Genomic DNA, 72089 nt, shown 5'->3' on the forward strand with positions numbered 1-72089 from the left:
GCTTTGTCTTCAGCCTAATGTCTCTTGTACCACCTCTTGGCATCTCTTACCAATGTGACCGTGAAGCAGCAACATTTTGCTAGATCACAAACCTGGTGCAGCTCTATCAAGTATTGAAATTGTCAAGGTTGTCTCTACAGTCTCCTCTCTTATTGAACTTACCCTGTGGCACCCTGAATTCTTGTGGAAGTAGGGCTTCACAAACCTCCTCTGTGAAGGGGGAACTCACCATTCCTTCCATCGTGCCTTTTTGGCAGGCCCTTAGATCGTTGAGCATTTTTTGTATGTGATCCAAATCTTCGTTGTGGTTGCCTTGGCTAGCTCTGTTTAGCCTTACTTCGACCAAGTGTGTTCGCAAGTCTGTGGCTTGCGAAGCCCCTCCATTATGCACATTGATGTGCAAAGTTGAGTCATGATTGTTAAGTTGATAAGTGTTATCATGCTCATTGATGCGTTGCTCCTAACGTTGGTTATAACTAGAATGTCAGTCATTACTAGACTAGCACACGTAACTCGTCTTGCGAGCTTTTGAGGATCAAGCTTGTTTTGGGTGTGGGTTAAGACCGGTACGCTGACGTTGGGGATATTGACGAGCATCTTGGGGGTGACTGTTGCCTTCGCCTTCACCCAGTGGTTGCTTCCCTAGCCACCTCGCGGGGCTAGTTTGCCTCTGGGACTCACGCTCGTGAGCGACGTGCAATTTGTGATGTCGGAGGTATCGATCGCCTCTTGACACCGATGAACCAAACTAGCCACCTGCTAAATTCATACCTGTTGGGGAGGCACTGGTGAAGCATGGTTAGTCGAGGTTCTGGACAGTTGGTTGCTAATTTCTCAACTCATCCATGTTTTGTTGCACCACCTGTGCAACCATTGTTTTTTATCATCTCCACTAGCCGGTTGTTTTTGGGGTTTGATGTCCCTGCCCCTTGGTTATTCATGACGTGCTAAGTTGGTGGCACAGGTAATTGACGTCCACATTTTTGTGGTAGGTTATTTGTGACGTGCTGAGCTTTAGTTTTACGTAACATGTATTGCACCTCTTGATGGGCGATTTCCACATTTTCGTTGTTTCCAATGGTGGTCTTTAATCTAGTACACACCATTGTGAGCCTAGATTGAGTAGGTTGCTGTGGTTGTTCACCGGAATTTCTAAAATGTTGGCAAAGGCCCTCTTTTTAGCGCCAAAATGTTGATACGAAAATTCGCACCAACTAGAGAGATCCAATTGACCTTGGTAGAATCGGAACGGATGTGAGTTTGATTACGGATAATCAGTGAGGGATGAATAATAAATGCAATAGAGTACATGACAATTAGATTTTTAAAGTGGTTTGGCGAGGCAAGCTCTTGTGCCTACGTCCACTATTTTTGCATTTGCTGTGAGAGCTTACAATAGGAGTTCTATGGAAAATTTCTAACCTCTTTGTCATCCGTTGAGGGGTTTATATACAATGTTTGTACAAAGGAAGTAGCAAAATAAAGGGATTACAATTGATTTGAAATGCAACTCCAATATTCTCGTGATTAGGTGTTATGACTGCGCAGAGATGGTTGTTAATCTGATCTTTTCTGTAATATTTGGGATATGAAGTTATTTGAGAATCGATTGAATGATCATTCGTATTGTTTCCGACTAGCTTATGCTGGGTCGAGCTATATGTCGATGAGCTTATGCTGGGTCAGACAACCGGTAGAGTCGGACTGATTCTGGGTCGAGCTAATACCTCGCAACTGACCGAGCTTGGTGGAAAAATCACACACAATACTCTCTTTAGTTCATTGTTAGGGTTTGAAACTCTTGGTTATCATTTTGCCTCAATTTGCACTCATGGCTCCCGATTTTTTAATGCTTTCACACACAACATTCATCCTCTCTAGCATTCATCTCATCTTTTATTGACTAGACATTATATATTTAATGTTTTCACAAATTAGATGCTCACTTCTACTACTATGCCATATACAAATGTCCAACAAATATTCATAACTGTCTTCCTAGAATATCACGAGTATGCTCATTAATATATATATCATTATATCCCCCAACAATTAATTAGACCATTTTATTTAGATACTGTAACACAAATTTTTCACATAAGTTTTTAAGTTCATGATGTAATGGATATAAGAAAGAAGTTGGAGAAAATTATTTTTATGTTTACTCAACGTCCAAATCGCTGAATCATATTGGATGGATATAGTTTGTTTAAATCATGATTTTCGCAAACTAACTATGCCTCGAAGAAGAGAGCTATCTATATTGGAATTTCGTTGACAGACTTGGAGGTTACGAGGAGGAAACATATATTTAGACAAGATATAATGTTTTTTTTTAAGCTTAATATATATAAAAGGAATTAACTTAAAAAAATAAAAAAATTCGTGTTCTTGATCTACATCTACAGAAATAAAATGTACAGATAAATGAGGCAGGTAGTTGGAAAGCCAAGCAAATGTGAAACGCTGCATATGGTTTCATATGATGAAAGCAATTTCTTCAAGTCATCAAGTATTTGTCAGTCATTAAGTATATTTTCACATAGTTCATCACCACTTTTCTGCAACCTTTTCTTTCTTTCGCCCTCAATATATATATATATTTTAAATCTTTGCATTTTAATTTTAGAATTTTTGTTCTACACTGTGCATATATACATTTGAGACGACGTTGTGGGTTAATGATAGTAGCATCAAAGAGGAATTGAACACATGCAACCAATTAATGTAAATAAATTATGCAAAAGAAATCTAGAGATTTGTCACGAGTATGAGGTTTTTGGTATTTAATTATTCCATGTGCACCATGTCTAATGTATTAAAAATATATATCTAATTAGACTTCACCTTTATACTACCAACCGACACCACTACAAGCTTATTATCTTATTCATCTACAAACGTTATCCACCCAATTTCAATCGCTTGACTGCTCTTATTTGTAATATTTAGGAAACATATCAAGTTGAGTTATATAGAGAGAGACATTTACATGCCAAGAGCTATATCTATTATAAGAATATAATAGTGGTTAATATTACAGAAGGATACTATATAACGGAATCAAACATCGAAATTAATACAATATAAATAAAATCATACAATACAAAAGAGACAAGTATTTGACGTGGTTTGACATGACCCATCTCGTCATTCTATCACTAGCTAGTAACATTAACACAGATTTATTCTTGGTGTTTAACCAACCTGCTTATATCTCATAGATTTTGTTATTCATCTTTCTCTCAAAACCTGCAATTAGTACTTTCATTATCCTCCTATTTATGGGTAATAATATAATATAAGAAATTTTATTTTTGATAAACTTTAATACTCTTATGTCTATTTTTAATACGATTTTTCATCGACAATTCAATAAAACCAACTCATTTCATAATCAACAAATTGTCAAATACATGAGAATGAGTGTTGGTGTCAATTCAAAAATCAAAGCATAGGCAAGTCAATTTAAGGAATGATAGACCAAAATAAATGTAATTTGACATTGGTGACAGTGCGATAGCTTTCTGGATATGGAACCCTCACCCTCATCATAGATTTACAGAGTTTTCATTTTCTTCCTTTTAATTCGAAACAAAAAGCAAAGACAACGAAACCCTTAAAGCCTTAAAGACCACTTTAAATTTTTTGTCTTGTTTTACAACGAAACCCTTAAAGCCTTAAAGACCACACACATATAAATAAATAAATAAATATAAATTAATAATAAAAATAAAAATAAAAAGGACCCCATTTAATTTAATTATTCGCCATCTCAAAGGAACATTCTCCAAAGCATGAGATTCAAAGCAAAAGATTAAAGTGAACCTTTCCTTTTACACAATCCGTTAGTATCTATATCTCTCTCTTTTCTACTTACTTCATCATTGATAGAATTTGGTACATTTTTTATAATGAAATTATATATTAAAAAAAATTATGTGAAAAAGAGTTGGATAGGGCAAATTAGGGTTTGGAAAAAAAAAAAAAAAAAAAAAAAAACTATATATATATATATATATATATATATATATATATGAATGAAATAGAGACAAATACGAAACCAATATAACACACAATCACAAACAGTGAAACAAAAGAAGAGATATATGCGATTTACCTTGGTTCACCTAATTAACAGTCTACATCTAGTAGAGTCAATATTATTTCAATACTTCTCACCTTGCTTGTTTACAAAAAAGTAATTTGTCATATGATTGTTATCACACATTATAGCAGGACCCTCTAATGCGTCTGTATAGCCCAATAATATTGAAGTAGTTGATGTATATATATAGAGTATGTATGTATGTATGTATGTATGTATGTACATTTATGTAAAAGGTGTAAAATATTGAACTTTCAATTTTTTTCCTTAAAAAATTACGTTTATATTATATATATCAAGTGTCCATTTTACTAAATTTTGAAAAGGAGAAAAAAAAAAAAAAAAAAAAAGAACATACCTTTGGAGTTTATATCAAAACGAGAATATTTTAAGTGCAATAGGTATTATTCTTTGCTTAAATTTTAAGGATTTTGTTCTAGTATATATTGAAACTAGAGTAAAGAAAGAAAAAAATGTATATATAAAAATTCTCAAGTGTCGATTATTTGCATTTTAAGAAACATAGATAATAAATATAAAAAGAAAAAAAAAAATTGTTTTCAAAATTCTCTAAAAAATTGTCTTTTAATATTAACTTGTAGTAGTTAACGGTTAACTATTGCCAATAAATGAAATCCTCATTATAAAAATATTCGAACATGCGAAAGTTTCTTGTTTGAATTAAAATGAAATTTAGAGTTTCTTGTCATTCAAAAGTTCGTTATATGTTGACCAATTTCTTCGGGTTTGGAATTTGATGTTAAATGTTTACAAGAGGGGACGATCAGAGAATAAATTTCAAACTTCTTTTAACATTTCGATCCACTTGTTTTGATAGTTATTTAATTAATTAGGATGAAAAAAAAAATAGTTGGGGAATATTGCTTTATTATGATCTCTTTATTTTTATTTTCTTGGAGTTTAGTGTTATGTAATCTCCATACAAAACCAGAATGGTCATCCAGCTAAAAGATAAAAGTGACTAATAAAGCATACAACTTTAGAGAGAAGACAATCATACTGTTCATCAATCAAATCTCACTTTCTTTTAAAGATCGATGCAGTTACCAAACCATCTTTTTTTTATCACCTAATTAAATTCTTGTTTGACCAATTAGCCAATCTCTTATTCTTTTAATTAAACCATAAAATATGATGAATATATTACTTAATATTCATACTATATATATTGTATGTTGAATTTAAATAATGGTTGAGGTATTAAGTTGATAATTGTTGATGCCAAAAAATGCATCAACATGAGTGATCCGATTGACTGTGACGGAATCGGAACGGATGTGAGCGTGATTAATTAAAATCAGTTTAGAATGTAGAATAAGCCAAAAGAAAATAAAAGTGACACAAAAAGGTTTTTAAATTTGTTCAGTGAGCTATTCCTCAAACCTACATCCACTGTTTTTATTGCTTTTCTTTGATTGATTACAGAGTACAAGCTTTTTTCTAAACAAATATTATCCAACCTCTTATAATGTTTTTTAGGGGTATTTATACAAGAATTTCTATAGAGGTAAGTGAGATAAATCCAGGATAATGAACATGTTTGGTGTATCTTCTGTGAATTTAGCTTAGGGTTTGCGAACAAACAGAAAATAGAGAAAAAATGTGATTGAATTTCTTTTACTGATAAACTGAGTTTTACAATTGCTACAGTGAAGAGAACATTCTACTCTTTTATACTAAAACGAAGAGTAAAGGTAAAGTAAGTTTTACAACTGACTTTGTTATAATCAAAACGACACCGTCTTGCAGAATTTCATTTTCCTCCTGCTTCTTGAACTTTTAACACTTTTGTCCTTTGATCAACATCCCCTCTCAAACTAGACATTCTTCTTCTGCTGCTTCAGTAGCCTTTCTTTCACCAGCATTTCTTCTAAAATTCATTGGCTCTTTGACCAACAACCCTTCTAAAACTAAACTCTCTTCCTTTTTCTACTACCTCTGTTCTCCTTTAATCCCTTTAGACAACAGACGCACAAACTTTAGTTAAAAAAAAAAAAAAAAAAAAAAAAAAAAAACTTGCTCAGCTACTCAAGGCAACAACTCATTTTTAGTTCCGCATTTTCAATTGCAACTTCAGCTAATCAACTTTACATCAGCACCAACTCAACTAAACAAAACAATCAAACAAGAGCAAGCTTCACAACTTAACAAACTGTCATACACAGCTACAAATTGCATTTCTCAGCTCAATCATCTGAAGTTCAGAACTGTCATACACAACTACAAACTTAACAAGAGCAAGCTTCACAAATTAACAAACTGTCATACTATAACACCTGCTCTCTATGACTATTTTTATAATACATACTATGTAAATTATAGATATACATAGCGTATGAAAGATAGTTGGCTCAAATTTTTTCTTTACTCATAAAAAATACAAAATACAATGTATTAAAAACTTTATACTTAATACAAAACATCATAGCTGGTGGACAGTGGTGCCAATACTCTCCGCTCCTTGACATCCATTCGACCGCTGCTTCTATTTCCTGCAAAACAGAGAAGAACAACGGGGTGAGCACAACAATGCTCAGTAAGTAAATCCTCTGCTACCTGTCCCCGCAACTCACTCTTTGGTTCTTTCCTTAATTTACCGTTCTTCTATTTCTCATTCTCACTGTTTTTCTCTCTCTTTCTAATACTGTAACGCCCCACTTGAGGTACGTTGTTATTGTTTCCTCTTTCGCCCTTAATCGAGTTGGTTGTTGTTATATTTGTTTGTTTGAGTGTTATTTGATTGTTGCCCTGAATTTTGGTTGAAAATAGAAGAATTTGAGTGTACCAAGCTTCGCCGGGGCGAAGAAGAATCTTCGCCGCGGCGAAGATGGGTTGAACCAAGGGTGAAACTCTCTGGACAGTTTCGCCGCGGCGACAAAGGTTTCTTCGCCGCGGCGACAGGCCGAATAAAATGTGGTTGAGTTTTAGACATTTTCTTCCTAAGGACATTTTGACCTTTCTACCCCTTTTAGCAGGAAAAGTGGGGAGTTAATTGTAAGGATTTTCATGGAGAATGTGTTGTATGGGGGTGAGTTTGTAATGAATCAAAGGATATAGATGGAATTCCCAAAGAAGAGTAAGGGCAATATGGGAATGCTTTGTTATACATTTCATTAAAAGGGATTAGAATTAACAAAACCTCATTTTCTCCTCAAAGCAGCACTCCATTCTTCTTCTCTCAACTTCCTTCTCTCTTGATCAAGGATTTCCAAGGGATTTTGAAGTGATTTGGGGTGGAAAAAGCAACCAAGGCTTCCTAAGGTAAGACTCCTACTTAAGTTGTGTGATTTGGGAGTTTAACCCATATTGAAATTTGAGGGTTTTCATTTTGGTTAAGGTAGAGAGAATAGTCAAGAAAACCAAGTGGAAAGAAGATTTGGTGAAGTCTCTCCATAGCAAGTAAGTAAAAACCAACCCAAGTTGAGATTTATGAAATTTTTGATTAGGGTTTTGATAGATTTGATGTGTATGTGATATACATGTAATATGGCATGTATGAAGGATTAAATAGAGATTTTTATGCTTTGTGAATGTTATTACTTTGCAAATATGAGAAATGGGTTGTTGGATTGGCAAGGTAGTTGAGATGGAATTGAATGGGTGTTATGAAACCCTATTTGGAAGTGTGTTATTTGGCAGGTTGTTATGACTTTGTGAAGGGGTTTTTCCCCATTTTGGATGGTTAGGAAAAGTTTTAGATTCATGGCTATGAAGAGTATTATAGGGCACATGAGTTGTTTGATGAAATGTCTAATAGAGAATGAGTGTGAGTAAGAACTAATTCTTGCAACTTTGCATGTTGGCATTTCACAAGTGCATTAGTAGAGATGAATCATCCATGTGCATTGTTATATGCATTGACAAGTGACCTAGAAAAGAGTAGGGAACTTTGTGTATAGAAATACCCTATGAGTAGAGAGCTTAGAGTAAAATTACTCTAAGGGTAGAGAGCATTGAAAAATGCACAACAGAATGAGCTAGAAGAGTAGTATAGTTGGATGATGCTTTGTGATCATCACCCGACGTTATGGGAATCGGATTGATGCTTTGTGATCCTATCCGAATAACCCTAGAGATGGGTCGATGCTTTGTGATCGTCACCCAATGAGTAATAGAAATGGGGTAAATGCTTGGTGAACGTTACCCAAAATTCATGAGGAACGGGTAGATACTTTGTGACCACTACCCGATTAGTTAAGAGATATGTAGGTTGATGCTTTGTGATCATCATCCAACGGCTAGTAGAAGTGGGTTAATGCTTTGTGATCATTACCCGTAGTGACTAGAGACGGGTAAATGCTTGGTGACATTACCCAAAATTCATGAGGAACGGGTAGATGCTAGGTGATCTCTATCCGATAGTTAGGAGAACCGAGTTGGTGCTTTGTGATCCTCACTCGGTAGTCACTAAGAAGGGTTGGTACTGTGTGAATTCCACCCGATAGCCATAGAAAGTGAGATGGTGCTGTGTGAACGCCATCCGACGTACCTCCGGTAAGATGAGGCCATGATGTATTAGAAACAGAAATAGAAACAGAATTAGAAAAGGAAAGAATTAAGAGTCACACCCGGGGACAGACAGTTAGAGAGTTTTACTTACTGAGCATTATTTGTGCTACCCCATTATTTTCCTTGTGGATGCAGGTTCTAGGTGATGATGCGGTTGAGGGGCGTCGGCGGCGAGGAGCAATAGCTACACTGTTCCCCTATTTTGTCTTTTAAAATGCACTTTTGTAACAGTAACCTTTGTGTATAAAAGACATGTGAATTGTAATGAAAAGAAACATTTTGGGCCCAATTTTCCATTGTTAATTGCATGCATTGTACTAGTTTTCAGTAGGTGTACAAATACTTTTATTCTCCTTTAACTCTGTTCTGCTCTTTTTATTCTTTCTTTCTCTCTGTTCTTATTCTCTTTTCTCCTTCTCTTATTCTTACTCACCATGAAGGAAAATCATGGTTCTCTCTTATTTCATCATACTGACCATGAAGGAAAATCATGGTTCTCTCTATTCTCATCATACTCTCTCTCTATCTTACTCCTTCTCATTCTTTAATTCTCTCTATTATCTCTTTCTCATTTCTCATAATTCATTTTCTACTAACTCACTCTCTGAATGTCACGGACCCATCTTACCGGAGGCACGACGGGACTTCTTCCACTCTATGTGATTACTGATTCCTTTCTGTCTCTCTTTCTCATAACTCTTTTCTGTAACTTTCTTTTGTAGGTCAGGACCTCATCTTACCGGAGGCACGGCTGGGTACTCATCCCACTCTTCGTAACCCTACTCATTGTTCTTTTTTTTTTCTCATGTTTACTCATTCTTCCTCACTTGCATGTCACCGCTCATTCATCGGAGGCACGGCTGGGACTTCTTCTACTCTACGTGACTTCTATGATTTTCTTTCTGTTTTTGTTTCTCATATCTTTGCTATACACCTCTGGTGTATGACACGACCTCATCTTAGCGGAGGCACGGCTGGGAATCAACCTGCTCTCCGTGACTACTCTTTTCTCTTTATGTTCTTTCTATTCTTGTTTCTCATTCTTACTCATTGGAATGTCACGGCCTCATGACCGGAGGCACGGTTGGGTGCTACCACTCTACATGACTTCTACTCATTTTCTACCGATCGGATTTGGTCATGCATGGATTCGGAACCCTTGGCCATGTGGTGTACATTCTTCTCTAATCTCTTGAATGTCACAACCCTTTCTTATCGAGGGCACGGCTGAAATATCATGTTCCACTCTAAGTGACGATCACGGCCTCATCTGACCGGAGGCACGGTGGGGATCACAAGCACCCACTCTCGTGACTTCACTCACACTCACGGGTTCCCATCGCATAACCTACTTTATTCTCTTCTTTCACTCTTAGAGTAGTTATTCACAAAGATCTCTACTCTTGCTCAAGCTAATACTCATCTCTTTCTCAAGCTAGTACCATAGTATAGCTTAACTCTTAGAGTAGTTTATTCACAAAGATCTCTATTCTTGCTCAAGCTATTCTCAATGCATAACCAATGCATATGGATGACTCATGCTCAAATGCACTCAAGAAATGCCAACATGCAATGTTGCAAGAATATGGTTCTCTACTCATACTCATGCTTCTTTTGGCATTTCATCAAACAACTCATGTGCATACAAAAACTCTACTTTATTGAGAACTCTATTTCTCTCTTAGGCCATCCCAAAATGAGAGGAAATTCTCTTGCATGATCTCATTCCCTGTCAAGGAAACACACTCCCAAAAATCTACTCCAACCTCTTCCAATCTCAATCAAACTAACTCATCATCAGCAAGTAGACACTTCCATAACTTAAATATATCACAATCAACTAAATAACTACTCATATCATCTCAATCTCTACACAAGCATAATATAAAGCATAAAGAAATCTCTACTCATTAGATTCTTAAATCTCAACTTGAGTTGGATTACTTACCTCATACTTGAGTACTCCACTAAAGCTCTCTACTCTTGTTGGACCATAGCTTTCCCTTATTTCCTAAGCATAAACTTAGTAAGAACTTACCCTTACATAAATAAAACTCAACCTAGAGTAGGGATTCTTACCTTTCTTGCTTAGGATCACTTCTTTGTCAAATTCCAATTCAAACTCTCAAAAATCCCTTGAAAATTGAGTGAGAAATTGAGAGAAAATGAGGGATGAAGAGGCGGTGGAAATGGGTGAAATGAAGGGGTTTAGAGAACTCAACCCTTATTAACTCATATAATATACACTCTTTCCCATTTTGGCCATACTCTTTCTTGAAAATTCCACCTTTATCCTTTAATTCTTTACAAACTCACCCCCACTTTACACTATTCTTCATGAAATTTCCTTACATTTTACTCCCCACTTTTCCTGCTAATTAGGGGTAGAAAGGTCATTTTATCCCTAAGGAGAATTCTCTAGAAACCTCAAGAAACTTTTCTACCGTCTCGTCGCCGCGGCGAAGAACTTTTTGTCGCCCCGGCGAAACATTCCAGAACCTACACCGCCAAACACAAAGCCAACGTCGCCGCGGCGAAGCTTCTTCCTCGCCCCGGCGAAGGCTGCAACTCCAAAATCTGCCAAGTCTTGATCAATTCCATGGTAAACACTCAACCAAACCCAAAACATAAACTCAACCAAGGGCCAACCAAACAACATGAACAATATACAAACTCATTTAGGAGCAATTCAGTAACCTTTTAGGCCATACCATAAACAATGGCTATGTATCTCAAGTGGGGCGTTACACATACACAACTACAACCTGCATTTCTTAGCTCAATCATCTGAAGTTCAAAACTGTCATACACAGCTACAAACTACATTTCTCAGCTCAACCATCTAAAGTTCAATCACAAATCTCCAGTTTAACAACTCTATACCATAAATTCATGAGCACAATTCTGTAAACTATCTCAAAATCACAAATCTACAATTTAACACTACACCACAAATTTTTCAGTGCACATCTATCAATACTACAATCTGCCACAACTTCTTCAACCCTCATCAGTCAAAACTACAATACACAAATCTGTCAATACTACAATCTGCCACAATTTTTTTCAACATTCACCACAAATTTTCCAACACACATCTGTCAAAAACTACAAACTGCATTTTTCAACTGCATTTTGATCTTCTTCTACACTACAAAATCAGTTAAGAGTCAGTATGTAGCACAGGGAACTGCAATCACATTTAGTTTCAGTCTCACCTTAGAAAATTGAACAACAGACAATGCCTTTGTTAATATATATGCAATCTGCAATTTCGATGGTACATATTGAACGGTCAGATTCTTGGCAAGAACTTGCTCCCTAATGTAGTGAGCATCTATTTCTATATGCTTTGTTCTGGCATGGAAGACCGGACTTGAAGCTAAGGCTCCAGCACTTGTATTGTCACACCAAATTACAGGTTTTGAGGGCAAGTGAAGGTTGAGTTCAGTGAACATACTTTGAAGCCATGCAACCTTTATAGCAATTTGTGCTAAAGCCCTGTATTCAGCTTCAATGGATGATAATGCAACAACTTTTTGTTTCCTGGAGCTCCACTGGATTAGATTAGGTCCAAGGTAGACACAATACCCACTAGTAGATCTTCTATCTTCAACATTACTACCCCAATCCGCATCCGCATAACACTCAATATTCAAGGAAATTGCTGGTTTAAATTGAAGCCGATAATGCAGTGTCCCTTTAACATATCTCAGAACTCTCTTGCAAGCTTGCCATTGTAACTCAGTTGGGGCTTGTAAAAACTGACGAAGATGATTAACTGTGAAGCTAATATCTGGTCTAGTCAGTGTTAGGTACTACAAGGCTCCAATTGTGCTGTGATATATGTAGGATTCTCAAACATATCACTATCATCACTACTTAGTCTAGTACCAACAACCATTGGTGTAGAGCATGGGTGTGCATCCATCATTCTGGTTTTAACAAGCAAGTTTGAGGCACATTTGGACTGCCTGAGATGTATACCAGCTGTTGTCCTGATTGCTTCCAAGCCTAAAAAGTATTTGAGTGATCCTAGAATTTTCAAGGCAAATTGCTCATTTAAATCTTGTAACAACTAAGTTATGTAGGTTGCATCAGAACCAGTAATTAAAATATCATCTACATAAACAAGAACATAGATTAGTCCTAATGATTTTTTAAGAATAAATAAACTTGAATCTGAAACTGAGTTTTGAAAGCCTTTGTCTTGGAGAGTAGCCTTGAGTTTATCAAACCAGGCCCTAAGGGCCTGTTTAAGGCCATATAAAGCCTTGTTTAATTTACACACATATGAGGGATAAGCAGCTAATTCAAAGCCACTTGGTTGCTGCATAAACACTAGCTCACTTAGAGTGCCATTAAGGAACGTATTGTTGGCATGAATCTGTTGAACATCCCATGCATTGGTTATTGCTAGAGTGAGAACTGTTCTGATGATGGATGGTTTTATAACTAGACTAAATGTTTCAAAGTAGTCCAAACCAAGACTTTGTTGAAAACCCTTAGCCACTAGTCTGGCTTTGTACTTCTGTAGAGTACCATCAGCATTCAATTTTGTTCTGAAAACCCATTTATTTACCCACAATATTCATGTCTGCAGTAGGAGAAACAAGGATCTAGGTGTTGTTCCTAATTAGAGCATCAAATTCTACCTGCATAGCCTCTTTCCAAACTGCAGTTTTTAATGCTTCAGCAACAATCACAGGTTCTGATTCTATAAGGGATTGACTAGCTGTAAGGCAAACAGCATGATCCAAGGACTCACAGGTTAAATCAACATGACCAGTTGCAGCTTTAGCTCTTGTAATCATAGGGTGAGAATTAACAGGTTGAAGTTGAACATTAGTGAACTGTGAAGCAGTAAGGTCAACCTCAAGTTGATAATTTGTTGGAGCACATGATGATGGACTAGTAGGTAATAGAGATGGAGAAGAACAAGATAGGATGGATTGAGATTGAGCAATCTGTAAATCTATATAGGACTGCCAGAGTGTGTTTTTAGAAGTTAACTTAAATTAGAAACCTTACAACTAGATGCAAGATCACAGGCTGGTATTGGAGTAACTAAGTCAACTTCAATATGACATTTTGGCAAATTATTAGAGGAAGAAATAGCAAGTAGTTGAGACACTGGATTATGACTTTTTGAGTTAGATGGGAAAGATTTTGATCGAGTGGTATTTAATGAAGAACTAGATTTTTCTGTAGTAACCTTATGTGGAATTAAAGAAGGAATATGAGTAGAACTATCAGCAATTTTAGAGGTACTAGGTAAAGATGAATCAGATAAGTGTGAAGAAGTTGTACCTGCTGCTAAAGAGTAAGTAGCAACTACTGGATTGCTAGGAACAGTCTGAGAACCAGTTACTACTTGGGGATTAGAAGCTATTAAAGATAGGCTATGCTGGAAAATTATATAGGGCAGTGTTGAACTGTTACTGGAACAAGCATTAGTAGAATTGGCTAAAGGATCAGAATTAGGTTAAATAGGGGACTTATCAAACTCTTGAGAATAAGGGAATTCATTTTCATTAAATTTAACACTAGGAGTAATAAAGATGTTCCCATCAGCCCTTAAACACTTATAACCTTTGTGAAGTAAACTATACCCTACAAATACACGTTTTGAGGAATGAAAGTCAAATTTGTGACTATGAAAATTTCGAAGAAAAGGGAAACAAGAACAGCCAAAGACTTTAAGACTATCATACACAGGATATTTATTAAAAAGCATGTAATAGGGAGTGTTATTATTTAAGACAGTAGTGGGCAGTTGGTTGATGAGAAAAGCTGCTGTTTCAAAAGCAAACCACTAGTATTTCTTCTCAAATTCATTGGCTCTTTGACCAACATCTTCTTACGAGCTTTAGATCGCAACGAGCTTTATACTATACGAGCTATCAGCATCTTTGAGCTTATAGTAAATTCATGCACAACAATAATAAAAGACAATTCGTGGTATATTATATAGGTTGTGTACTCATTCTTATGAAATTAAACTGAATCTATAGGAGTAATTACTTCACTTGAAAAATTTTGTATAGACATTTCTTTCGATTCTCAACAGTGAAGTAATTAATACAAAACTCATGATGAATATACACCTTCAGCCTCCTTATATACCCGATAGAGGTACAGTGTGGCTGGGCACACTGACTTCATTGCGTTGTAATACAACTTTCCTACAGTTCAACCTTCGTCGGAAAATGTTAATGTTATATGCCCAGTGACACTTTGTAATATTGGTGTATGTGACATGTTCCAATGATATTAGGTCCTGTTGAAACAGGCATTGTTGTTAAAGTACAATTTTTTTTACGGTGATCAGTACTTCAAAATTCTTACATATACATATATAAATGCACATGTATATGTGAAGTTAATTAGCTTGTGTTAAATAATTTGAAGATTTATATTTTCTTATGGTGCAAACATAGATATGTAAAAATTAATTAAATTACATCTACACCTAAAATATTTATATATACATATTAATGTTGACTGCTTTTACGAAATTATAGATTTTGATTCGTATTTTCATTACACATTTATAAATAAAAGAATGCAAAACATGATGAAGCTGAACATGAGGATTATAATTAAAAAAGAGATGGAGAAACAAGTGAGTTAATTAAGATTTGAAGATTCTGATCTCTCTCTTTCTCTCTGTAATTGCGTGATCCCATACGCATGAACTCTCTCTCTCTCTCTCTCTCTCTCTCTCTCTCTCTCTCTCTCTCTTTTAAATTCTATTTGCTTTCAGGTCCCCCCACTCCACCCCTCCAACATTCTTTCTAATATATATATATATGTATTTATATTACAGAAAGAGAACAAACGCATGAACTGCCTCTCTCTCTCTCTCTCTCTCTCTCTCTCTCTCTCTCTCTCTCTCTCTCTATTTCTTCTAAATTCTATTTGCTTTCAGGTCCCCCCACTCCACCCCTCCAACATTCTTTTTAATATATATATATATACAACCAATCTAAAAAAAAAAAAAAGTCTTCATTATAAAAGAAGAGATTATCTTACTATGCAAGACCAAAATACTAGCAATACTTTCTATACTTCTCTCGTTCTCTTCTTAACAGGTATCATAACACAAACTTATCAGTTTGTATGAGTGCCCTTTTGCCCCATCAAAGCCGATCGTGGTAGATTGCCCAAATCTAGAGCAGATCTTGCTGCTAAAGGTGAAGGACCTAAACCATTATGAATTATCCAAAAAAAAAAAAAAAAAAAATTATTGGGCATATAAATGAAGTGATGTGATCTTCTGTGAAACAGTTGTATCATATTATTCATACCCTCATTTAACAACAACATGAAGATCACATCATATGTACTCTTATTCAACATCAACAAGAAAAATGTCCTAATACATAAAGGAAACGAAAAATGAAACATAATTCATAGATCAATTAAGCCTTCTCAAGGACTTGGTTAAAACAATTAGATATTTTTTGAAGATTGGTACTAATTCATGATCTAACATGTACAAAGTGAAAACCTCATTCTAGATTCTCTGAGAATTTTTGTGAAAGCATCCAATGGAATCATGAAGAATTTTGAGTGAACCAAACATAATCATATGAGATATGGATATTTATTCAAAACAGACAATAAAAATGAATATACATGTGCAGAAATTTTAATCGAGCGAGCATACAGATGATATTCTTCATACTCTTCCTTAGAAATTTTCCAGACCAAAGACATTTTTTCACATTTTCCACAAGCATGAGATGCAAGGCCATTGCTGTTTCAGTACACAAACTCAATAGTGCTCTAGTGGTCCATCTTTCTGCATTTGAATTTTCATCTATGACAAATAGTAAAATGGATTCTCCACTAGAATAGAATCAATACGTAAAAAAAAGCAAAGAACCTAGCAATTACACTGTGAGTATTCAATGTTATTTCAGACCAAGAATAGACCACCAACCCATAATAGTTTTCATCAACTTGTTGGATCCTATACCATTGGTCATTCGTCACATAAAAAGGAACTTGATCGTCATCTAATTGACTAAAATTTCTCTAAATCTTGGGTAAGGTATTGAGGCTATCCTCACCACAGATTGGATGAAATATATGTTCAAAAGGAAACATATCAGAACTTTACCCTTTTTGAATAAAATGGGTATAACCTTGACATATCTGGAAGAAAATTTACAAGAAGGGTTCTGATATAGATTAATCTTAGTAGCACATATATTTTTCGTCCTCAAACAAGTATCATTTGTCATAATTGTGTTTACAGAAACATATTAAGGCAAAACCTTATGTTTTTTATAAGAAAGAGAAGTTTTTCAATTACTGTGTAATTCTAGTTAACATGTAACATGTAACCTTAGGAACAAACCTCACTTCTTAAGGAACATTTCTCTGAACAAATTATTTGACTTCGGCTTCTCATCTTCCACTTCCCCGGCTTTTGAATTTGTCAAGGGGACACCAAGTGGTCTTGTAATAACTCTCTCTAGCTAGTATACTTTGGGAAAGTATATTCTGAAATCACTAAATATGTTATAGAAAACATATATGTACATAAGTATAAGATAGTGGGCCCAAAAATAGCGTTACTTTTACATACAAATCTCTACATCAAGTACCATAGTCACAAAAATAAATTAAAAATACAGTCAGACAGTGTTGCCTTTCTCCTTCGCTACTTGACTTCTGATCCAACTGCATCTCATCTACTACCTGCAAAAAAAGTGAAATCAACGGGGTGAGCACTAATTTCTCAGTAAGTAAACCCACAATACTTTTATTCTTTCTCCGTTACTTAGATCCTGGATTATCTTTCCTTGCACCAAACTTCTTAATTCTTCTCCACCCTTTGTAAGATTCTAGCTTCTCACTTACCGATATGTAAGCACAAATAGGGCAACTAACTCGGGATAGTAGAAATGGCATGATGCATATGCACAAATGCATAAACTTTTTCTATGCATTGCATTTTCTTTTCTGTTTTCCTGTTTTCTATCTCTGCATTTCTTTCTTTTCTGTTTCTCTTTTTTCTTTCCTTTCTATTCTTTTCTTTCTTTTCTTTTCTATTCTTTCTTTTCTTTTCAATTCTTTCTTTCTTTTCTATTCTTTATTTCTTTTCTATTCTTTTCTTTCTTTTCTTTCTTTTCTTTTTCTATTCTTTTCTTTTCTATTTTATTCTTTTCTTTTCTTTTCTATTCTTTCTTTTCTTTCTTTCTTTTCTATTCTTTTCCTTCCTTTCTTTTTCTATTCTATTCTTTTCTTTCTTTTCTTTTCTATTCTTTTCTATTCTATTCTTCCTTTTCTTTTCTATTCTTGTTTGCCGATCGGACTCGGTTGAGGCATGGATTCGGATCCCTGGCCTGTGAGTGGGTATAGTCCTCATCTACATGCACTTCTAACGGACTGTACAAATTCTTCTTTCTTATTCTAAGGCCGCTCACTAAAGGCGATGTGCATGTAGGTATGCTCTACTGGGTACGGTCCTCATCCACATGTATTTCTAACGGACTGTACAAATTCTTCTTTCTTATTCTGAGGCCGCTCACTATAGGCGGCGTGCATGTTGGCTATTCTTCTTCTCGGTCACTCATGGGTTCCCCATCGCAACAATCTTCTCTTCTCTTTTCTTTTTTTTTTTTTTTAATAAAATTTCAGATTTGAACTTCTTTAATTATATTCTTTAGAGGATGATTCTACAATTTATTTCTTTTCTTTCTTTCTCTTTATTCTTTAATGTTCTCATACATGTGTATGTGCATGGAAATATGCTCATTCTTTGCTATTCTTCTAAATGCAAATATGAGAATGTGAGAATGCATTATGGCATATAAAGGTATCATTATGGAACTAGTATTCTTTACCAACAATATTCCCATACTTGAAATCAATCATAGATTATTAGACTAAAAATAAACTAATAAATTGGAAGCACTTTTGAGGTCGTCATTCTGCACAGGTCATATTCAAGGAGGCATATCTCAAGTTATACACATCGGATTGCTATGATCTTGGTCTCATCTTAAAGCTTAGAGATTAGGTCTCAACCCAGTTCGATATGTAAGACCCTAAAAAATCACTCAGAAGGCCATAGATTTGATAGGGCAACCATTGTAACATGTTTTCTCTTAGGATTTTCATCAAATAATTCATACGCACATGCAAATACTAAGTTGGCTGCACTTCCACATCTTTCTCAAGCCACCAAAATAGGAGTAAGAACTCCCTAAAGCCAACAATTAACCTAGCTGAAATTCATCCTCCACCTTTCCACATCCATACTTTCATTTTTCATCCAAAATTCCATCAACTCAACACATACAAATACATCAATTCTCACCACATATTAATAAATCAATTCTCATCCCATACTAATGAATCAATTCTCATCACATACTAATGAATCAATTCTCATCACATATTAGTAATTCACTTCTCATCACACACTAATAAATTACTTCTCATCACATATAATAAATTACTTCTCATGGCCATGAAATTCACATATCAAACAACCTCAATTTTCAATCCATAATTTCTCATCATCCCAACACACATACAACATAAAATTAATTTCTCTACACAAGTATTTATCCAATCAAAGCTAAAGTTGGATTTACTTACCTTGAATTTAAGCAACTTCAACACTATAATCTCTCTGTGGTAGAATTCCCTTTCCTCTTAAACCCTAAGCATATACAACCATAAGAATTCAAAACTTTAAATTTAATATTACTTCTTAGTGCGAGAATCTTACCTTTGGATGCTTAGGATTGAAAATCTATCAAAATCTAGCAAAAATCCAATGAATTTCCTTGGAAATTTAGTGAAGAAATTTGAGAGAATTTGGGTAGAGAAATGGCATGAATGGAGGGGTAGAGTGGCTAGGGTTTCTCCTTTTGAACTCTTATTATATATATATATATATGTAAATTTCATCTATGCCCCTTAGTCAATTACAAGAATGCCCTCATTTTTATTATCTTCTCATGTTATTTTATTTCTTTTCACTCCCCACTCTTTCATCTAAATATGAGTGAAATGAGCATTTTACCCCTAATAACATTTTAAAGAATATTCTTCACACTTGTTCAAGATAACTTTAACAAAATTCAACTCAGGGTATCAGGGCATGAATAAAGCGACGAACCTTGACGTAGGTGTTACAGGTCTGACGTTCCTTGGCATTGCAAATTTGTTCCTCCCCTTAAGCTAAATGTTATCACTACGTTTATTAGCAGTAGAGTGTGGCGCTCTAAACTCCCTGAAAGTCTAATTACTACTTTGCGATGTCATTTAACCCAAAGGAGTAAGAAAATAAAATGTAGAAGTGGGAAACACAAACATGCAAACGTCTATAGGCTGCATTGGACACAAACAAACACACACAAGTAACAACAAAGATAAAACATAATTCCACTTAGCCTACCATGTTCTCCAGAGGCCTCATGACTAGCAGAATCCTTTCTCTTTTGCTTCGGATTTGATCTTGCAATGCTTATCTTCTTCCCAAGAAACAGTTGTTTCTTCTTTCTTACAGCTACAGCAAGGTGTGCATCATCAGCAAAATCCACATATGCCAAGCCCTTCAAAAATCGATCAGAGCATATTATAAATTAGTATGCAACGGTCCCAGACATATGCTCTACAGTTAAAGGCAAGCTGGAATATGGGTAAATCTGTATGGGACTATGGTTGAGTCTCCTAAGCATATCACCTGCTATCAAAATGAAAAAAAAAATATGCTCTTAGACAGTTAAGACTCTTTATACTTAGAAAATTAAGCAATTTTACCATAATTATGGAATTCAACCCTTCTATAGAATTATTTGAGACTGCATAATCATCTCCGGAAAGGACATTCATCTTAAAACCAAAATGGTAAGAACTAAATGATTTATTGACTACATGAAATGAAGAAATCAAATTGAAGTTTCAGTGAACACCCTTGAGAAATTTGATCAAAGAGAATATATTGCATTTAGCAGTTTCAATCTCCCTGAAGCATCAGCGATGCTGATATCCTAGTCTCATTAAAATTAGTTTCTTAGGGCTAATTTATGTGGTACAGTCCACATTATGCATACATATGTTGAAGTTTAAAGGTCAGGCAATGTTAAATAAGGATTTGACTGTAAGACTGATGTGCACATGGAAAGTCCAATGGATAGCTTCCCTTTTTTCATTTGAAGCATAAAGCACAAAGACCATTGACAGATAATGAATGAGAGAAATAGAGTCATACCCTTGACTTTCCGGTGAACTTGTCCTATAGAGATTCAACCCCACAAACATCGCTAAAGAATTTTTTCAGATCTTCAAAAGTTGCCTGAAAAAAATTTAAAACCATCAGAATTATCTCTCTGTATTTGCCTATCTAGCATTAAAAAAGAATAAAAAGCAATCACTCTCTGAAGTACGAGAGAATCTCTACTTCCCCTAAAGTTAAGGTTTGATAAAAATGCAGTACACTCGTTAGTGTATACTTTGGCTCTTCCAGTGGTGAAGTCTTTGATGTGCTGGTCATTTGGATGCTCTTCAAACTTGGGTTTTGCTTCTACTTCGTTTTCTTTAACTAAGTTCTGTGCTTGTCCCTTTTCTTTCCCATACACTTTGTTTGGGTTTTGGGCAGTATTTTTCTACCGCTTAGCTGGTAACTGTTTGTCAGTCATGTTTGAATATGTTTTTCTCTTTCCATTAACACTTTTCTTATGTGACTTCTCTTTCTGATCTATTAGTTCAGGAACAGATTTGGCTTCCTGTTGTAACCTAAATAATTGCAGCTCTTCCAGGCGGGGTGTAACCTGAGAAAGGGAACAAAGACAAGCATCTTTACGCATTGAGTTAAAATAGCAAGGATTGTATACATTCAATAAATACTAAGCAGATGTATCATAATTCAGTGACATCTTTAACAATGTTACGTAACAACTTGACTTAAAAGCTTAATTTGATAGTTAAGCATCCAACAACCATACTTAAAATTTAACACAATCTCGTGCGCTAAAGACCCACAATCACAACCATAAATATAACATAAATACAAATATAAATTTATAATCTAAATAAGAGCCTATTTGATATAAATTTTAAATAGTATTTTCAAAATGAGAGGGAAAGAGAGAAAAACTAGTTTAAAATTCCAAAACCCAGAAACCCCATTGATTAAAAAAAAAAAAAAAAAAAGAAATAAGGAGGAAAAAACTATTTTAGAAACTTTCAAATTTAAATCCTATCCATAAATCAATCTAGAATAATTGAAAGCAAGTAATGTAAAAGAATTACACCTCTGAACCTATCCCACTAAATCTTTTAATGCAGCATCTCCTGTAGATGGACCTAGCTTCATTTAAATGTCCCAATTCAATTTCCATAGCTATATAACCTTGCCAGGCTTCCAACATTGACCCGTTGCACAGACAAAAAGCAAGTTATACGGAAAAAATACAAAGATGAATCATAAATCAATCATATTGAACTATTCAGGATAAGAAGAGAAAAAGATGAATGGACCGAATCAGATCTTAACTAGGCTCTCCCAAAAGTCCCGAGCTGCAGCTTGATCTTTTCCCAAATTTAGCTCCAAATGAGCCTAAAAAGCATACAAATGCAGCAAACCATCTGTATTCTTATCAGTTGAGATAAGTAATCAAATGCCCGTTGAAAGGAAGAAACTTCACAGTTAAGTATTCAAGTATATATAATACATCCAATCATTCAGGGCGTTCAATGTCAATGGTACACTAAAGAGACATCAGGCTAACTATTTATAAACACAAATGTTGAAAACAACCATTACACAACAACAATGTACCAGTTGAATATGACATGCAAATTTTATAAATTCACATATCCATAAAGATATCTTCCATGCATGCAACTCCAATGCTGAATGAGAAATTTTTTAGTAATGGACACTATTCCATGACAAAACAATTAACAAAGGTAACAATCTAGCAATTAGCAAAAGCCATCTTGGAGTAGAGTTATACACTGTAACTTCTATATAAAATGGTCATAATGGTACTATAACAGTGCACTACATGAAGTAAATTAAAAGACTTTTCTTCAGAGTCTAAGGGTAGAAGCACTTGATACACATTCGTAAGAGATCTATGCCTAGACCCTAAAAAGAGTAGACTAGCTACAAGGTCCACATTTTCTCCATCTAAAATTCACCATGAATAGAGCATCTACATATGTCTTTGAGAAGCTTCAAGTTCTTGACATCGAGTAAAAACAATTTTAACAAGGAAAAATGAACAGTATACATATGCAAACCTGAAACGTTTCCCTTATCCATGAAAAATTCAATGCATCCTCTTCTGCTCCAGGCAAAAGGATTCTTCATCTTAAACCATCCACCCGAGTGAGGAATAAGTTTGGCTACTGAAACAAAAAGGATCCAATTAACAAAGATCTTTAATGCGTAAAACGTAGATGAAACAATAACAAGTTACAAAGAGTAGTAAGTCAAGCCAGCAATTAGAGAAAAGATATCTTTACTTCCTCAATGGTTGAAAAAGTGCATAAAAGGGACTTCTCAAAGACCTGAATATAACATAAAAATATTTTTAAACAAGAGTAAACCTCTATATTTGTAAAAGGAGCAGAATGAAATTCCAACACTAAAGTTTGTGAAACTTCATTGCTCTTAAGCTAGTCATAACAATCTCTCATAATTCTCAACTGATGAAGGGTAACAACTGAAACTTGCAATAGATATCTCTTTCTCAGGTGCACGGCAACGTTCCAAAGCAAGCAAAGATCGAACCCAAAGATCATCAACCCAAGGACAATTTTTCCTAGCCCCAGAATGAACATCCCACACAATATTTCCTACCTAAAGGGAAAAGAGATGATTAATTGCTAAAATTGCAAATACCTGGAGCATAAAGAATTGAAAAGAGAAAATATGAGTGAAACCTTCAAGGTTTTATCCAAATAGCGAGTATAACCAAGCCAGAGATCACTTGATACAGGAAACTTAGTAATAGCACATTCATAGAGAAGTTGAACACGGGCTGGATCTCTAGAAGACTGTTCAAACTTCAAGTAGATTTGCAAAAATTTCAAATTGAAATAATAGTATTAACACTTTAAAGAAGGAAAAAAAAAAAAAAAGTAACCTATTGCCACATTGCAAGTTCTTATACAACCCCCCACCCTCAGGAAAAGAAGAAGAAGAAGAAGAAGAGAAGATCTAAAGTTTACATAAACTGATTACTTATATTAGAAGCAAGAAAGACCATAAGAAATTGAAATTATAATGAAATTTCAACAGCAACTTTGTTTATAAACAACTTGACCTAAAAGCTTAAGCTTGAAAAGATAAGGGCACAACAATGATATTCAGCTTTGTAACAGGCAACTTCACATGTTACATAAACCAAGCCCAGATTTAGACACAAAGACCAACCCCAATATAGCATGATGTAATAGATGGGAGACTTAAATCATGACCTCTACACTTTAATATCATATCAAGTTACCATTTAACCTAAATTCTTAAGGTATCACATAAGAACCCAGCATTATCATTTAGCTGTCTAAAATAATATCTGATAGTCAATGCCATATACCTTGAATTGTTGAAATTTTTCGGAGTCAGATATATCCTACCTTGCAATCTGTTCTTTAAAATCGGCTCGAGCATTATACATCTCCAATGCCTTTTGGTACGCTGAGGCAACAATAGAAGAAATCCCATCTAAATCACCTGATTCAATACCTAGAGCAGTCCCCAGTTCCACCTCCCAAGACTTTTAGGCAAGAAGGATTGACCTTAAGTTAACAAGGGGAACCGACAACTGACGGTGAAATAATTACATCACTTGAAAAATTTTGTATAGACATTTCTTTCGTTTCTCAAGAGTGAAGTAACTGTTAGGAAACGACCCGGTTGCTCAGCGGAAAACAAAATTTTATACAATCGTAGATCGTTACTTAAAGCCCAAAATCAAGGCACAAATTTTACAGTTTATGTATGATATCAAGAATCTGCAGAAAATAAAATAAATTTAAAGTTTAGATTCATACCCACGTTGGAGGCTCCACCAATATTGTCTCTAAACGTGTTTGCTACCGATCCAAGTATAGGATCAAACCAAGAAGTCCACACGAAGACAACCACTAAGAACCAAGGTGGGATTTGCTAGATCCTCCTTAGCCTTAAGAAATCAAGAAGAAAAGAAGTATTTGATTTTTCAATCAAAAAGGTGAAAGTGGCGTGAGAGTAGGAGTAAAATGGAGCTGCTGTGTTTTGGTTTTAGAATCATAAATGAGCTAAAATGTTATGATTTACAAATAAACATTTTTCTTTTATAGTAAACCTTAATACCCTATTCCCACATGGGATGGGCTTGGGCTCCAACCCAAACACCCCATGTTGCCAAACACTCCCAAATTAGATATTTTATTTATTTCATCATTATTTCAATTAAAAATCAATTAATATATATATATATTAACATTTAACAATAATGATAATTTATTTAAATATATGCGAACAAATATTTAAACGGAATTTCACTTATTTAATTTTTCTAACAAATTAAATAAAGGCTACGACCTCAGCAAATTTAATTGCACTGTGAAATTACCAAAATACCCTTTCGCCTTAAAAGACGAAAACGCCCTTCTTTCTTCTTGCATCTTAAATTGTCTTCTATGTGTGTGACCCTTAGGCTCCTCATCATATCGGCAGTGTATAGTATTGCGATTAACACCAATTAATCGTCTCACTAATACACAGACCAAGATTGGCCCCTAGCAAGGCATCATGGCCACCCGATAGATTCGGATTCAGCAAAGTAGCTACCTGTCAACGATATGGTTACCGTGCAATTCGATCCTTTCATCATACGTTATCTCGACGAGACGAAGGCATAGAAATAGTGTCAACCTTCGGTTACTCTCGATATTATTTATTCAGTTTCTGGACCAATGACCCGTATTATAAACTGGATAGAGCAACAACTCAATCCCACTGTGGCCACAGTTTTAGTGTCATTGCCATATACTGAATTGCGCCGTGAGATAACTTTCTCCCGTACCCGGGAGTGATGAATCCTCTGTCAATCCACCATAGTCTTGATACACTCCTTGATGCAGCCAATCACCACCGTATTGACAGCTCTGAAAAGAACTGCGTTAGGCTAGTGTCAAACTACACCAATCGGTGCACAAGGCGCTCCGGTGATCTCAAGTCTAAGGATCACATGCACCACCATTCGTTAGAGGATTTGTTCCATAGACACTGGGGTTACCATCCATATGGAATCCTCTGGTGGGTCAGTCCAGTGAACTTGCTGTGGTGTAATCGCCTACAACAAGCACCCATGTGTTGCACCAGGTTGTCACCAAACAACCTTGACAAGTGAGATCAGTCACTGCCTTTCGACAGGGTCGTTCAACACTATGATAGCCTTACCGTATTATCTGTGCCCTTACTTCAGAATAATACTGGGGCTACGGATGTTTCTAGAATGGCCACCATATGTGCTCATAGGGTTCTCACTATCAAGATTTGAAACACTTGATACCCTCATCACAGTTCTACCATTCTAAGGACATATATCAATACATATTGCAATAATCATGATTTACGCGATATAGGATAAAATGCCTTTTATTATTGATTAATGAACATTATTACAAAGAGTCAATTCTACAATAATTGATTGGCTCTAGGGCATCTACTCTAATAGTAATTAATACAAAACTCATGATGAGGATACACCTTCAACCTCCTTATATCTACCCGATAGAGGTACGGTGTGGCTTGGCACACTGACTTCATTGTGTTGTAATACAACTTTCTTTTAAAGATATTTTTTGAAGATTGGTACTAATTCATGATCTAACATGTACAAAGTGAAAACCTCATTCTAGACTCTCTGAGAATTTTTATGAAAGCATCCAATAGAATCATGAAGAATTTTAAGTGAAACAAACATAATCATATGAGATATGGATATTTATTCAAAACAAACAATAAAAATGAATATACATGTGCGGAAATTTTAATCAGGCGAGCATACAGATGATATTCTTCATATTCTTCCTTAGATATTTTCCAGACCAAAGACATTTTTTCACATTTTCCACAAGCATGAGATGCAAGGCCATTGCTGTTTTGGTACACAAACTCAATAGTGCTCTAGTGGTCCATCTTTCTGCATTAGGATTTTCAGCTATGACAAATAGTAAAATGGATTCTCCATTCGAATATAATCAATAGGTACAAAAAGGCAAAGAACCTAACAGTTGCACCATGAGTATTCAATGTTATTTTAGACCAAGAATAGACTACCAACCCATAATAGTTTTCATTATCTTATTGGTCCTATACCATTGGTCATTTGTCACATAAAAAGGAACTTGATCGTCATCTAATTGGGTAAAATTTCTCTGAATCTTTGGGTAAGGTATTGAGGCTATCCTCATCACAAATTGGATGAAATATATGTTCCACAGGAAACATATTAGAACTTTACCCTTTTTGAATAAAATGGGTATAAAGTTGACATATCTGGAAGAAAATTTACAAGAAGGGTACTGCTATAGATTAATCTCAGTAGCACATATGTTCCACAGGCAAAACCTTATGTTTTTTTATAAGAAAGAGAAGTTTGTCAATTACTGTGCTATTCTAGTTAACATGTAACATGTAACCTCAGGAGCAAACCTCACTTCTTAAGGAACATTTCTCTGAACAAATTATTTGACTTCGGCTTTTCATCTTCCACTTCCCCAACTTTTGAATTTGTCAAGGGGACACCAAGTGGTCTTGTAATAAGTCTCTCTAGCTAGTATACTTTGGGAAAATATATTATGAAATCACTAAATATTTTATAGAAAACGTATATGTACATAAGTATAAGATAGTGGGCCCAAAAATAGCGTTACTTTTATATACAAATCTCTACATCAAGTACCATAGTCACCAAAAAAAAAAAAATTCAAAATATAGTAGACAGTGTTGCCTTTCTCCTTCACTACTTGACTTTCGATCTGACCACATCTCATCTACTACCTACAAAAATAGTGAAATCAACGGGGTGAGCACTAATTGCTCAGTAAGTAAACCCACAATACTTCTATTCTTTCTCCGTTACTCAGATCCTAGATTTTCTTTCCTTGCACCAAACTTCTCAATTCTTCTCCGCCCTTTATAAGATTCAAGTTTCTCACTTACCGATATGTAAGCACAAATAGGGAAACTAACTTGGGATAGTAGAAATGGCATGATGCATATTCACAAATGCATAAACCTTTTCTATGCATTGCATTTTCTTATCTGTTTTTCTATTTTCTTATTCTGTTTTCTTTCTTTTTCTGTGTTTCTATGCTTTCTTTTCTGTTTCTATTCTTTCTTTTCTATTTCTGTTCTTCCTTTTCTGTTCTTTTCTTTCTTTTCTTTTCAATTCTTTCTTTCTTTTCTTTCTTTTCTTTTCTTTTCTATTCTATTCTATTCTATTCTATTCTATTCTTTCTTTTTTTTTTTCTTTTCTTTTTTTTCTTTCTTTTCTATTCTTTCTTTCTTTTCTTTTCTATTCTTTTCTTTCTTTTCTTTTTCTATTCTTTTCTCTCTTTTCTTTTCTATTCTTGTTTGCCGATTGGACTTGGTTGAGGCATGGATTTGGAACCCTGGCCGTGTGAGTGGGTACGGTCCTCATCTACATGCACTTCTAATTGACTGTACAAATTTTCTTTCTTATTCTAAAGCCGCTCACTAAAAGCGGTGTGCATGTAGGTATGCTCTGCTGGATACAGTACTCATCCACATGCACTTCTAACGAACTGTACAAATTCTTCTTTCTTATTCTGAGGCTGCTCACTAAAGGTGGCGTGCATTTTGGCTATTCTTCTTCTCGGTCACTCACGGGTTCCCCGTCACAACAACCTTCTCTTCTCTTCTCTTTTTACATTTCTTTAAATAAAATTTTATATTTGAACTTCTTTAATTATATTCTTTAGAGGATGGTTCTACAATTTATTTCTTTTCTTTCTTTCTCTTTATTCTTTAATGTTCTCATACATGTGTATGTGCATGGAAATATGCTCATTCTTTGCTATTCTTTCTAAATGCAAATGTGAGAATTCATTATGGCATATAAAGATATCATTACGGAACTAGCATTCTCTACCAACAATATTCCCATACTTGAAATCAATCATAGATTATTAGACTAAAAATAAACTAATAAATTTGAAGCACTTTTGAGGTAGTCATTCTGCTCAGGTCATGTTCAAGGATGCATATCGTGAGTTATACACATCGGATTGCTATGATCTTGGTCTCATTTTAAAGATTAGAGAAAGGGCTACAAATTTTATGTTTAGGTCTCAACCTAGTTCAATATGTAAGATGCTCAAAAATCACTCAGAAGGCCATAGATTTGACAGGCCAACCATTGTAACATGTTTTCTCTTAGGATTTCATCAAACAATTCAGATGCACATGCAAATACTAAGTTGACTGATACGTTGTAACTACAACATGCAATGTATAGCAAGTGCACTAGTCGCACAAAGTAATGAAGTGTTCAGAAAAGTATTGTTCCCACTAGGATTGTTTGTTAAGCACTGATTTTCCTAATTGTTGACAATTTGGAGAAAACGAAAATGTTGGATTTTGCGGGAGAATTTTAAGCAAAAGTGGAAATAAAATTTACTACTAACTTAAAGGCTAATTAATGATAGTAAAACTAATTCAAGAGAAAATATCAATTAAGGCAAACGGTTAGGTTTTTGACTTCATTAGGGTTTTACGAAATAATCTACGAATTATGCTACTTCTACACTCACATGCACGAATTATAAATCAAACTCCCTAATGTGTAAAACATACCTTCTTAGGCTATGTTTTCCTACTTTTCCCTATTAAGCTTCCGCACCCAACAATTTGAAGATTAATAGATCCAAGTTCGTTAAGCTAATGGAATCCTAAGTTGATTTCATTGGTTCTCAAACCTATCTCTAGCGTTCGATACAACAATGGTGATTATCCTAAGAAGCTCATACACGATTCATTTCTCAATCTCATCATGTTCAACAAATAAATTCAATAAAAACAAGAATAATCACACAACCCATGCAATAGAATGTAAAAGCAACAATAATCTATTGACTAACCATAAAATCCTAATTACATCAAAACCCTAACCCAAGGTGATTTAGTCCATAATGAAATTAACACAAATCAAAATAAAAACAGAAAACATAGCATTCAACATGTTGGAAAAAAGAAAGAAAACAAAAATCTTCCCTATTTGATGAATCTCAAAGAGTTCAATCACAAATCTTCTCTCCCTTTCTCTCAAAAATGTCAAACCCTCTAAAAATGGCTAAGTTTCTCTTATATAGTTGGTCCAAAAACCTGAAAACTTGCCTAAAACAAAACTGTGCGTTTTAATAAAAACTGGATCTTGCAGACTTCACCACAGGGAAGAATAAACTTTGCTACGGCAACAAATTCCTGAGAGTTTTTCGCCGCGACGAACCTTTCTAAACAATTCTAAAATTACGAAATTGCCCTCCGCTTGCTTCCTTGCTTGAATCTTCAATCTTTGGTGCTTTCCAATAGTAACAAGCTTCATAGTGCTTTAAATCTGCTTCAGAACTTCCCCGAATTATGAGATTCGCTCGTTTCTGGGTCCAGAAACTCAATTCTGCTCTTTATTTGCTCAAAGTGCATGTTTCGGCCTGAAACATAAAACATATGAAATTAAGTTGCAATTCAGGAAAAAACGACATAAGAAGTATCCAAAATCCGGCCAAAAAGCCTAGATAAAACAGTATAATCCTAGGATTATCAAATACGCCCAAACTTAAGACATGCTCATCCTCGAGCATCAGGCACAAAACACGACTAAAAGAAAAACAACTAACAAACAAAAACACAAAACAACAAAATTGAAAATGAAATGAGAAAAATTAGACTCAAACTCAAACTCAAACACAAAGAACTGCCTAGAATTTATACAAGTCTCAAAAATTGTTGAAACATTATTACTGGAAAATGCTTAACACTCCAAGAAGTTATAAATTGAATTGACTATTTTTCTCTATCGGCCTCCTGAGTAGGTAATCCCCACTTTAGTCCACATTCCGACTTCCTGGATTATTTTATGCAGAAATGTGAAGTTTATCAAATGGTGGTAGACTCAATAAGCCTAAGTATCGAACTACTCTCCACTAACGAGGATTAGACATCATTAAGGATCAAAAGGTCTTTACAGGCTTGTAAAGTTAGGCTCGGTTAGTGGGCTCCAAAGAAAAGGATAAGATAAACAAAGCAAGAGAACATAGTTTCCTTTAAGGAAACACTAAGAACTACATCAAATTCCACTTTCTTTCTCAGTCACCACTCAAGGTGTCAACCCTTTTTTAAACCTCAACAAGTGCAATTCTTATTTTTTATTCTGAGATGAAACTCTCAAATTTCTATTTCTTTTTATCAATATTTCGTGTTTTTTTTTTTTTTAAAGAAACAACAATAATTTATTGAGGTCAATTACCCTTTATTCTTGCCCTTTTTGCGACCCCCAAACTTATTATTTTCGGTTGTCAAAATCTCACGCAACTCTCCAAACTCTTTTGTGTCTGCCTTAGGTTCGAATTCTCTTAAAGGTTGTGAAAAGTGTTTAGGGTGAAATGTTTGGGCATTTTTGGTTGCATCGGAAGAATAGGACAGTGATGATTTCATAAAGCTCAAATGGGTGACTAGGGAAAAAAATTTCATGGTCGGCTGGAAAGGCGCAAACGTTCCCAAAAACTACCTAAATCAGTTCCTTCATAATGCTATTCCTAGAATTTCGCCTCAAGCACTTCTCAACTAGGTTCTAAAGTCCACCAACATTATCAAAACTTTACCTAACCACATAAAATGTTTCTAAGCATGCTGAAAAAATGAAAATGGTGGTTGAACCACTCAACAAACCTCAAGTTAAATCAAGTCAACCAACCTAAACTTGAAGCAATGCTTAACATTTTCCATAAATAAAATCCCAACAATCCTATCCTCATCATAGACTTATGCAATTCATCATTGGCACAACAATACAAAACATAAAAACAACTGAACACAAATCAAAATTTCAAATTTTCCTACCCCCAAACTAAAAATGACGTTGTCCCCAATGTCACATCATGCACAATCCAGGAATAGAAAAACAGAATGAAAAAGTATGAGATAGTTCCTTGATTAATCCGTGAAGTCTAATTTTCATTCAACAGCATGCACACACCATTCCTTGGCGTTCTCATCATCATCATCTGTAAAACACATGAAATTTTGTGGTATCCACAGTGTTAGAAAATTCCACTGACTAATATAAAAATATTACAACCTAATCTCGCCCTTACAAACTAACTAGAAAATTCAACAACAATTAACAATCTGAAAAGAAAAGAAAATTAGTTCCAATGTACCAAACAAAAAACAAGAACAAATGAAAACATAAAATACAAAATAAATGCTTTAGGTTTCATTCTTCGTCCTCCTCCTCACCTTCGGTGTCATCATCTTCTTCCTCGGAATCGTCTTCTTCCTCTTCTTGCTAGTCTTCCCATTGAAAGTTTGAAACATCAATGCCCAAAGTGGTGCAGCAGCTGTGTTGCATATCGTACAACATTCAAGTCTACTCTGCCATCCAATCTTAACGTCGTTCCATCCGGTTCACCTTGTCCAAAATTTGCTACAGTAGCTCCTTTGTTGTGGATGTTGAACTGGATGTTGCGACGGCTGTTGAGGTTCCTTGTCTTTTCGTTCCAATGTTGGGTCCTTCAATGGGAGGACGCTCGAGTAGCTTATGATAATAGTTGGTATCAAGGGCTGCGGCAGGATGAATAAGTGGTTCATCATCTGAATTCTTGACTCTTGCTCGAGTGCACAGCTTAGTGATGAGATGCGGGAAGGCGAAGCTCCCTCGCCCTGGTTTGGCTGCATGCCATATACTCTCCATGATAATATTCCCCACATCCATTTTCTTTCCAGTGGCAATAGAATAAAGCAACACTGCTCGATCAAAAGCCACCATACTATAATGTGTCTCTAGGACCATCCTCGCACACACAAAATATTTCCACAATCTAGCCATAGGAATCAACTTCGTTCCTTTAATGCTTCTTCTCCTGTTCTTCGAAATGTCCCAAGTGGTACCCAGCTTTGCTATGACCTTTAGAATCTCCTCCTCCTTAATCTACTTCTTCTTAAATTCCTAGTATTCATCATGGTCAATTGGAGCAAGTTTGTAGAAATCATTGATGACCTTTGCATTGATTAACACATTGATACCTCTCACATAAACCGACCCAGGATCACACTCAGGGAAGTTGGCATAGAATTCTCTCACTATTGGCTATATGGCTAAATGTTCGGGCTCACCCATGAAGATATCCCAATTTCTCCATCGATTCCAATCTTCTCTATGGACTATGGTCAATCCTCTCTCGGCAATAAACCCTTTGTCTTTTCTTTTTATTGCGCCTTCATAACGCTGCTGAGCCTTCTCATTTACTAACCTATTGTTGACCTGTTTTCCTTTACCCTTGGCGACTGTTTTGACCAGCATTTTGGATTTCAAAATTGGTCACTCAAATCTACCCCCAAACTAAATTTTCAAACCGACAATTCAACACTAAAGTGCTCTTGCTCCTAACCACAATCACTCCTAAATGCACAGCAAAGTTTTAAAAATTGCACATATACCCCCAAATTCATTACTCTTCAAAACTCAATCAAACACTTCTAAATCGAAAACCCAACTTCTTCAACACAACACAAATCAAACTCCACACTTCTTAAATCAAAATCAATCCACAAACTTCACCAAAATTCAAAACTCAACACATTTAATCAATGTCTCAAATTTAAAGCACTAACAATTGAAACTGATGAAATTTAAGGCTGGAGAACTCGAAATCTTACCAATCCCACGATGAATGCACCACCAATCATACCAATTTCGGCCCAAATTTCAAGATCTCCAATTGTGGGAAAACCTAGGGTTTCCAAAATTTTATTTGAAATTTCACAAAAATCGTTGACAAAATGAGTCGATTTTGTGTTTGTGAAGGTTAAGGAGTGGAGTAGAGGGACAGAAATTCACTAGAGAGTCTCTAGATTGAAGGGGGGAGAGTTTGGCTCTTGGGTGTGTTTCGAAACTTTTCACAAAAAATGAAAAGTAACTCGAGTAGAAAACAGACTTCACCACGTCGAAGTTCTTCATTCAATTGCAAAACCCAGTCGTTGTCACGGTGAATAAAATTTCTCGCCGCGGCGAAATATGGAATTTCCTGAATTCATTTTTGGCTAAGTGTACATCGCCACGACAAAGAATAAACTTCACCACAGCAAAAACTGGGAATTTATGCTTTTTCGTCATAATTTGATCATTCACCTGAAATATCCAAAAACAACCGAAATTAAACTTATTCTAAATCATAAAACAACTAAACAAATTCAAAAACAACAAACAAACAAACTAAAACACTTGGGTTGCCTCCCAAGAAGCGCTTGTTTATAGTCGGAAGCTCGACTTTCTCAAGTCCTTTGTCAATCCAAACTATCCAAATACATCCTCTTTCGCACATTGTCCTTGCACCGAAGCTTCAATTGTTGATGATTTTTGTCACATAGGACCTTTGTTGAGAGCTTAGGCACCCATTTCCATCCTTTGGTCCATCCTTTTATGGTTTGAACATTCTCATCGAAACCTTTCCATTTTCTTGACTTTCCCTCAACCTTTTTGAACCGAGAAATCCCTCCCTTGTGAAGACACATGCTCGATTGTGGCCCATCTTGGAATGGTGCGTAAACTTCTGGGTTACGGTCCTTATCCTTGATTTGCCTGTTGGAGTAGGTGCCCTAGAGCCAATCAATTATTGTGGAATTGACTCTTTGTAATAATGTTCATTAATCAATAAAAGGCATTTTATACTATATCGTGTAAATCATTATTATTACAATATGTATAGATGTATGTCCTTAGAATGGTAGAACCGTGACGAGGGTATCAAGTGTTTCAAATCATGATAGTGAGAACCCTATGAGCACATATGGTGGCCATTCTAGAAACGTCCGTAGCCCTAGTATTATTCTGAAGTAAGGGCACAGATAATACGATAAGGCTATCATAGTGTTGAACGGCTCTTATTTTATAAACTCACTTTCCCATTTTGCCCTTACACTTTTTTAGAAATTCCATCCTTGTCCCTTAGTCAATTACCATAATGCCCTCATTTTTATTGTATTCTTTATGAAATTCTCACTCTTTTCACTCCCCACTTTTTCAACTAATTTTGAGTGAAAAGACCATTTTACCCTTAATGCAAGTTTTAAGGCATTTCTTCATATTCTCTTAAAATAATTCTAACAAAAATTAACTAAGGGCTATAAAACATAATTTAAATCATGTACCTCCCTGTTGGCCATTACAAGATTAAAAACTTTCAAATTCAAATGTTGTCCATAAATCAATCTAAAATAATTGAAAGCAAGTAATGCAAAAGAATTATACCTCTAAACCTGTCCCACTAAATCCTTTAATGTAGCATCTCTTGTAGATGGACGTAGCTTCATTTAACTGTCCCAATTCAATTTCCATAGCTATATAACCTTCCCAGGCTTCCAACATTGACCCGCTGCATAGACAAAGAGCAAGTTATACGGAAAAAATACAAAGATGAATCATAAATCAATCATATTGAACTATATAGGATAAGAAAGAGAAAAAGATGAAAAAGCCAAACCAGATCTTAACCAGGCTCTCCCAAAAGGCTCAAGCTGCAGCTTGATCTTTTCCCAAATTTAGCTCCAAATGAGCCCAATAAGCGTACAAATGCAGCAAACCATATGTATTCTTCATCTGTTGAGATAAGTAATCAGATGCCCGTTGAAAGGAAGAAACTTCACAGTTATGTATTCAAGTATATATAATATACATCAAATCATACAGGGCCTGCAATTTCAATGGTACACTAAAGAGGCATCAGGCTAAGTGGCTAATTGTTTATCAACACAAATATTGAAAACAGCCATTATGCAACAATAATATACCAGTTGAATATGACATGCACATTTTATAAATTCACAGATCCATAAAGATATCTTCCATGCATGCAACTCCAATGCTGAATGAGAAATTTTTTAGGTCATGACCGGGGGCTATCCTCTACCTTGCCACCTTCGGGCTCAAGGGCTTTCCCCGTGTGCCGGACACGTCCAAGGTATTGTCCGCTATAGGTCCTTCTGGCCATGCCTCCTTCGAACCCTCATGGCTTTGCTTTGCTTCGTGGTCTTTTTTCCACCTTGCGAACGCCTCCCCCATGACTTGAACCTTGGACGTATACCTTGGCCAAGTAACATGAGTACCATTACGCCTTTTTATTTTCACCACCGGGGGCTATCCTCTATCTCACCATCTTCGGGCTCAAGGGCTTTCCCCACGCGTCGGACACGTCCAAGGTATTATCTGCTATGTATAGGTCCAAGGTTCAAGTCACGGGGGAGGCGTTCACAAGGTGGAAAAAAGACTACGAAGCAAAGCAAAGCCGTGAGGGTCCGATGGAGGCGTGGCTAGAATGACCCATAGCGGACAATACCTTGGACGTCTCCAACCCACGAGGAAAGCCCTTGAGCCCAAAGGTGGCAAGATAGAGGATATCCTCCGGTCGTGACATTTTAGCAATGGACACTATTCCATGACAAAACAATTAACAAAGGTAACAATCTAGCAATTAGCAAAAGCCATCTTGGAGTATCGAGAGTTAGCACTGTAACTTCTACCTAAAGTGGTCATAATGGTACTATAACAACACACTAAATGAAGTAAATTAAAAGACTTTTCTTCAGAGTCTAAGGGTAGAAGCACTTGATACACATTCGTAAGAGAACTACGCCTAGACCCTTAAAGCGTAGACTAGCTACAAGGTCCACATTTTTGTCATCTAAAATTCACCACATTTTTGTCATCTAAAATTCACCACATTTTTGTCATCTAAAATTCACCATGAATAGAGCATCTACAAATGTCTTTGAGAAGCTTCAAGTCCTTGACATCAAGTAAAAAAAATTTTAACATGGAAAAATGAATAGTATACATATGTGAAACTGAAACGTTTCCCTTATCAATGAAAAATTCAGTGCATCCTCTTCTGCTCCAGGCAAAAGGATTCTTCCTCTCAAACCATCCACTCGAGTGAGCAATAAGTTTAGGTACTTAAAGAAAGAGAATCCAATTAAAAAAGATTTTTAATGCATAAAACATAGATGAAACAATAACAAATTACAAAGAGTAGTAAGTCAAGCCTACAAATTAGAGAAAAGATATCTTCACTTCCTCAATGGTTGAAAAAATGCATAGAAGGGACTTCTCAAAGACCTGAATATGACATATAAATCTTTTTAAACAAGAGTAAACCTCTATATTTGTAAAAGGAGCAGAATGAAATTCCAACACTAAAGTTTGTGAAACTTCCTTGCTCAAGCTACTTATAGCAATCTCTCATAATTCTCAACAAATGAAGGGTAACAACTGAAACTTACAGTAGATATTCTTTCTTAGGTGCACGACAATGTTCCAAAGCAAGCAAAGATCGAACCCAAAGATCACCAACCCAAGGACAATTTTTCCTAGCCTTGGAATGAACATCCCACACAATATTTCCTACCTGAAGGAAAAGGAGATGATTAATTGCTAAAATTACAAATACCTAGAACATAAAGAATTGAAAAGAGAAAAAATGAGTGAAACCTTCAAGGTTTTATCCAAATAGAAAGTATAAACAAGCCAGAGATCACTTGATATAGGAAACTTGGTAATAGCACGTTCATAGAGAAGCTAAACACGGGTTGGATCTCCAGACTTCAAGTAGATCTGCAAAAATTTCAAAATAAAATAATAGTATTAACACTTTAAAGAAGGAAAAAAAAAAGTAACCTATTGCCACATTTCAAGTTCTTCTACAACACCCCACCCTCAGGAAAAGAAGAATAAGAAGAGAAGATCTAAAGTTTACATAAACTGGTTACTTATATTAGAAGCAAGAAAGACCATAAGAAATTCAAATTATAATGAAATTTCAACAACTTTGTTGATAAACAACTTGACCTAAAAGCTCAAGCTTGAAAAGATAAGGGCACAACAATGATATTCAACTTTGTAACAGGCAACTTCACATATTACATAAACCAAGTCCAAATTCAGACAGAAAGACCAACCCAAATATAGCAGGATGTAATAGATGGGAGACTCAAATCATGACCTCTACACTTTAATATCATATTAAGTTACCATTTAACATAAATACTTAAGGTATCACGTAAGAACCCAGCATTATCATTTAGCTGTCTAAAACAATATTTGATAGTAAATGCCATATACCGTGAATTGTTGAAATTTTTTGAAGTCAAATATATCCTGCCTTGCAATCTGTTCTTTAAAATTAGCTCGAGCATTATACATCTCCAATGCCTTTTGGTACGCTAAGACCCATCTAAATCACCTGATTCAATATCTAGAGCAGTCCCCAGTTCCACCTCCCAAGACTTGTAGGCAAGAAGGATTGACCTTAAGTTAGCAAGGGGAACAGACAACTGACGGTGAAATATACTTCGGATATGCTGAACTTGTTTTTCTTTTTCCTGCAAAAGAGCAGTAAGTTTCCAAATGTAAATTTTGAAATGGATACTTTTTCTTGGTACATAGCACTTCATAGGGAAATGAGAGAACATAATTTATGAACTATACATAAATGACAAAAATAAGAAAAAAAGTTTCTAAAATAAACAAGGCATGCAACTTAAGCCATGGCTCTAGGAAATATAAAGGAAGACCCACAAAAGCCTTATTAACCATAATACCAAACCAGTCGGATGGAATAAGACTTTAAATAATCAAGTAAATTGATTAATAGAATGCCTCCCTTTTAGGCACATTTTCTAGAAAGTTTCTAATATATATATTATAAATTCTCACCTTATGCTGATCTCATCTATGCTATGGAGAATGGCTTGCTCAAATTCCCTATATGCTTCCCATATTTTACTGCCTTTAGCAACATACAAACTAGCAACAGTTATAGCATGCTCAAAGAGATTTCTTGCCTTTGCAATATCATCAGGTGAAAATTCACGTACAGATGGATCATATTCTTGCATAAATCTGAAGCAGTCATACCAAAGTGAGACAGACTACATCAGAACAAGTTCTAGTCATTCAATTTTACAGAATTACTTAGATAAAGGAACTCCATAGAACAAAATTAGTGTTTTTATCTCCTAATTCCAAATATATGCAAAATCTGACTGAACGTAGCAAGAACTTAATTTTCCACAAAAGGTAGGGAAAAAGATGACAACATGCAATTAAAACTTCCAAAATGTATTGTCACTTAAAAAAATAGATTTATGTTAGAAACCCAGAACTTCAATCACTCAATACAGATAAACACTTCAATGAACAAAGGATTTCTGAATAATACTGGTATCTTCTATATTGATTTGACTTTGAAAATGGAAATACAAACTTCTCATGGAAAAGTGTAAAGAGATGACGAAAAAGAAATATATGATAGCCTAGAAAATCGAGGAGCTAGAGACCTCCCAACAATTCTCACTAAAACATATTCTGTCTCTTTCCTTTCATCGGCCCAAGTTTATACTAACTAATCACAATATTCTCACCACTATCTCCACGTGCTTAACCTAACAAATTCTCATAGCCTAACCACTAATTACCCCTTTTATCCTTTCTCCTGTATGGTATTGGTGGTGCTCTATCAATTTCCACTCCCCAGAAGTTTGAAAAAGTTTTATCCTATTGCCCAATTTGGTAGAAAAATTTGATGATGCATCAAAAAGGAACCATGTGTCTTTAAACACCATCACAACTGTAAGAATATTGATATCCATTCTGAATTGCAAGGCCTACAATCATCTCTACCATACAAATGAAACTAATGAGCCATTTTGTTATTAATAATTACTTATTGGAAAAATTCAGCCATTCAAAAGTCATAGATCTGGCAAGCTGAATTTTTTTATTAGAAAATTATTTTTAGGAAAATAACTAAAAATACCACAAGTGAGAATTCTTAAGATCACTATGTTTTAATCCATAAATCAATGCATAAAGTAATTCAAAATCCATAATGATAACAAAAACCTACCAGATAATCAGAAACTCTTCTTTCATAAATCTTCTCAATCCCCAGAAATGCCTCAGGTCTGCAAAGTTGAAGCAGAGAATCAGTAAGAAACTACCTTCAGCTAGACAGAGCGATAAAATCTTAAAGTATACTCAAAGCTTTAGTATCAGTCATTTAGAACAAGAAAATATCAAAATCATAAAAATTTAGCTTACCACCTTTTTATTTTTTTGCTTTGGGGGTAACTATGATCAGGAGGTACACTTACTGATTTTCAACATTGAGCTTCATGTTTTGGAGAAACTAATATACTTATATGAAGAGAAATGAGTTTTCTAATAGGGCAAGCAGGCTGTCCATAAAAGCAATGACAAGAGGGAACTCAAAATCTATAAACAAACAAAATATCAGATAGCTGCAAAATATTGAAAACTAACCTCCCAAGTCAACCATCACTACTTCCTAGTTGCAACATACGAAAAAAAATAGAAAGGAAGAAAGCTCAAAACTTCATTTCTTTTACTCAATTAAGCCGACATTGGAGCTAAGGCTCAGTAGATAAAAGTCACATAAACTTGAATTCAATATTGTTTTCACCATTTAAAACCCATAAGATAAACACTTTCTCTTTTCAAATGTATCCATTTAATTTTTGTCTTTATACTTTCCTTCGTTAACCATAAACCCTAAGTGATCAAAATTTGATCATGAAACCAATAACAAGAACACAAAATGAAAAAAACTAGAACATACCTAGTAGAAATAGAAGCTTCATCTCGAGCCCACTCTGGCCACATAACAGGAGTCAATGGAAAAATCTCATTCATAGCGTCTCTTTCTTGTCTCAACTTCTCAATCTCACCCATCTTCCTCAAAACCCTTATGTATTAAAACCACCAACAAAAACAATAAAAAAGCAAAACAATGTTATTATTAAAAACAAAAATCCAAGAACTGGGTATTGAAATTCATATTCAAGTTGATGTAAAAACGTACTTGAACATGGACTTCATAGTTGGAGGGCTCATTGGTAAGCTGGGACACGATGTTTTGAAGCTCAAATTTTTGTTGTGCTTCATCTTCTGAGTCTAAGTCTGAGTTCGAGTCACTTGACTCTCTCGAGTCTAGAAAGTTAAGCTCCATTGCTTCTGGGTTTTCGTTGGTCTCCGCCATAGCCATGTCTGTGTCTTCTTCTTCTCGGGTTTTTGGCGCTAAGGTTTGATTTTTTGGTTCCATTCTTCTGCTTCGTTTGCTCCATGTTTCTCTCAAGTGTATTGAAGAGTTGGGCTTATTGGACTGCTACCCAGAGGTTTGGCATAAATACTATATATATATATATCCTTACAAAGAGGCATACAAAGAAGCATACAAAGAGACAAATCCAGCCCTTAAAAGAAGGGAAAAAGAGAGAGAGAGAGAGAGAGAGAGAGAGAGGCAATTTTAAGGACTGGATTTGTCTCTTTGTATGCCTCTTTGTATGCCTCTTTGTAGGGCTAGTATTACAAAGAGGCATACAAACTCCACGTTATGCTTGTAATAAAAAAAAAAAAAAAAAAAAAAAAAAAAACTATTCCTGTTTTGGGATAATTATAAATAAAAATAAACTCCACGTTATAATAAATTATACTTTTTTTAATTCCCAAAGTTACCTCCACGTAATAATAACTATTTGTACATTGTAAAAAAATATATGTTATGTTACATTAAAGGCTTAAGATGAAATAAAATATTCATCTAAAGTTGTTTGGGATAATGATTTATGCTTTAGAGTTGATATCACATCTTTTAACTTACGGGTTACATTACTCACCAGCATGGAAATATTCTTGTTAAAGCCAAAATATTTCTAGCATCGCAAATATGTTTAGAGTTTCTTGGCACGAAATTTTTTGTATCTTCATACTATCATGCTATGATTATTTCCTTTCTATTCTTGTTGTTCATTTAGATGATTGAGAAAGATATTAATATCCATTCGATTAGTGTAGTGAAGTTATCAAATATAATCACTCAATTCTACTATGACTCTTTGATTCTCCTTCTCCACTTAATTTGTAACTTGCAATTCATCGACATCGAGGGTCCTAATCTCGCAATGTTTAAAACAATTGACAATTGTTTGTGGTTTCACATCAATTGACCATGCAGCAACTAAATTTTCAATTTCATCAAGGACACTTATATTTGTTAGTTTCAAGACATGATTTTTTATCTGTTTCAAAACTAGGCAATCGAAGCGCTGAATTTAAAATCATAAAACTATTAAACATGAATTTAAATCCTGATATTGTACTACTAAAACATGAATTATAAAATAAAAAAATTTTGTAACTACACCTCTATTAAGTAATAACCTCCTTATAGTAATAAAATTAGTTAGTCCCACTATTATGATTATAGAGAAATTTTACACTATATATATAGGCTATTTTCCTTTGGCATAACATAAGGAAAAAAATAGAGAAAACAAGTAAAATAAAATAAGAAAACAAACTAAATTAAGATCTTAAATTTATCAGGAAAATTATCATACGTAGTATCCATTTTGAAAAGAAGAAAAATTATTTTGGTATTGTTGTATTTCTCGGATGTAAAAAAGGCTAACTGTCTATTAAAAATGTCTTTCTAATCCTTTGCACCATCATTAATTGGAACAAAACTCCATTAGCAGTAGAATTGTTAGTTTCCAGACCTCAGAGATGACAGGGTAGTAAACCACAAATTGTCTAATTATTTAAAAAATATATTTATTAATTAGGACTTATTTTTCCTTGACAAATATATAATAACAAAAATAGAAACAAGACAAAAGGTAAATAGATGTTTCTTTTATGTTATAATTATTCATTTGTTTATAGTATTTCATATTTTTTCTTTGAAAGAAAACTCTTTAGTACCAAATCCTTTTTCTAAAAACAAAATGGTACATATCATAAATTCAGATGGAAATATGCATATAATAAGTCTATGGATGATAATCCTCATGCAGTTTACATCATTACATGCGGCATTGTTAGGAAACGATCCATTGAGGCAGCGGAAAACAAAAATTAATAACAACACAGATCGTTCCATAGAACCAAGATCAGGGCACAAATATACAGTTTATATCAAAACAAGAATCTGCAGAAAATTAGTTTAGAGTTTAAGAAATCATACGCACGTTTAGAGGCTCCTCCAACTTTGTCTTTGAATGTATTTTACTACCGACCCAAGTGTAGGATCGAACCGATGTAGTCCACACGAAGATAATCGCAAGGAACTAAAGAGGGATTTGCTAGATCCTCTATAGCCTTAAGAACAAAGAAGAAATGAAGAGTATTTCATTTAAAACCAAAACCCAAATCTGGCATGAGAGAGTTTTTTTGGGTGCTATAGCTTTTCTCTTTTTCTTTGAAAAATGAAATGAATGAATCTCCAATCTCTCAATTAAACTTTTTCTTTTATAGTGCAAGTTTAATTGCCATATTCCCTTATGGAATATGGTTGGGCACCAACCCAAACACCCCTTGTTTCCAAACACTCCCATTTAGATATTTTAATTTTGTTTATAATTATCTCAATTAAAATCAATTAATATATATTAATATTTAACAATAATGATAATTTATTTAAATATATGTGAGCACATATTTAAACGTAATCTCACTTATTTAATTTTTCTAACAAATTAAATAAAGGCTACGACCTCAACAAATTTAATTGCACTGTGAAATTACCAAAGTGCCCTTTCACCTACAAAAGACGAAAACGCCCTTCTTTCTTTCTGGCTCTTAAATTATCTTCTATGTGTGTGACCCATAGGCTCCTCATCTTATCGGTAGTGTGTAGTATCACGATTTACATCAATTAATCGTCTCACTAAACACAGACCAAGATTGGCCCCTAGCAAGGCATCATGGCCACCCGATAGATTCGGATTCAACAAAGTAGCTACCTGTTAATGATATGGTTACCATATAATTCAATCCTTTCATCATCCCTTATCTCGACGAGATCGAGGCATAGAAATAATGTCAACCTTCAGTTACTCTCGATATTGTGTATTCAGTTACTAGACTAATGACCTGTATTATAAACTGGATAGAGCAACAACTCAATCCCATTGTGGCCATAGTCTTAGTGTCATTGCTAGTTATTGAATTACGTCGTGAGATAACTTCTCCCATACCCGGGAGTGATGAATCCTCTGTCTATCCACCATAGTCTTGATACACTCCTTGATGTAGCCAATCACTACCGTATTGACAGCTCTGAATAGAACTAATAATCCGTGGATTATACTGTTTTTATTAGACTTTTTAGTTAGATTTCAGATACTTCTTAGTTCATTTTGACCTGAATTGCTACTTAATTCTTTTTATTTTGTGTTTCAGGCTAAAATGGACATTTTATGCAAATAAGGAGCGAATTGGAGTTTTTGGACTCAGAAGTGAGCGGATCTCAAAAATTGGGAAAGTTCTGAAGCAGAGTGGATGCACTATGAAGCTTGTTTCCATGAGGAGAGTGACGAAGATTGAAGATTCAAGCAAAGAAGCAAGCGGAGGGTAATTCTATAAATTCAGAATTCCACAGGAAGGTTCACCGCGGCGAAGAGAGTTGCGCACAAGGGATTATTCCACTTCTTTGCCGTGGCGAGAATCCTTCTTCTCCGCGGTGAAGTCTGCGAATTCCAAAAACGCACAATTTCATTTTTTAGGCATTTTCCTAGGTTTTTGGGTGAGGTATAAAAGAGAAACTTAGTCATTTAGTAAAGGAGTTCGTTTTTCAGTAGAGAGCAACTATTTTCATTGCCTTAGGTTTAATTTGGGCGAACTTTGATTGGAAAGAGTGGAGATTCGAGATTGAAACGAGTGGATTCGTCATCTTTGGGAGATTTCTTATCCTTTCTCTTATTTTCATTATGTTGAACATTGGGTTTTTCGTTTCTTTTATTTGTGTTGTTGATTTAGCTATGAACTAACCCATTTTGGGTTAGGGTTTTGATGTAATTCGGAATTCCATGGGTTAAGTAATTGATTGTTATTATTTTTCATATGATTTTGCTTTGATTGTGTGATTATTCTGAATTTGTTGTTGTTATGTGATGAACATGATGAGATTGAGAAATAATTCATGTTAAGCTTCTTGGGTAATCACCATTGTAGTATTAAATGCTAGAGATAGATTTAAGAATCAATGAAATCAATCTAGGATTCTAGGTACTTAATGAACTTAGAACTATTAATCTTCAATTTGTTGGATGTGGAAGTTTAATAGGGAAGAGTAAGGAAATATAGCCTGAGAAGGTATATTTTACAGTTTAGAGAATTCGATTTACAATCAATGCATTTGAATATGGAATTAGTATAATCCTTAGGTTTAACCCATTGAGTCCAAATGAAGTCAAAACCTTACCCATTTGTTTGAATTGATTCTATCCTTGTTTTTAATCTTGCTTTCACATTTTAGTTTTAATTTAGCCAATTTTGCTTTAGTTTTAGTTTAAAACTCTCCCATTAATCCAAACAACTCGATTGCTCCAACTTGAAAATAGTAGAAAAATTAGTGCTTAGCAACCAATCCTCATGGGAACGATACTCACTCATCACTTTTATTACTTATGCGACTAGTGCACTTGCTATTTTTGCATGTTGTAGTAAACACGCATCAAGTTTTTGGCGCCGTTACCGGGGATTGAGTTTTGTGTTAACATTAAAATTTTCTTGTGTTAGCTAGATTGGAGTGTTATTTTTACTTGATTGTTTTTGTTTTATTTTTGTTACTTTTGTTTGTTTGGTGTGATTTTACTCTTGTTAGTTTTCTGTGCAGTTTATGCGAAGAGCAAGACATCAGCCAGTTATTCCTGTTGATCCTGAGATTGAAAGAACCACTCGAAGACTGAATAGAGAAAGAAAAGAAAGAGAAGCTACAGTTGAACCAGAAGTAATAGTTGTAGAGATGGCAGAGAATAGAACATTGAGGGAATTATCTGTTCCCTCAGTTAAAGGCAATGAGTCGAGCATTACGAGACCAACGGTCCAAGCCAACACGTTTGAGATAAAACCAACAATCATCCAGATGATCCAGCAGTCAGTTCAGTTCAGGGGTGATTTAAAAGAAGATCCAAATCTACACATTGCCAATTTTTTGGAGATTTGTGATACGTTCAAGTCAAACAGAGTGTCAGATGATGCAATCAGATTGAGACTATTCCTATTTTCACTAAAGGATAAAGCTAAGGGATGGTTACTGTCATTACCAACAGGAGCAATCACCACATGGAATGATTTAGCATAGAAGTTTCTAACGAAGTTCTTTCCTCCAGCGAAGTCAGCAAAGTTGAGAAATGACATCACGTCATTCATTCAAGAAGAGTCAGAATCATTGTATGAGGCTTTGGAAAGATACAAAGAATTACTGATAAGGTGTCCACATCATGGGTTGCCAATTTGGATGCAAGTCCAAACATTTTATAATGGATTAATGGTGAATGTGCAAACTATGGTGGATGCAGCCTCGGGAGGAGCATTACAAAATAAGACTCCAGAAGAAGATCACGAGTTGTTTGAGGTTCTACCAAGCAACAACTATCAAAGACCTAATGAGACGGTGCAACCGAAGAAATCAATGGGTCTTCATGAAGTTGATGCATATACAGCCATTTCAGCCTAACTGACTGCACTTCAGAAACAGTTGGGAAGTATGCAGGTAAATTCCATTCAAGCTCCTCAACTAACTTGTGATTTTTGTCCAGGTAATCACGTGAGCAGTGAATGTCAAGTAGGGAACACTTTTGCCTCAGCATCTTCATCATCGGAGCAAGTGAACTACTTGGCAGGAAATCAAAGACAACTGAACAATCCGCACTCTAACACATATAATCCTGGTTGGAGGAATCACTCGAATCTGTCTTGGGGCAATCAGAACCATCAAAATAATCAATGGAACCAAAGGGCATTGCCAAATAACCAAACAGGGGTGAACAATCAACCGGGAGATCCAAGAATGACAAAATTGGAGGACATGTTTGGGAAGTTCATGCAAGAGACCACGGGTTTTATGAATAAGATGAGAACTAATTTTAGAAATCAAGGGGCATCCATTCGGAACTTGGAGGTACAGATGGGGTAGTTAGTTGAAAAGGTAAATGAGAGACCAAAAGGGTCGTTACCAAGCAACATAGTGACTAACCCACGTGAGCAAGCAAATGCAATACTTTTGAGGAGTGGGACAGTTTTGGCAGAGGTGGAAAAATCAAGAGAAGAAGAAAAACCACCAAAGGATAAGGAAGAATCTGAGGGGGAAGTAGATGAAGAGATAACTACTGAAGAGAAACCATCTATTTCTAGGGAAGAAGAATAGAAATGGGAAGAGAGGCAAAATAAAAAGAAAGAGAAATTACCATTTCTCGAGATACCACCAGAATTGGCACATCAGACTCCACCAGTGCCTTTTCCTCAGAGACTGAAGAAAAAGAATCAGGATAAGCAGTTTTCCAAATTCATTGAGATATTTAGAAAATTGCATATAAACATTCCTTTTGCAGATGCATTGCAACAGATGCTGAGCTACGCGAAATTTCTTAAGGAAATCTTATCAAACAAAAGGAAGTTAGAGGATAAGGAAACAGTGATGCTGACGGACGAGTGCAGTGCCATTCTCCAAAAAAATCTACCTCCAAAACTCAAAGATCCAGGGAGTTTTACTGTTCCTTGCATTATAGGAGATATTACTTTTGATCATGTTTTATGTGATTTAGGTGCTAGCATCAATTTAATGCCTTTTCTGTTTTTAGGAGATTGGGAATTGGTGAAGTGAAGCCAACGACCATGTCGTTGCAACTTGCAGATAGGCCCATAAAACATCCGAGGGGGATAGTGGAAGATGTGTTGGTGAAAGTGGATAAAATAATCTTCCCGGCAGATTTTGTTGTTTTGGACATGGAAGAGGATAAGGAAATTCCTCTTATTTTGGGCCGACCATTTTTGGCCACGGGAAGAGCACTTATAGATGTGCAAGAAGGGAAATTACTATTGAGAGTTCAAGATGAAACAGTAACTTTCAATGTCTTTGAGGCTATGAAGTTTCCATCAGAATCGGATTCATGTTTTAGTGTTGATGTGGTGGATAAACTAGTAGTAGAATCTATTGAAGAGAACACCCAACAATTACCTCTAGAAGCTTGTATTGGCAAATCAAAAATGGTAGAGGTAGATGAGTCGGCTAGTAATGTATGTGCTAGATTGTTGGAAGCACTTCAACCGATTGATGAGAGCCAAGATCGAGAATTTGAGGAATTTGATTTTGAAAAAGAGAAGGAAAAGGAAAAAAATGAAGAACCTCCGAAACTTGAGTTGAAACCTTTACCTTCCCACCTCAAATATGTGTATCTTAGGGAATCAGAGACCTTCCCAGTAATTATTAGTTCAAGTTTGAGCAAATTGGAAGAAGAGCGGTTGATTAGGGTGTTGAGGGAACACAGACTAGCAATTGGATGGACTATTTCGGATATTAGAGGCATCTCGCCATCATTCTGCATGCATAAGATACTCATGGAGGATGATATCAAGCCTAGGGTGCAACCACAGCGAAGATTGAATCCTTTGATGAAGGAAGTGGTGAGAAAGGAGGTGGTGAAACTCCTAGATGTGGGAATAATTTATCCTATTTCCGACAGTCCATGGGTTAGCCCAGTAAAGTGGTTCCGAAGAAGGGAGGTATCACAGTGATAAAGAATGAGAGTAATGAATTGATACCAACTAGGACGGTCACGGGCTGGAGAGTGTGCATTGATTACTGGAAATTGAATGAGGTGACAAGGAAGGATCATTTTCCGCTTCCTTTCATTGATCAGATGTTGGAGAGGTCGACAGGGCATGCCTATTACTGTTTCCTGGATGGGTATTCAGGATATAATCAGATTGCCATCGCTCCTAAGGATCAAGAGAAGACGACCTTCACTTGTCCATATGGCACCTTTGCTTACCGAAGGATGCCCTTTAGGTTATACAATGCACCAGCCACATTTCAGAGATGCATGATGTCGATCTTTGGAGATATGGTGGAACGGTTTATAGAAGTCTTCATGGATGACTTCTCAGTTTTTGGTTCATTATTTGATAACTGCTAAGCTAATATATCTCTTGTTTTGCAGCGATGTAAGGAGACAAACTTGGTGCTCAAGTGGGAGAAATGTCACTTCATGGTCCAGGAGGGAATAATGCTTGGTCATAGAATTTCAAAAGACGGAATAGAAGTAGATCAAGCAAAGACAAAAGTGATTGAGAAACTGCCACCACCATTAAATGTTAAAGCAGTTCGAAGTTTCTTGGGGCATGCGGGGTTTTACAGACAATTCATCAAGGACTTTTCTAAGATTTCTAAACCCCTATGCAATTTGTTGATTAAAGATGTTGCTTTTGATTTTAATGATGAATGCATGTATGCCTTTCTAACTCTAAAAAAATTATTAGTATCTGCACCTATTATTGCAGTTCCCGATTCGGGACTACCATTTGAATTGATGTGTGATACTAGTGATTTTGCTCTAGAAGTAGTGTTAGGATAGAAGAAAAACAAAATGTTGCATGTAATTCAATATGCTAGCAAAACACTCACTGATGCACAATTGAATTACACCACCACTGAAAAAGAATTGTTGGCTGTGGTTTTTGCTTTTGACAAATTTTGTTCATATTTGTTAAGTGCAAAGGTGATCGTCTATATGGACCATTCGGCACTCAAGCATTTATTGGCAAAGCAAGAAGCGAAACCTCGGCTGATAAGATGGATACTATTGCTTTAGGAGTTTGAGTTAGAAATTAGAGATAAGAAGGGGTCATAAAATGTGGTGGCAGATCACTTGTCAAGGATTGAGAGACCAATCTAGGGAAATGAAGAGGAAATTCCAATTAGAGAAACATTTCCAGATGAGAAATTGATGAGAGTGGATGAAGCACCATGGTATGCAGATTTTGCGAACTATTTGTCATCGTGGGTGCTCCCAATTGGAATGACTTTCCAACAAAAGAGGAAATTCTTCTCAGATTTGAAGTATTACTTTTGGGAAGAGCCATTTTTGTACAAACACTGCACTAATCAAATGATACGTAGATGTGTCCCGGAGGAGGAAATGGAAAGCATTCTACGGCACTATCACGAGAGGGAAGTGGGTGGCCATTTTGGAGGAGCTAGGACAACAGCCAAGGTTCTTCAATCTGGGTTTTGTTGGCCAACCCTTTTTAAGGATTCTTTTCGGATGGTTCAGGAGTGCGACCAATGTCAACGGAGTGGTAATATTTCAAAAAAGGATGAGATGCCATTGAACAACATCCTTATGGTTAAGCTGTTTGATGTGTGGGGGATTGATTTCATGGGTCCCTTCCCAAATTCATTTGGGAACACATATATTTTGGAGGTTGTGGACTACGTATCGAAGTGGGTCGAAGCAATTGCATTGCCGTCTAATGATGCCAGGGTAGTGATTAATTTTGGGAGAAAGAATATTTTCTCAAGATTTGGAGTACCAAAATGGAGGATCACACTTTTGCAATAGCCAATTTGATGCACTTTTGGGAAAGTATGGAGTGAAGCATAGAGTTGCAACACCGTACCATCCATAGACGAGCGGGCAAGTGGAACTGTCTAACAGAGAACTTAAGGGAATTTTAGAAAAGACAGTTAATGCATCTAGGAAGGATTGGTCACGGAAATTAGATGATGCATTATGGGTCTACCGAACTGCATTTAAGACTCCAATTGGTATGTCTCCGCATAGGATGGTCTATGGGAAAGCATGTCACTTACCGGTAGAACTCGAGCATAAGGCATACTAGGCAGTCAAGCAGCTAAACATGGACTTAAGAGCTGTTGGGGAGGAAAGGATGCTGACTTTGAATGAACTCGATGAGTTCCGTCTCGAAGCATATGAGAATACTCAAATTTACAAAGAGAAGACAAAAAGGTGGCATGACAAGCATATAAGGAAGAAGAACTTTGAAATGGGTTAGAAAGTGTTGTTGTTCAATTCTAGACTTAAGCTCTTCCCCAAAAAACTTAAGTCTAGATGGTCCGAACCATTCACAGTTACAAGAATTCACTCATCTAGAGCGGTGGAAGTTACACATGAAGAAAATGGCACTTTTACAATCAATGGATAGAGATTGAAGCCATACATTGATAGGGTGATGAGTTGCAAGTCCATCATGATTCGGCTTGACATTTTGACTTGAGGAATTGAGAGAGTCGAGCTTTCGACTATAAACAAGCGCTCATTGGGAGACAACCCAAGTGTTTTCATTTATTTATCTTTGTCATTGTTTTGTAGTTGTTTAGTTTTTGTTTGATTGTGTTTATGAAGTTTAATGGGTGTGTTTTTGAATGTTTCAGGTGAAATTGCTAATCAAGGTGGAAAACTGAATTTTCTAGTTTTGCCGCGGCGAAGCTTTTTCTTCGCTATGGCGAAGCAATTTTTGAAAATATTTGGTAGGCAAAAGGTTCCAGACCTCGCCGTGGTAAAAAAATTTCTTCATCGCGGCGCCATTCTCTAGGTAAAGTTTCACCACGGCGAGAGGAATGTAAGCGAAATTGACTAAGGGATCTTCACCACGGAGAAGATTGTTCTTCGCCGAGGCGAGGTACTCCCTATAATTTTTCGCCGCGGCATCGACTAGGTTTTAAAAACACTAGATTCGAATGATGAACTTCGCCGCGGCGAAGAACAAGCTTCGCCACAGCGAAGTCTGCTTTCTATAAATTCTCACTTTCTTCTTCATTTTTCATGTAACTTTTCAAAAACATTTGAGAGAAAAAAATTTTCAACTTCAATCCAGAGCCTTCTCAATGATTTCCCAACCAAATTTCTCACTCCTTAACCCTCATAAACACCAAAACAACTTATTTCAACAACAATCTTTGCAAAAAATTCACGAAATTTTTGAATTCAAGAATTTTGGGGTTTTGCAATCTAGGCTGATTTTGGCTCAACTGGTGGCGAATACTCCTTAGTGTTGGTAAGATTTCACATTCTCTAAGCTTTTTATTCAAAAATTTCGAGTTTTGAATTGTAGATTTGAGAATTTTGATTGTTGGTTGAGTTGCGGAATTTTTGTGCTTGTGAGTGTTGATTTTATTTGAGGAAGGGTTGATTGTGCGTTGTGTGATATTGAGGAGTGTGGGTTTTAAATTTTGGAGTGTTTGGTTGAATTTGGAAAAATCGTAGTTTGGGGGTTAAGGTGAAATTTTTTGGAAGTGTTGGAAATTTTTGCAGGATTGAATTGGTTGTTGTAGGATACTTAGGTTTGAAATTTTGAGTTGCATTGTTGAGTTGAAGTGTAATTTTGGAGAAAATGCCGCTCAAAGTCAAGGTACCATCAAAGGACAAGGGAAAAGGAAAGAAAGTTGACGACCGGTTTATAAATGAAAAGGCTCGGAAAAACTATGAGGCAGCAGCCAAAAGGAAAGACAAGGGATTTATCCCTGAGCGTGGACTGACTACAACCGAGGCTGATGAGTGGAGTCAAGGGAGAAGTTGGGAGGATTTTTTGAATGAACCCAAACATGCGGCTGTGGAACCACTGGTGAGAGAGTTCTATGCCAACCTCCTTGAATGTGATGAGGGGGTTGTCTTTATGAGGGGTACTGATGTGGTATTTACGGCAAAGGTCATCAATGGTTTCTATGGCATACCTTAGATTGACCAAGATGAATATGAGGAGTTTAGGAGGACACAGAAAAGGGATGAGGTGATTCTTAGGACCATAGTGAAACCAGATGCCTCTTGGGATATTTCAAAGAAGGGCAAGAAAACCATTAAGGGAACTAGTTTAACACCAATGGCTCAGTTGTGGCAGTATTTTATTTGTGCTAGGATGATGTCGGAGACGCACTACAATACAGTGACGTATGAGAAGGTAGTTTTGTTGTATTCTATTGCCACAGGAAAGAGAATGGATGTGGGAAACATCATTTTGACGAGTATCTAACTTGCAGCCAAACCAGGGCGAGGCGGTTTTCCGTTCCCACAACTCATTACAGAGTTGTGCACTAAAGCAAAAATCAAGGTACAGGATGATGAGCCACTGATCCATGCTGCCCCAGTCCTCGACACAGCCTACTTCCGCAAACATATTGCACCTCAACTAGAAGAAGGGCCCAGATCAGGTACCAAGAGAAGAAGAACAATAGCAGTTGCCACCGCATCTGGTTCAATAGGCATAATGAGAGAAATGATGCAGAAAATGACGGGTCTGATGAAAAGGATGGAGCGACGTCACGGATGGCTCGCAGAACAAGCTAGGAAGACAAATGAGCTGCAACTTAGTTGCTGCAGCAACTTTGGGATTGATATCTCAGAACACCAGTGGGAAGACTGGGACTCAGATGAGTGGAAGGGCTCCGATTCAGAAGAAGATGACGCTGAGGAAGAGGAAGAGGCCGAAGAATGAGCACTTGAACACCTATTTTAGTTTCGTTATTTGTATTTGTTTTAGTTGTTTCTGTTTTTCTTTTATTTTGAACATTGAACTCAGTTCATATTTTTGTTTGGGATTGTGTTAGTTGTTTCATTTCTGTTTTAAATTCTAGTTAATGTAAAGATGAGATTAGGGTTGTAATACTTTCATATTAGTCAGTGGATTTTTCTAACATAATGGACACCACGGTTTTCAATTGTTTTTACAGAATTTGAGTGATGAAAAAGCTGAGTACCGGGTGTGCACACTGTTGAGCGGAACTTTAACTTCACGGATTAATCAGGGAACTATCTCGCACCTTTTTCTATTTTGTTTTCTATTCCTAATTTGTGCATAATTTGACATTAGGGACAATGTCATCTTTAGTTTGGGGGTAGGAAAAATTTGAAAATTTTTATTTTTTGTTTCAGTTACGTTTATGTTTTTGTTGTGGTTGCCAATGATGAATTGCATAAGTCCATGATGAGACTAGGTTTGTTGGATTTTATTGTTGAAAAATGTTAAGCATTGCTTCAAGTTTATGTGTATTGACTGAATTTTGATTGAAGTTTGTTGAGTGGTTCAACCACCATTTTCATTTATTTTAGCATGCTTAGATTCATTTTGTGCGGTTAGGTAAAGTTTGATAATGTTGGTGGATTCTAGAACCTAGTCGAGAAGTGCTTGAGGCGAGATCTTAGGAATAGACATTGTTAAGGAAATGATTTAGGCATTTTTTCGAAACATTTGAGCCTTTCCAACCAACCCATGAATGAATTTGTCTCTAGTCACCATTTGAGCCTTGTGAGATTATCATTGCCTTATTTTCTTTGCAAACCGAAAATTTCCCAATCCAACTACCCTAAACACATAATCGTACCCTTAGGAGAATTTTGGACCTAATGCAAACACAAAGAAAGTGAAGAGTTGTGCGAATCACTAAAAGGACAGTTTAGGGGTTGTGAGAAGGGTGATAAGAATAAGAGAGGTAATTAACCTCAATTCGATTGTTATTATTTTTCAATATATATATATAATTTTTTAGTTCAATTCAAAATCAAAATAAGGAATGCATAAGTTTGAGGGGTGTAAAATGGTAGACACTTTGATTGGTGGTTGAGAAGAAATGGAGATTGATGTGACTTGTAGTGTTTGCATGAGGAAAACCGAGTTATCTTACTTTGTTTATCCTATCCTTTTTCTTGAAACCCACAACCTGAGCCTAACGTTACAAGCTTGTAAAGACCTGTTGATTCTTAGTGATGTCCAGTCTACATTAGTGGAGAGTAGTTCGATATTTAGGCTTATGGAGTCTGTCACCATTTGATAAACTTTTCATTTCTGCATAAAATAATCTGGGAAGTTGGAATGTCGATTGAAGTGGGGATCACCTACTCGGTGGACCGATTGAGAAAGACAGTCGATGTAGCTTATAACTTCTTGGAGTGTTGAATATTTTTTGATAATAATTTTTCAACAACCTTTGAGACTTGTATGATTTCTAGGCAATTCATATGTTCAGTTTGAATCTAATTTGTGTTTGTTCATTTTTCAGTTTTGTTGTGTTGTGTTTTGTGTTTTTGGTTGTTTATTGTTTTTCTTTCGTTGAGTTTTGTACCTTATGCTCTGGGACGAGCATGTCTGTAGTTTGGGGCTATTTGATAATCCGTGGATTATGCTGTTTTTATTAGACTTTTTAGTCAGAATTCAGACACTTCTTAGTTCATTTTGACCTGAATTGCTACTTAATTCTTTTTATTTTGTGTTTCAGGCTAAAATGGACATTTTATACAAATAAGGAGCGAATTGGAGTTTTTAGACTCAGAAGTGAGCGGATCTCAAAAGTTGGGAAAGTTTTGAAGTAGAGTGGATGCACTATGAAGCTTGTTTTCATGAGGAGAGTGACGAAGATTGAAGATTCAAGCAAAGAAGCAAGCGGAGGGTAATTCTATAAATTCAGAATTCCACATGAAGGTTCAACATGGCGAAGAGAGTTACGCACGAGGGATTATTCCACTTCTTCGCCGTGGCGAAGTTTGCGAATTCCAAAAATGCACAGTTTCATTTTTTTAGGCATTTTCCTAGGTTTTTGGGTGAGGTATAAAAGAGAAACTTAGTCATTTAGTAAAGGAGTTCGTTTTTCAGTAGAGAGCAACTATTTCATTGTCTTAGGTTTAATTTGGGCGAACTTTGATTGGAAAGAGTGAAGATTCAAGATTGAAACTAGTGGATTTGTCATCTTTGGGAGATTTCTTGTGCTTTCTCTTATTTTCATTATGTTGAACATTGGGTTTTTCGTTTCTTTTATTTGTGTTGTTGATTTAGCTATGAACTAACCCATTTTGGGTTAGGGTTTTGATGTAATTTGGAATTCCATGGGTTAAGTAATTGATTGTTATTATTTTTCATATGATTTTGCTTTGATTGTGTGATTATTCTGAATTTGTTGTTGTTATGTGATGAGCATGATGAGATTGAGAAATAATTCATGTTAAGCTTCTCGGTAATCACCATTGTAGTATTAAATGCTAGAGATAGATTTAAGAATCAATGAAATCAATCTAGGATTCTAGGTGCTTAATGAACTTAGAACTATTAATCTTCAATTTGTTGGGTGTGGCAGTTTAATAGGGAAGAGTAAGGAAATATAGCATGAGAAGGTATATTTTACAGTTTAGAGAATTCAATTTACAATCAATGCATTTGAATATGGAATTAGTATAATCCTTAGGTTTAACCCATAGAGTCCAAATGAAGTCAAAACCCTACCCGTTTGTTTGAATTGGTTTTATCCTTGTTTTTAATCTTGCTTTCATAGTTTAGTTTTAATTTAGCCAATTTTGCTATAGTTTTAGTTTAAAACTCTCTCATTAATCCAAACAACTCGATTGCTCCAACTTGAAAACAGTAGAAAAATTAGTGCTTAGCAACCAATCCTCATGGGAACGATACTCACTCATCACTTTTATTACTTATGCTACTAGTGCATTTGCTATTTTTGCATGTTGTAGTAAATACGCATCAAGAACTGCGTTAGGCTAGTGTCAAACTACACCAATCGATGCACAAGGCGCTTTGGTGATCTCAAGTCTAAGGATCACATGCACCACATTCGTTAGAGGATTTGTTCCATAAACAGTGGGGTTACCATCCATATGGAATCCACTGGTGGGTCAGTCCAGTGAACTTGCCTACAGCAAGCACCCATGTGTTGCACTAGGTTGTCACCAACCAACCTTGACCAGTGAGATTAGTCACTGCTTTTCGACAGGGTCGTTCAACACTATGATAGCCTTACCGTATTATTTGTGCCCCTTAGTTCAGAATAATACTGAGGCTACAGAAGTTTCTAGAATGGCCACTATATGTGCTCATAGGGTTCTCACTATCAAGATTTGAAACACTTGATACCCTCGTCACGGTTCTACCATTCTAAGGACATATATAAATACATATAATGATGATTTATGCGATATAGTATAAAATGTCTTTTGTTGATCAATGAACATTATTACAAAGTGTCAATTCTACGATAATTGATTGGCTCTAGGGCACCTACTCTAACAGGCATAACATGCAAAATGAAACTGTCGCCTGAACCCAACCACGAATGAAAATCATTGTTTGGCACGATCCTGTGATGACCTAAAAATACTCATTGAATAGATGATTTTGTAAAACATTTTTTCTTTACTTGATACTTTTTTGAAAATAATGTCTATGTAATTATGGTACAATTATTTGAATTATTTCTTATAAACTGATATTAATAAAATAGAGATATATTATATATTTTCTATGATTTTGTATTTTTAATGTCTAATATATGGTACTGAAACTATTATTATTAACTGTTTACTTTATTAGTTCATTTATGATACATTAAAACTAATAATTGATAAATAATCTGATACCATAAACTAATAATTGTTCTAATATTGTAAAATGGAAAATTGTTATGATACTATAAAACTAGTACCTAATATTGAACTAGCTAATCATATATGTTAACTGATAGATTAACACATATGACCAGCACATATCAAGTGTTGACATATCGAGTGGTTAAACAGTCAAACATACACCCATCTAAGTCAAGAATTTTTGTTATGAATGTGCTTTCTAGTTCCTATAACATTGTAATCTCTGTTATGACCCTTATTGCTTGCAAAATTTGGAAACAATGGTGCCCATCAAAACTAAATTCTGAAAATAGTTACAAGAATCAGATAACTAATAGTAAAATAATATAATTTACAATAAGCATTTCAAATGTTTTCTTTTAAAATACAACTCATTACTATACATAAAATTGCATGACAGTAATAAGTCACAAGAACCAATCAATTATGGAAATATCTTCTTGCAAGTGTAATACAAGAGTGACCATAAAAGACCTTTAAGCGTTTTCTCATCCGATACCTTTAGAAGGCGAGCAACTTTGCAGAATCCTGCATGATATATATATATAGACCTTCTTCATTTATTGTTGGTTTCATCCCATTCTTACGAGGTTTTGGCCTTGTAAGAGCCCATTGCCCATATGGCCAAAGAATTCATGTAACTTAGCGCTCTAAAACAATCAACAACGGTCCAAGCTTCAGGAGTTTAGCAAGAATAACTACGCAGAAAACAACAATGCGTTAGTGAATTTTCATGAACAAATAGTTCTAAAGCAGATAATTTTTAGTGTAAATTATGCAGAATATAAAATTTCCAATTGTAATCAGCAGAAAATTGTCCTAAAGACAGTAACCTGACGATGCAAGACGTAAAGGAAGGGTGCAAACGGGTATTTAGTCCTTATCTTTTACATTTTAGGATAGAGTATTTCAGTCCTTGGTATCCCTTTCTTGATTTCTCCACTTAACCTATTAATTTCTCTCTATCTCCCTATATAGAATCCTATATTATTTATCTATGTTATTCTTCTCCTCCTCCATCACCTAAGGAGTAAAAATATTATCTACTAGACATTATAACTACCGAAGTTTTGTCCAACATTTCACAACATCAAGAATCTACTCGAAAATGGTTAAACGGCACATCCACCAAAAAAATAAATGAACTGAAAAAATAGATGATGCAATGAAATCTATATAGATTTGAGATAGATTTAGATCTAAAAAACACAAACTCATACCTTAGTTAACCACCTATTAACTAAGCCATAAGATAACAGCGTTTGATAAACTTAAGGGGTTCTTACCCGAGTCCATTTTCATACCATGTTGCTTTATAGATTTCAATGGCAATTTGAAATCCCACATCGACCAAATCTCCATTAAAAATCGTTACAGCAACTGCATATGTAACACCAAACCATATTTTTCTTGACTGCAATGTTGTCATTTCAACTGTTCCAACAGGTGGATCCCATTGAGAATATCAATGAATGAAGTTAATCAATTGCAACAGACCATTATCCAGTAAACTAATCAGCTTTAATAAATGAACTTGAGCGGCTACCATTATTGTCGTAGTTGAAGTAAGAACCATTCCAGAATTTCTCATATACAACTTTTGCTTACTGAAATTTGCACCTAAAATTATCCTCAAACCCTTAAGACCTACTTCATGTGCAAATCAGGATGCAGCCTGCAATGCTGCCACCTCCACAATATGCACTTGCAATAGAGACGGATCACGTATTGTATGTTTGATCAAGGAAGCCATCATTCTCAATCTTCCCCATTACCATCCCTATCAAATTCAAACAGATGAAAGTGTTTACTGGACCTTCTTCTTACCGTAACCAAAATAAAGCATTTGGGCAGCTGGACAAACTTTTGCAGGACTTTGCTTCGAAAAAAGTCTAATACTCACTAAAGTTTTATCACGTAAACTTTAATTTCGCTTTTGGACCGGAAATTGAGGAAGCTCATTCAAACATTCACGATAATTTTTGGCCTTCATTAGTAGCTGCATGACTAAGGACATTGTACATTCAGTTGGCTTCACATTTTTCTTTGCCATCTTATGAAGGAGTTCAACAACTTTCGGTATCCCATTATTCCTAAGGAAACCAAACATAAGCGTAGTAAATGTGACTACATTTGGAGCACAACCTTTTTCCTCCATATATGACAACAACTCATTTGCCATTTCTAATTGTCCATTTTTACATAGCCCATTGATCCAAATGTTATATGTTACAACGTTTGGCACCAAGTTTCCATGAAGAGAAGATTTCTTAAATAAGTCCCAAGTAGTTTCAAATCTCCCGGTTTTACATAATCCATCAATGAGGGAATTCAAACCTTCAATGCTAACTGCAAACTTATTAATTACTAGAGTATTAAACATTTCTAATGCTTGCAAAACACATCCATTCTTGCAAAGTCCATCAATGAAAATGTTATATGTACAGGAATCAGGGAAAACATCGTTAAGTCGCATCTCACCAACTAAATTTCGTGCATCTTTCACCTTAGCTATAAGAAAAAAAGCCAGTTAACAAGGTGTTATATGTAATCACATCAGGCCTAATTCCTTCTGAAATCATCTCTCGATAAAGACTAAGAGCTTCATTGACTTCTTTATTCTTGCAATACCAATTGATTAAAGTATTGTAGAACAACATCATGTATATACCCCTTTCTAGTTATGAATCAAATAATTCCGTTGCATCATCAATTCTATCTACCAAGCAATAACTGTTTATTAAAATGGTGTAAGTATAAATGTTAGGAACCATACCTCTCTGAATCATATGTTCCAACAACAGTTGTCTAGTCTTCTCAACCAATCCAGCCTTACAAAGACCATCAATTATAGTACTATAAGTAACAACATCTGGCCTACAAATAACACCAGATTCTTTATTCCCATTAACCATCTCTTCAAGCAACTTAATGGCAACACTTATCTTCATTATTTTAAAAATATATTTACTAATTAGGACTTATTTTTCTTGACAAATATATAATAGCAAAAATAGAATGAAAACAAAAGGTAAATAGATGTTTCTTTTATGTTATAATTATTCATTTTATTATAGCATTTCATATTTTTCTTTGAAAGAAAACTCTTTAGTACCAAATCTTTTTTCTAAAAACAAAATGGTACATATCATAAATTCAGATAGAAATATGCATATAATAATGCTATGGGTGATAACCCTCATGCAGTTTACATCATTACATGCGGCATGACATGCAAAATGAAACTATCGCGTGGACCCAACCTTGAGTGAAAATCACTGACCTAAAAATATTTAGTGAATAGATGATTTTGTAAAACATTTTTCCTTTACTTATACTTTTCTGAAAATAATGTCTGTGTAACTATGGTATAATTATCTAAATTATTTCTTAAAAACTGATAATAATAAACTAGAGATATATTATATATTTTCTCTGGTTTTGTATTTTTAATGTCTAATATCTAGCACTAAAACTAAAGGCAGTAACTTGATGATGTAGGACATAAAAGGAAGAGTGCAAATAGGTATTTAGTCCTTATCTTCTACATATTAGGATAGAATATTTGAGTCCTTGGTATCCCTTTCTTGATTTCTTCTCTTAACGTATTAATTTCTGTCTATCTCCCTATTAATATTTTTTCTCCTTCTCCATCACCTAAGGAGCAAACATATTTTTCCTATTCAAACCACCTTTATGATTTCGAAAATTGTTCACGTAATACTTTCTTTCTAGCTGGTATACTCGTAAAGTAATTAGTAAAACTCATTAAAATATATATATAAGAAAATACACATATAAACGAGTAATAAAGTATGGGCCCATACTTAATTTTCTTTATATACAAGTATTTACAAAATATACTCAAAAATAGCAACTTGACAGTGTAGCCCAACCCTTCCACTGTGTGTCGTTCCGAGCGACCGCAATTCACCTATTACCTACAAAAACATTAAAAACAATGGAGTGAGCACTAATGGCTCAGTAAGTAAACCCGCTATGCTACCCTTCTCTCTCTGTTGCTTAAAATTTGGAATTTTCTTTCCTTACATCACATTTCCTGATTATTCTCTATTTTTTCTCATTCTTTCTCTATTTTGCTCTATGTTTTTCTCTCAATTTTCTAATTTCTCTCTACTCATGATAATGAGCATGATATTATGCATATACATGATGCAAATGGACAAATGCACAGATTATGCATTTTCTTTTCTATTTTTCTTATTTTGTTTCTTTTTCAATAATTCTTCCTTTCTTTTCTAGTCTTTATTTCTATTCTATTATTTCTTTCTTTTCTTTCTTTTCTATTTTTTTCTTTTTTCTTTTCTATTCTTTCTTTCTTTCTTTCTATTCTTTCTTTTCTTGCCGATCGGACTCGGTTGAGGCATGGATTTAGAGTCTTGGCCGTGTGAGTAAATTCTCTAATTCTGGGTACAGTCCTCATCCACACGCACTTCTAACAGATTGTACAATTCTTCTTTCTGAATTCTGAGGCCGCCCACTAAAGGCGGCATGCATGTGGGACTATGTCACTCATGGGCTCCCCATCGCAACAACCTTCTCTTCTTTTTATCTTTTTACACTTCTTTAAATAAAAAATTCAGATTTGAATATCTTTAATATTCTCATTTCTTTCTATTTTCTCTTTTAACATATTTTAGTGCTTTTTTCATGCTCTTATGAATATGTATGCATGTAGATTGTTTTATGCTTATAATTCTTTCTAAATTCACATGTTTAAATGCAATTATGCATTATGGAATGCAAACGTGTCATTCTCTACCATCTACAAACTCATCCCAAAGTAACACATAATCATACTCATACTTAGGTTAGGATTTACTTTCCTTTGATATGAGCAAATCAACCCTTTAAGAATCTCCTTTGATCAAACTCCCTTCCTCTTAAATCCTATGAGCACAAACCATCAAAATTCAACACTTTAAAAATTAAAAACCACTTCTTAGTGCAAGGATCTTACCTAAAGATGCTTGGGATTGAAAATCCACTCAAAAATACCCAAGATCTATGAATTTCTTTTGAAAAAGAAGTGAAGAAATTGAAAGGATTTGGAGGAGAAGGTGGCGTGAAAATGGGTTGAAGAGTGGCTAGGGTTTCACTCTTCAATACTTGATACAACATAAAATTATATATAGTTTCCCATTTTGCCCTTGCACTTTCTTTAAAATTCCATCTATGTCCCTTAGTCAATTACCATAATGCCTTCATTTTATTGCATTCTCCATGAAATTCTATCTCTTTTCACTCCCCACAATTTCAATTAATTTTGAGTGAAATGACCATTTTACCCTTAATTCAAGTTTAAGGCATTTTTTTTCACATTTTCTCAAAATAACTTTAGCAAAAATCAACTAAAGGTATAAGAGCATAAATTAAATTATGTACCTCCGTGTGGGTGTTACAATTCTCCCCCTCTTATAAGAATTTCGTCCCCGAAATTCAAACAAACAACTCTGGGTAACGGTTCTGCATATCTTGCTCTACCTCCCATGTAGCTTCTTCAACTTTATAATTTCTCCAGAGGACTTTCACTAAAGGGATACTCTTGTTTCAGAGCTCTTTAATCTTTCTGTCCAATATCTGAAATGGACACTCCTCATACACAAGATTTTCTTCTAAGTCCACGTCCTCTACACTTAATATATGGGAGGGATCACTTACATATTTTCGAAGCATTGAGACATGAAATACATTGTGTACTCTATCCATGCTGGGTGGTAGAGCCAACCTATAGGCTACCTTTCCCACTCGTTATAATACTTCAAATGGACCAATGTATCTCGGTGCTAACTTTCCATTGCCACCGAAACGCATCACCCGTTTGTAGGGGGCAACTCTTACAAACACTTTATCACCCACTTCGAATTCAACATCATTCCTCTTCAAGTCTGCACAGTTTTTATGCCTATCTTGGGCTTGTTTCATTCTACTTTTGATTAACTTGACATCTTCTATCATTTTCTAAGTTAGTTCTGGCCCAAGAGTTGTATTCAACTCATCTTTCTTGCCTATCTCATCCCAATGTAGTGCAGATCTACAACGTCTACTATACTAGGCCTTGTAAGGAGCCATCTTAATTGTAGATTGATAGCTATTATTATAAGTAAACTCCACCAAGGGTAACATCTCATGCTAGGACATTCTGTAATCCATGCAACAAGCCCTCAACATATCCTCAAGTATCTGATTCGTTCTCTTTGTCTAGCCATTTGTTTGAGGATGGTAGGTGGTAGTAAAAGCCAATCTGGTACCTAAGTTCCTCTGTAAACTAGTCTAGAAAGCTGAGACAAATTTGGAATCTCTATTTGATACTATTGTCTTGGGTACTCCATGCAATCTCACAATCTCTTTAATGTAAATCTAGGCCAATTGATCCGAAGTAGTGCTCTCCTTTACTGGAAGAAAATGGGCTGACTTGGTTATTTTGTCTACTATCACCCATATAGCATTAAACTCTTTCTGCACTTTAGGGAGACCTGTAATAAAGTCCATCAAAATACTCTCCCATTTCCATTCAGGAATACTAAGCAGTTGAAGTAACCTTGATGGCCTTTGGTGTTCTACTTTCACTTGTTAACAAACCAAGCACTTAGCTACAAAATCTCCAATATCCTTCTTCATACCTGGCCACCAATAGCCTTTCTTTAAGTCTTGATACATCTTGGTTGCTCTAGGATGAGCAGTGTATGGTGTGTCATGAGCCTCTGTAAGAATTCTCTTCTTTAACTCATCATCTTAAGGAATGTACAAACGACTCCTGAAATGGAGGACACCATCTAACAGATGGAACTCTGGTATCTTACCCTCAAGCACTTGTTGACTTATTTTCTGATACCACTCATCGGTAACTTACTTTCCTCTGATTTCTTCCATTAAAGTGGACTGAACCTCTAACCTGGAAATCCTTCTTAGTATGACCTCAATCTGTTCTTTGCACAATTCTTCTATTAATTCTTTCTGCCTTGTGAGTCGGGATAAGTAAGCTTTTCTACTCAAGACGTCGACTACTATATTGGCTTTCCCCAGCTGATACTTAATTTCACAGTTATAATCTTTAACCAGCTCTAACCATCTCCTCTGTCTCATATTCAGCTCTCTTTGGGTGAAGAAATACTTGAAGCTTTTATGATTTGTATAAATGTTACTCTTTGCTCCATACAAATAATGCCTCCATATTTTTAGTGCAAAAACTACAGTAGCCAACTCTAGATCATGTGTGAGGTATCTCGTCTCATACTCTTTTAACTGACGAGAAGCATAGGCTATTACTCTACCCAACTGCATCAATGCTGCACCAAGTCCCTGAAATGAGGCATTTGTATAAATTTCATAATCTACACCCTCATGTGGTAACACAAGAATAGGAGCTATGGTCAATCTTCTTTTTAACTCTTGAACACTTTCTTCACAGGCATTCAACCAAATGAAAGGAGTTCTCTGTTTAGTGAGAGCTGTAAGCGGTTTAGCCAACTGAGCAAACCCTGCTACAAACTGCCTATAATAGCCTGCTAGCCCCAAGAAACTTCTAACTTTCTTTACTGTCTTCGGTTGTTGCCATTCCAGAATTTCTTTTACCTTACTTGGATCCACTGATACACCCTCCTTTGAGACGGTATAGCCTAGAAAGATAACTTGATCTAGCCAAAATTCACACTTAGAAAATTCGGCGAATAGCTTCGTATCTCGTAATCGCTATAGCACAAATCTTAGGTGTTCTTCATGTTCCTTTTATGTCTTAGAATACACCAGGATATCATCAATAAACACCACTATGAATCGATCAAGACAATCCTGAAACACCCGATTCATTAAGTCCATAAAGATTGCTGGGGCATTGGTTAACCCAAAAGGCATCACCACAAACTCATAATGCCCATATCTGGTCCAAAAAGCAGTCTTGGCAATATCTTGCTTTGCAACCCTTACTTGGTGATAACCCGACCTCAAATCAATCTTTGAAAACACTTTTGCTCCTTTCAGCTGATCAAACAAATCATCTATACAAGGTAACGGGTATTTATTCTTCACTGTCACTTTATTTAACTCTCTGCAATCTATACACATCCGTAAAGATCCATCTTTCTTTTTCACAAACAAAATTGGAGCACCCTAAGGAGAATGGCTAGGTCGAATAAAACCCTTGTCTAAGAGTTCCTAAAGCTGCTTTTTCAATTCCTGAAGCTCGACTGGGGCTATCCGGTAAGGGGCTTTAGAAATTGGTGTAGTCCTTGGTGGCAACTCAATACTGAATGCTACTTCTCTTTCCGGAGGTAAACCCGGCAAATCTTTCGGAAATACATCTAAAAACTTCTGAACTACTGGCACATTCTGAACCTCTAGTTATGGGACATCACTACTGTGCACTACACGAGCAATATACCCTGAGCACCCTTTTCTTAGCATCTTTTTGGCCTTTACACTGCTAATTAACATACTAAGCTGGTGACCCTCGCCAAAATTAAACTTATCTCCACCATCAAGATTAAATCTTGCTTTCTTTTTCCGACAATCAATCTCTACTCCAAATCTCCCTAGGAAATCCATGTCTAAAATAACATCAAAATCGGGCATATCAAACACTATCAAGCCCACTGGCAACTCCCTTCCATGGATCACTACGGACTCCCCTATAAGCATCTCTTGAGTTACTACACTAACACCATTTGGTAACTCTATCTTAATGGGACAATCCACTCTAATAGGTTTTAAACCTAATCTCTCTAAAATCCCATGTGTAATAAATGAATGTGTGGCTCCAGAATCAATTAATGCATAAAAGGGAACTGAATCAAATAATAACTGACCAGTAACTGCAGATAGGGTAGCTTCAGCTTCACTCTGGGCTATTGTAAATACTTGAGCATTGGTACCTCTAGGTGTCTACGCTGCAGGTGCAGGAGGGGCTTTACAATCTTTCATCATATGCCCTGGCTACAAGCATCTATAACATACATTTCAACCCAAATCTCTAAGACACTCCCTAGAATGATTTCTTCCACACTTCTGGCACTAGGGAACTTCACTAGTTCTCGGCTTTTTATTCTGCCAATCCCTCATGTTCTTCTTGGGTTGAAACTTTTTCTTATTTCTCACCTCTCTATTAGTGGGGGCATCAGCCCTATCTCTCTGTGGAGCACAAGGTGGAACACTAGGGGCTACTGCTGATGGAGTTGATAGGGTTAGCTTATTCACAAATATTTCTACTCGTAAAGCTCGTTCCAAAGCTTCATTGTATGTCTGAAGGGGCTAGGCACCAGCCATCACATCCCAAGCTATTTCTGGTTTCAGCCCATGCACGAATTTATCTCTCCTCAATTCTGGTGTACTCACTAAACCTGGCGCAAACCTTGCCAGGGAATTGAATTTCACTGAATATTCGTTCATTGAATTAGCCCCCTGTTGCAAACTAATAAACTCTTGAATCTTTTCATGAACTCGATCAACTGTTCTATATTCTGCCTCAAACAATCTTTTGAAATCTCCCCAGGTCATCAAAGCTATATCATGAGTATCCTCCATCAATTCCCACCATATACGGCCATCACCCCTAAATAAGAAACTAACATACTGAATCTTCTCCTAGTCTGTCATAGGGAAAAGTGCCATCGTATGCTCCACTAATTTGAACCACTCATCTGCCAGTATTGGGTCCACAGTACCCCTAAATCTTGATAGCTGGTGTTGACTAGGCAACCCATATATTGGCTCAATATGATTCTGCACTACTGGGGGTACCGGCCTCTCTCTCTCTTCTCTAGGGGTCGGTACAATAACTAGGGTCTCAACTCTCTCTGGTGCAGAGCCTCCCCGATTTTTTGCCAAGAGTTGCTTTATAATATTACGAATCCTCGCTTCATCGAGGACAGGGGGAGTAGATTCTGGAGGGTTGGAAGGTTCACCCGTGCTCATTTCCTTCTTACTGCTTCTTCAGGTTCTACGTCTCATCTACATAAACCAATACTTTTAATCAACTCAATTAACTCATCTACACAAGTAAGGAAAGAAATAACTTACAGCACTCGGCTACGGAACATCAACGTGGCAGGAGAGGCACACTGTCAAATCCCAAAACCTTTACTTTGATACCAAAAATGTAATACTTTCTTTCTAGCTAGTATACTCGTAAAATAATCAGTAAAACTCATTAATATATATATATATTATATATATATAATAAAATACACATATAAATGAGTAATAAAGTATGGGCCCATATTTAATTTTCTTTATATACAAGTATTTACAAGATATACTCAAAAATAGCAACTTGACAGTGTAGCCCAACTCTTCCACTGTGTGTTGTTCCAAGCGACCGCAATTCACCTATTACCTACAAAAACATTAAAAACAACGGAGTGAGCACTAATGGCCGGCTCAGTAAGTAAACCCGCTATGCTACCTTTCTCTCTCCGTTGCTTAAAATTTTGAATTTTCTTTCCTTACATCACATTTCCCGATTATTCTCTATTTTTTCTCTGTTCTTCCCTCTGTTCTTTCTCTATTCTTTCTCTATTTTGCTCTCTATTTTTCTCTCAATTTTCTAATTTCTCTCTACTGATGATAATGAGCATGATATTATGCATATACATGATGCAAATGTATAGATTATGCATTTTCTTTTCTATTTTTCTTATTCTGTTTTCTGTTTCTTTTTCTATATTTCTTCCTTTCTTTTCTAGTCTTTATTTCTATTCTTTCTTTTCTTTCTTTCTATTATTTCTTTCTTTTCTATTCTTTCTTTCTATTCTATTCTTTCTTTTCTTTCTTTCTTTCTTTCTTTCTTTTCTATTCTTTCTTTCTTTTCTGTTCTTTCTTTCTTTCTTTCTATTCTTTCTTTTCTTGCCTATCGGACTCGGTTGAGGCATGGATTTGGAGCCTTGGCCGTGTGATTGAATTCTCTAATTCTGGGTACAGTCCTCATCCACACACACTTCTAACAGACTGTACAATTCTTCTTTCAGAATTCTGAGGCCGCCCATTAAAGGCGGCGTGCATGTGGGACTATGTCACTCACGGGCTCTCCATCGCAACAACCTTATCTTCTTTTTATCTTTTTACACTTCTTTAAATAAAAAATTCAGATTCGAATATCTTTAATATTCTCATTTCTTTCTATTTTCTCTTTAACATATTTTAGTGCTTTTTCATGCTCTTATGAATATGTATGCATGTAGATGGTTTCATGCTTATAATTCTTTCTAAATTCATATGTTTAAATGCAATTATGCATTATGGAATGCAAACATGTCATTCTCTACCATCTACAAACTCATCCCAAAGTAACACATAATCATACTCATACATGCACTTCTCTTTGACATTTCATCAAACAATTCATGTGCACAAATCAACACTAATTTGGCTACACTTCTTTCTCTCTTCTAGGCCACCAAAAATTTGGAATAACTGCCTCCATAATTAACGCCAAATCTACCCAAAATACACACTCCAAAATTTCCAATTCAATTCTTCCAAATTTCAACCAAACATTCATCAAGTATCAAATACACCAACACAATTTCTCATGGATAGGTTCTAATCATCATTCAACACCAAATACATCAACAATTCTACATATAACACACACATATATATATATACATAAAGAAAATTCTCTGCACAACATAACTTAAATCATACCTAGGGTAGGATTTACTTACCTTTGATATGAGCAAATCAACCCTTTAAGAATCTCCTTTGATCAAACTCTCTTCCACTTAAATCCTATGAGCACAAACCATCAAAATTTAACACTTTAAAAATTAAAGATCACTTCTTAGTGCAAGGACCTTACCTAAAGATGCTTGGGATTGAAAATCCACTCAAAAATACCCAAGATCTATGAATTTCTTTTGAAAAATAAGTGAAGAAATTGAGAGGATTTGGAGGAGAAGGTGGCATGAAAATGGGTTGAAGAGTGGCTAGGGTTTCACTCTTCAATACTTGATACAACATAAAATTATATATAGTTTCCCATTTTGCCCTTGCACTTTCTTTAAAATTCCATCTATGTCCCTTAGTCAATTACCATAATGCCTTCATTTTTATTGCATTCTCCATGAAATTCTCTCTCTTTTCATTCCCCACAATTTCAACCAATTTTGAGTGAAATGACCATTTTACCCTTAATGCAAGTTTAAGGCATTTTCTTCACATTTTCTCAAAATAACTTTAGCAAAAATCAACTAAAGGTATAAGAGCATAAATTAAATTATGTACCTCCGTGTGGGCGTTACATTAGCATCTTGAAGGTTAAAAATGTAAATTTATTTTTTTCTATTTGTTCTTCAAACTTTTAAATATACCAAAATCGATATTTCACATAATCGAATGTAATATATTAAAAATTCAAGAGATATTGTTTTTTACTTTTTAGAAGTTACATGAATAATGTTTTGTTATCATGTTAATAAGATTATTACGCTAATTATATTGCTAAAATATCTATATTACTAAAATAATAGTATGTATAGTTTAATATAATTACTAGTTTTGTATCATGCAATAGAGTTATATTGACAGCCTTGAGGTTTAATGTAATAAAAATAATCAAATTTATAAAATAATAAAAATCTCCACTGTTAAATTATAAGGGTTAAAATAGAACCAGGGCAATTTAATACATATTTATTAATTTTATAGATATATGTTCTAGCAGACTAATAGTTTATTAATAATAAGAGAAATTTTATTATTTCAAAAATCTTAAGTGAATTTCTGTAATTATAGTGAAGCTCAAAGGAGTTGACTTGATGTCCTTAACACATTATGATACTATTGTAATGTTCTACTTTAGCTTATCCACAACGTGCACTATACATTAACATATATGATCAGCACATATCAAGTGATTAGACAATCGCACATAAACATATCTCAGTAAAGAGCTTCTGTTATGAATGTACTTCTTATAAAATTGTAGTCTCTATTATGACCCCAATTGCTTGTAAAATTTGGAAACAATAGTATCCACCAAAACTAAATTCCAAAAACAGTTACAAAATTTCTGACAACAACAACGAGAGAAATTTCTAAAATAGCTACCAAGCAGTTTCGGATATCCCTGTTTTACATAATCCATCAAAGAGGGATTTCAAGCTTTCAAGGTCAACTACAAACTTATTATTTACTAAAGTATGAAACATTTCCACTTCTTCCAAAACACATCCATTCTTCCAAAGTCCATCAATGAAAATGCCATGTGTCCAAGAATAGGGTAAAACCATTAAGTTGCATCTCACCAACTAATTTCTGTGCATATTTTACATTAGCTTTAAGAAAAAGGCAAGTTAACAAATTGTTATTTATAATCACATTAGGCCTAATTCCTTCTAAAATCTTCTCTTGATAAGGACTAAGAACTTCGTTGACTTATTTATTCTTGCAATACCATCTGATTAAAGTATTGTAGCAAACAACATTAGGTCCATATCTCTTTCGAGTTAAAACTTCTTCATTTATAAGATCAATTTTTATGTTGTTTATTAGAGACTATTATTAGAGGTGCGCCACGAGGTAGCGAAGTTTGATTTGAAGTTCATTAGAGACTATACTTCCAATAATAGATGGAATCAATTAGAAGAGAAAAATTTTATAGCTATAAGACTTTTCTATTCTAATTTTTCAACGCATCATATTCTGCGACAGAATTAATGAAATATGAGACAGAATCTTGAACTTTTCTCTCAATGTTTTGACATGCTAATTCTTTCAATTAATTTCTTTTATTCAATGGTAGTGGATGGATCATTATGTATTTATTTAACATTCGTTTGTTGTTTATTAATTAAATTTTCCATCTTTTCCTCTTTGTTTTTATGTTAATCCTATGAACCACAAATTTTATGAGATAATTTTAATCATGTTTAATCACAATGCTCATAGAATCCAAGTTAATTTCAAGGGAATCCATGAATTTTAATGTTAAACATTTATAATCAGTGTTTGCTTATTGATTAAAATTTTCTTATGTCAATCGAGAATACAACTACTTTTATAATTTCAATAATTCTTAATCAAAACTATTACTATTAATTTAATCTCCTTTATAAAAAAAATATTATTTAAGTGCAAAACATTTAACATGTATAAACTGATTACTTATATTAAAAGCAAGAAAGACCATGAGAAATTGAAATTATAACGAAATTTCAACAACAATTTTGTTGATAAACAACTTGACCTAAAAGTCTAAGCAGAAAAATGTATTAAGCTCTATAAGAGGCATCTTCACGTGTTACATAAACCAAGCCCAAATTGAGACAGAAAGACGAACCCAAACACAGTGGGATGTAATACATGAGAGATTCAAATCATGACCTCTACTTTAATATCTGTAGTGTGTGATTTTTGTCGTAAGCTCGAAAGTCTCGGTAGCCTGGAAATCAGTAGATCGACGTGATCGGAATCTTGAAGTCCGACTAAGCATATATGCTGTCTGCTGACTTGTAGGCAAGTAGGTAACACACAACAGCTTATCTTCTATCTTCTCTTTGATGAAATGTCTATCTATTTCAATGTGCTTGGTCCTATCATGATGTGCTGGATTGTGTGCTATCCCAATCACAACCTTGTTGTCATAGTACAACCTCATAGGCTACGCACTTTTGATTTCAAGCTCTCCTGAGATTCTTCTTAGCCATATTAGTTCACAAATCCCATGAGCATAGCATGAAACTCAACCTCAGCACTACTTCTAGCTACCATGTTCTGCTTCTTACTTCTCCAGGTTACTAAATTTCCCCAAACAAAAGTGCAATAACCTAAGGTCGATCTTCTATCATCCACAGAACCAACTCAGTCCGCATCCATGAATGTTTATACTTTCCTTTCATTCTTTTTACCAAAAAATAGCCCTTTCCTGGAGGTCATTCTAAGGTACCTTAGAATCCTACTCATAGCCTCAAAATGCTTCTCTTGTGG

At 35.3% G+C, this 72089-nt stretch overlaps 1 protein-coding gene across 1 annotated transcript; it reads right to left on the reverse strand.

The window, feature by feature from the left end:
* Positions 1–11808: 11808 nt before the first annotated feature.
* Positions 11809–40969, reverse strand: LOC116142931 (squamous cell carcinoma antigen recognized by T-cells 3-like). The gene is given in 20 exon segments (XM_031428348.1): positions 11809–12419; positions 12533–12673; positions 12815–13169; positions 13294–13623; positions 13665–14104; positions 20064–20220; positions 20880–20963; positions 21055–21513; positions 21922–22045; positions 22153–22269; positions 22908–23023; positions 23141–23185; positions 23352–23477; positions 23561–23702; positions 24224–24353; positions 38147–38288; positions 38622–38834; positions 39812–39862; positions 40540–40679; positions 40789–40969. Coding segments are annotated over 20 exon segments (4104 nt in total).
* Between the last annotated feature and the right edge of the window lie 31120 nt (positions 40970–72089).

Source organism: Pistacia vera, unplaced genomic scaffold (assembly GCF_008641045.1).
Source record: "Pistacia vera cultivar Batoury unplaced genomic scaffold, PisVer_v2 Contig421, whole genome shotgun sequence".
Classification (NCBI taxonomy): domain Eukaryota; kingdom Viridiplantae; phylum Streptophyta; class Magnoliopsida; order Sapindales; family Anacardiaceae; genus Pistacia; species Pistacia vera.